At 41.2% G+C, this 72,089-nt stretch overlaps 2 long non-coding RNA genes across 2 annotated transcripts; both read left to right on the top strand.

The window, feature by feature from the left end:
* The first annotated feature begins 29,856 nt into the window (after positions 1-29,856).
* Positions 29,857-44,282, top strand: LOC144382736 (uncharacterized). The gene is made up of 3 exons (XR_013450115.1): positions 29,857-30,393; positions 31,467-31,553; positions 44,047-44,282. It is a non-coding gene; the product is annotated as an uncharacterized LOC144382736 (long non-coding RNA).
* A 67-nt stretch (positions 44,283-44,349) lies between these two features.
* Positions 44,350-49,889, top strand: LOC144382853 (uncharacterized). The gene is made up of 2 exons (XR_013450294.1): positions 44,350-44,482; positions 47,496-49,889. It is a non-coding gene; the product is annotated as an uncharacterized LOC144382853 (long non-coding RNA).
* The last annotated feature ends 22,200 nt before the right edge of the window (positions 49,890-72,089 follow it).

Here is a 72,089-nt window from a genome sequence, read left to right as displayed (position 1 = left end):
AGGGACACCAGGGACATATACACAGAGAAAGAAGGCAGCCATTTGTAAGCCAAGGAGCAAAGCCCCAGAAGAAACCAAAGCTACCTCTACCTTGATCTTGGATTTCCAGGTTCCAGAACTGTAGGAAAATACATTTCGGTTGTTTAACCCCCAGTCTGTGGTACTTTGTTATGGCAGTCCTAGCAAACTCCTACAGCAACCCGTTCAAAGAGACCAACTGAATTATTAGTAAAGAAAACAATGTATGAATTGCCATCTACTTTCATCGGTGTTTTAAATATTTTTCCCATGTCATGAGTGGATGAATTTTGAATTTCCCAGTAGGAAAACATACTTGAAAAGCCTAATGGCAAATCAGTTGTAAAATGTTTTTGCTGTGTCGGGGCAGGCAGTAAGGACTGTCTTCGAAGTCCCCCGACTTACTTTATGAGAAGGCCAGATAGATGCTGGCTGCTTGCATGACTGTGTCCCTTGTTAAGTGATCTGTGTTGTTTTTCTTTCAGCAAAGGCTTTATTTGTTTAAAAGACATGAGTCTTGACTTCCAAAATCAAGTGACCGTTTGCAGATAAGATTCGTAAGTGTCCTAGGTCCACTGCCCCCACCTCAGACTCTCAGACAGGGAGTGTTGTACAGGTGACTTATGAACGAAGTAATCCCAAAGGCAAATTAAGTCAGAAGATCAGGAAAATAAAAATTGCCAGACTCTACCAGGCCAATCCTTTGGGGGGAAAAAAAGAGCTTCAGATGCTGTCTATTGGGAGCAAAAGTGCCTCAAAGTCCTGGGGCCCCAAAAATAAAATAAAAGGGACTTGGGGAGGTCTGGTGGGAATACCAGCATTACACATCACAGTAAACACTGAATCATTCTGTTTCTTCAACTCATCTGTAAGATTATGGGTCGTATTCTGGAAGGTCACCTAGACTTTTAGAGTCTGCATTGTTTTAAGAACTTCAGCATCACTCAGATTTTTACTAGGCTCAGATATTCCTATCATTTCTACCATGCCCTGCCTCCTATTCCAGGCATTCCTTCCTCAGGGAAACCAGCTGAAATGAGCTACCTGAGCTATAGAGTCTCTGTGTTCCCTCTTCCTCTGCCCCGCCCCCCACCTTCTTCTCAAACCTTCTTCACCCGGCTCATCCTCTTTCTGAGGGTCTCTCTCTCTCTCTCTCATCACATCCTTCACTCCTACTCTCTGATGTTCTACATTTTTCTAGACTCTTGGTTGAATTTCTTTCAGCACTGTGTTGGCATCCTTATTGTAATCTGGTCGACAAACAAGAACAGTATCATGGGCTGATTTTCCCCAGGGTCTCAGAAGAATGCCTGCTTTCTCCTGCCACCTCGGGCTGGGTTGAATTTGGACTTACATTCCTGTCTCTGTCACGGCCTCCAGTGGGAGCATTCACGGTTTTGCAGTCTGAAAAGTCCCTTGATTTCTTGGCCTTTATATTGACTAATTGAGAATTTGGCTTAATAGGATACAGCAAAAGTAGGCATAAGAGAAATGTGAGTCATATGCTGATACAATTTCTCTGTGCCTGTGGGGCCTGCTCAGGCCTAATCTTTACATACTGCTTGGATGCGGTGATGCTTTGCTGAATGGAATAGATACACAGGTCATAATGAGTAACTCAGGGCCTAGGGTCACCTGGTTTTCCATAACCAAGAGTTCAGTTTTTATCAAGGCCCAATATCAACCCCAAAGCTCTTTCTGTAGAAGAGAAGAAATTCCTGCTAAAAAGTAACTTGACTAAAACCTCAGTGGTCTGAGATTCTCCTCTTGGGGTTTGTCATTGTCTCCTCCAGTATCTTGATATACTTCCAAAACTTTAAGTGCCATTTATTGGATCTGCTTAGACTGCAATCTGGACCGTCTAGGGAAAATTGTTCTGGATCCCATTCCAATTGGGACACTGTATTAATTTTCTAGGGCTGTTCTGTTGTAACAAATTACCACAAACTCAGTGGCTTCAAACAGCAGGAATTGATTCTCGCACCGTTCTGGAGGCCAAAAGTTAAACATCAAAGAGTTGGCAAGGTTGGTTTCTGCTAGAGGCTCTGACGAGAATCTGCTCCATGCTCCTCCCCTAGATGTTGGTGCCTGTGGCAATCTTTGGCGTTCTTGGCTTGTAGATGAATCACTCCAATCTCTGCCTCTGTCTTCCCATTGGCCTCCCCTCTGGGTTTCTTTGTATCTTTCCTTTTTCTTATAAAGATATTTATCATTGGATTTAGGGTACATGTGTTTATAAGGATGATCTAAATCTAGGATGGTTTCCTCTAAGATCCTTGACTTAATTATGTCTGCAAAGACTCCTTTTCCAAATAAGATAACATTTACGGGTCTTGGGATTTAGGACGTGGACATATATTTCAACCCACCACAGAATTATTTCTGATTACTCAGTTATTAGCTTTAAATATCCATCCAAATAGAACATATATTCTTACTAGTACACAATACAAGGTGGAGGAAACAAAGGAAACCTGTCTTTTACTTTGGAAAAAAATACCCCAACATCTCTAAGACTATGAGGTAGTAGGGTTTTCACAGAATTTATGTCCCTTTCCATGACATACATAAGTTTTACTAAGGCCAAAGAATTTTCTTGTATTCATATTCTAGCAGCTCATGTCACCAGTACATTTGGCCCATGTAATATGTTATGAATGAGTGAGACAGTCATGCCTCTGTAGACTAAATTGTGGCATGGAGCCGAACAGTTGAAATAATTCTGAGGTAAGATGGTTATGACATGCTGTTAGATATCTACCTACGTAAAATAAACTATCCCAGTGGATCAACAGGAGGACTTTTATTGCTTTGCTCCTCGAAAGAGATCACCTCCAAATAATAAATGCAATTGGAGTTGCCACCTGCTAAGCTTTAACAATTCATTTTCATTCTCCAAGACCAATCCAAGATCAGTTGACCTGGCCAAACCTGAGAGTTAAGTAAAAACAAAATAGAAATCGCCATCCTCACATCTTGAGCCCTACTTAATGCCCATCACCCAATGTGATGAGCACTGGGTTTTACACACAACCGATAAATTATTGACACTATGTCTGAAACTAATGATGTACTATATATGTTGGCTAATTGAATTTAAATAAAAATTAAAAAAAAACATCATCCTCATATTTTCCCAGGAAAATAATTTTTGGGGGGTACCATTAAATTTAGACATTTCTCCATAGACTTTGTAGTATCTTTGCATTATTAGTTTGATAGCTAAAGGGAGCTCCATAGGCTTCAACTTGGCTCTTCTTACCTTAATAGCTCTTGTATCAAAATCTGGAAGGCCAGTTCTTCCAGGATAGAGGGTATACATAGCAACTACATGCTCACCAACCAGATAATTGATCACAAAAGGGTTTGTGATCTACTAAAACTATGAGAAGCATTTGTGAATCAAAACTCCATTTGTTTCTTGACCCTTGTAAGACTCTATTATGACCAGTGCAAAGCAATGGTACACTGAGATCCCAAGAATTGACGTTACATATAGCCAGTGTCCAGTGACCCTCGGAAGATTTGAGTAGCTCATTCTCTTTAGGGGGAAAAACAAAAAAACCTGCTACATAGCTGAAGGGAAGTTAAATAAAAGATTTAATATGTGTATTTCTGACTTTTTTTTTCAAAACCTCAAAGGTACTCAGTCTGACAATCAGGCAGTGAGGTATGACATTTTGATCCAAATTCTATTCTCTCCAGACCAGGAGCACTTTTCAATTATAGGAACCACAGGAAAGGGGATTTCCACTTTGGAGAAGATGGACTCTTCCCAATATTTTTCAATATGGACTCTTCTCAATATTTTTCTCTGTTCCTCTTACTAAGTACAACTAAAAATCCTGGATGTCTTCTCTATTTAAAGGAGAAACAGAAAAATCCACAAATACAGTTGGAGACTTCAACACCCCTGTCAACACTTGATGAAACAACTCAACAGAAAATCAGCCAGTATAGAGAATACAAGATACCCTCAACCAATAGGATCTAATTGACATTTATAGAATACTCCACCCAGCAACTGCAGAGCACACATTTTTTTAATTGACTGTGAGACACATACCAAGATAGACCATGTTCTGGGCCATAAAACAAACCTCACCAAGTTTAGAAGAACTGCAGTGATACAGAGTGTGTTGTCTGACCACAGCAGCATGAAACTAGACATCACTCATGGAAAGAAAACAGGAAAATCTTCAAACACTGAGAAACTAAAAACACACTTCTAAATAATACATGGATCAAAGAGGATGTCTCAAGGGGGAAAAAAAAAAAACAAACATTAACCTGCATGAAATTATGTAAACCCCTCATTCCTTCTTTTAAGCTCTCTGGGGTATGAGGGCAGCTGTCTCATTCTATGTTTCTGGAAGATTCCATGCCCAATGAGCCTTCTAATGGTAGAGACACCATGGCCCCAATACTGACTCTCAGTGGGCACTTTTTTCCATATTACCACATGCAATAATTACATCAGGTATTTAAATATTTAAATGTGGCTTTCAGAATCCTGTTTCTTAAGAGAAAAGAAATTTTATTATCTTCAGCCACACCTCAGCCAGATAGACAACCCCAGATAGCCACTGCTATTCTATCCCCTTAGATTATACTGCCTTCAAGACACTCCTGGATCCCACACTGTAGATCACTGGGTGTAAGGACACTTGGTTTCATACAGTAGAGTCCAACTCTGCCTATGGAGACTTGGTAACTTCCAGAACTGATGGGAAGCTGGGTAACCAGGCTTTGAAACTCAGCTAGGATGAGGAGAGACCAGACAACAGTAAGTATAAGCCTCTTCTTCCGCAGAACTATCCTTTTAGGACATCTCCACCAGCAGCACTATCACTAGACCTCAACATCATCACTGCAGGACTCTGGATGCTGCCATAGCGCCCCCCCACCCCCGAATAATGTTCCAACTCTCTCTACAGGACACGACCACTCATTTAGGAATAAACGTCCCAGACAAGAACATCCATCTGGCCCCCATGCCACCAAGTCAGGATTCACAACTGCATTTACTTGCTTTCACCCTAATAATTATGTTGTCTTGTTTCCCAAGGATGGCCTTTAAGATCTTGGTAAATGAGAAGTGTGGAGGTAAATGATGGGTGGATAGAGGAGATGAAATTGATGGGCTAAAGAAGGTGTATTAAAAATAATCTATTATTAAACTCTTTATTTGCCTCTACCCATTGATTGGCAGAAGGGATGGAATGCCCAGGCCAAATTTTATGGTGAAATTTACTGTATTACCTTACTGAAAAGACCAGGAGTAGATCTGACTTTAATTGATAATTAATCAAGAGTTCAATGGTCCAGACCTTGGTTTTTGTCTGCTTCTCAGAATCCATCCCCTCACCTACACCTCAGACTCAGTCTTCTACTCCACATGGTGACAAGAAACCGGCTGCTTCCCTGGGGTCCTTGTCCTCTCAGCTTTAGGCCAAGTAATAAGGGGAAGAAGGTTCTCAAGGGTGTCTTTCATTTGAGTTCAGCAAACCCTCAGTGTTTCTCACTATGTTAGCCCCGGACACATTCCCTAAACCCTAACCTGTCTCCACAGTCAATATGATGTTCTGCATTGATTGGCCAGACTGGTCCAATTCCTAACTTTTGGAGGGGTCTAGAGCAAGATTATAAGTAGAGGCCCATATAGTACATGTCAAATTATTTTAAAATTATATATCAAATGACATGTTAAATAAAATATATTCTACCCTCTTAACAATATACTTTAACAATAACCTGGGAGGAAGGTCTGCATTTAGAATTCTCAGACTCCTTAGAGGCCTGCTGTGGAATATGGGCATCATGGAAAAGGGTAGCCCAAAGCCTGATGAATTCTCTTTCCTTTCTTGCCTCTGGCCTACGGCCTGATGAATTCTCTTTCTTTTCTTGGCTCTAGCCTGTAGCCATATGTACACAAGTTGTCACTCTGGCATGGACATCCATACTTGGTCCACAATGCCACAAACAGCTAGCTATTAACCACCCAGGTGAGCACATACCAGCTGCCTTGTGTGCTCTCAGGAGAGGGAAGAGGCCACTATGTGACTTGGAAGCAGGTAGAGATGTTTAGGCAGGTCATTTTGGGATCCTGGATACTTAGATCTAGAACATGAACAAAAATGGGAAGTGGGGGGTCCTGTTGGGCATATCAACTGGGCTCAGTGTATTCTCCACAGTGCAGATGAATATGATGCAGGAAGGCTGAAGCTGGACCCAAGATAGGGTCCTACTTGCACAGATCTGGGGGCAGTGCTGAGCAGAGGGTCAGCTTCTTGTCCTTCCTTCTAGCCAGGAGTGAAATCAACACCACAGGAAGCACAGGGCCATTGAATGAAGATCTAGGATTGGTCGTCCAGAAAGAAATTAGAGATCGCCCTCAGACTTTGGATAAATGGATATCGGGTGGCCAGGAAATAGCAAACGCCAACTGCACGCATGACTTTAAATATGCTTTAAAATTGGACAGGTGTTTTTGGCTCCCACTTTGTTGCTCTTCCGGGTCCACTGTGGGTCAGTTTGGTTTCCTTCCAATTTAAATTTCACTGCTTGCCTCCATTAGCCCCGTGGCTTTCTCTGCTGCGCTAGTGATCCCGGGCTCTGACCCAGGCAGAGATTCCACTGGACTCTCTCATGGAACATCAGCCCAGCCACAGCCCATTGCCTCTCATCCGGACGATCGTAACTGCCTCCTTATGGGTCCGGTTCTCTGAATCCTGTTTTTTCCCTCACCCTTAACACCCGACAATCTACCCCTCACTGCTGCTGCCTTCTATCAACAGACATTTTCCGTTCTGTAGTCAGAGCAAGAATCTTTTAAAAATAATTTTTAAAAACCTACATTTTGCACCTGCTATGAAGACCCCTAGCCCTCAGGACAACGCTGCCCCTCAGTGTGGTTGGCAAAGCCTGCATGGTCTGGTCCAGGTTAACCCCTCCTCAAACACCTCTCTCCGCTCTGCCCCACGGGCCCTCCCTCCCCAGTTGTGGGGGATTTCTTTCACTTCTTTGGATCTCTCTCTCTCTGTCTGTCTCTCTCCCTCCTTGTCTTGACTCTCTTATCTCCATAGTTTCACAAAGTATTTTCCCTCTCCCAAATCCATTTACATCTCCTTCCTTTTACTTTAATTAAATAAATACTCATCATCCTTTAGCTTTTAACATAAAAGTAATAACCTTTGGTATACCATCCCTCACTCACCAATACAGGGTGTGTTCCCCATATGCAGAACCCCACAGAGGATGCAGCCTCATGGCAAGTCAGATCATGTGTATAATGACACATTCCTAAATTAGGCAAATTCATGAGGAATGTCACCTTCAGTTCTCAACAGAACTCTATGGGGTGCTTGGTTTTATTACTGCTTGGAATATGGGGACTCTGAAGCCTAAGGACTCAGGGACTTCTCCAAGGCCAAGGCTACATAGGTAGTAACGGGAGGTGCCAATTTTCTCTCCAAATACCAAGAACATCAGCCTATTATTTGTATCCCTGGTGTGTCCCAGCCTTCCCGACAGTAGAGAGATCATGGTTTCCGTAATTCCTAACACATCCTCCTTAAAAGCCCAGGCTGGAGCTGGCTGAAGCTGCCAAGAAAACAGCCAATTAGTGCTCTGTTTGGGGTTCCTTTTCCTCTGTATTACTGCACTCCTTGAAGACTCCTTCCTTTGTTTATCCACTGAAGTTCAGCACACCCCCTGGGGCTTGCTCTAACATGGAATCATAATAATTAGTCCAAAATGACAATTCTATTATAATTTCACTTTCATCTCCGGAGATGCCCAGATACCTTGCCAACACTCAGTCTGTACTTTTGTCTGAAGATGGGACCAACTGTGGGAGGAAGTGGGAAGTCCCCTTATGGAAGCAAATGTTGTAAAAGAAAATTGGTATCTGGTTCCTGTCCCTTGTGCATGCATAATATGTGGGGGTTAACTGAATGCACATGTAATTTATAACTCTATGCTGATAGATATAAGCTTGGCAAAGGCAATTTTAGGACGGGGAGAGGGATGATTGTTATATCTGGAGTGCTCTATGTCTCAGAATTTGATTGGAAGTCAAGTTATTCATGGCAATCAACTTGGAATGAAGGGTTTCATGGGATGTAGGACTTCCGGTGATAAAGCTGGGACAGTCCAGAGCAAAATAAGATGCGCTGGTTGCTTTCCCTAACACAGATACCAGCTACGTACCAAGGTTTGGCAAATGACCTGCCACCTATTTTTGTAAATGAAGTTTTATTGGGATACAGCCATGCCCATCTAATTATGAATGGTCTATGGGTGATGTCCCACTACGCTAGCAGAGCCCAATAGCTGTTTAGAGGGAGACCATATGGGCCACAGTGCTGAGCATACTTGCTACCTAGCACTGCACAGAAAAAGTTTGTCACATCCTGATCTATATTTCACTTAGAAAAGATCTTGAAGATGATGTATGCAAAGATGTCTAAAGATTTTGGGGTGCCTGGGTAGCTCAGTCAGTTAGGGTCCTACTCTTGATTTCGGCTCAGGTCATGATCTTAGGGTGGTGAGATCAAGCCCCGGGTCAGACTCCGCAGTCAGTGGGGAGTCTGCTGCTCTCCTTCTCCCTCTCTTTCTGCCCCTTCCCCGACTTGTGTGCTCTCTCTCTCTCAGATAAATCTATCACTCAATCAATCACTCAATCAATCTTAAAAAAAAAAAAAGGTGTCTAAAGTATTCATCAGAGATAACCAAACCCACATTCTTTCACTTTATGATCAACCACTATAAAATGGCTTTATATAGTGAAGTTCTGATACAGACATCCAATTACTCCTTAATAAGAGGGAATGCTAACCTTTCACTAGAAAGACCAAGAGAACAGTTGCTATTTTATCTGAAATGTTCTTTTCTGTCTAGGTTCTCTTTGTCCTGGGATTTAGCTTCCTTCTGTTCAGGATAGTTTGTAGATCTATAGAATCTCTCAATGCTCAAAGTTGGGGTGTTTTTCCATAATTTTATTAAGTTTTTAAATTTTAATTCCAGTAAAATCATCATACAGTGTTTATTAGTTTCAGGTGTACAATACAATGCTTCAAATATTCTATACATTACTCAGTGCTCAACATGGTAAGTGCACTCCTTAATCCCCATCACCTGTATCTCCCAACCCCCACCCACCTCCCCTCTGGTAACCATCAGTTTGTTCTCTATAGTTAAGAGTCTGTTTCTTGATTGGTCTCTCTCTCTCTCTCTCTTTTTTTTCTTTGTTCATTTTTTTTTCTTAAATTCCACGTATGAGTGAAATCATATGGTATTTGTCTTTATTTCGCTTAGCATAATACTCTTTAGCTTCATCCGTGTCATTGTAAATGGCAAAATTTCATTTTTTTAAAGATTTTATTTATTTATTTGTCAGTGAGAGAGAGCACAAGCGGGGGCAGTGGCAGGCAGAGGGAGAAGCAGGCTCCCCACTGAGCAAGGAGCCCAATGGGGGACTCGATCCCAGGACCCAGGGATCATGACCTGAGCCAAAGGCAGATGCTTAATCGAATGAGCCACCCAGGCATCCCAAGATTTCAATCTTTTTATGGCTGAATAATTTTCCATTGTATATGTATACCACATCTTCTTTATCCATTCATCTATTGATAAGCAATTGGGCTATTGTAGATAATGCTGCAATAAACACAGGGGTGCATCTATCCTTTCGAATTAGTGTTTTTGTATTTTTGGGGTAAATACCCAGTAGTGTCATCACTGGATCATAGGATAGGTAGAGTTTTAAATTTTTGAGTAAATTTCATACTGCTTTTTACAGTGGCTACACCAGTTTTCATTCCCACCAACAGAGCACGAGAGTTCCTTTTTCTCTACATCCTTGTCAACATTTGTTGTTTCTTGTGTTTTTGATTTCTCAATGCTCAAAATTTTAGGATTTTTTTTTAAGTAGCCTCCACGCCCAGCCTGGAGGTCAATGTGGGGCTCCAACTCATGAGATCAAGACCTGAGCTGAGATCAAATCAGATGCTTAAACAACTGAGCAACCCAGGTGCCCCAAAGTTCTAAATATCAAGTTTTTAATGTATAAATTTCTATAGATGATTGTCTCCCAAAGCTATTCCTGCTATGATGTTGACTGCTTGCTTTGTATATAAAAATGGACTCTAGAATTGGAGTCTGGTTCAAAATATAGCTTAGCCACTCACTGGTGAGTGGTCTTGAGTAGGTTCAACTCCTTGCGACCTCAATTTTCTCATCTGCTTAGTACAAATACTATTATGGTATGTTCAAGGAATTAATGTAGCCAGAGTACTAAGCACCAAAGTATACACTCTAAGCATTCAATACATTTAACCTACTGTTTATTAATACCACCATTATTAACAACTCCTTAAATCATTACTTGGTCTATTATTCTGAAGTTATAAACTTTTACTTCCTTCTTGGTGCCTGTATTAGTCAAGGTTCTCCAGAGAAACAGAACCAATAGGAGATAGATAGATAGATAGATAGATAGATAGATAGATAGATAGATAATGATTTATTATAAGGAGCTGGCTCATGGAATAGTTCAAATGCCTGAGTGTCGGTGGTATAGATTCTGGGTCAGGTGTGAAGGTCTGAGAACCAGGAACACTGAGGGCAGGAAGATATCTCAGCTTCAACTGTCAGACAGAGAGAGATTCAGACATTTAAGACTTTGGGTTGAATGATGCCTACCCACACTGCACAGGGCCATTTGCTTTAGTCAGTTCACCTTTTCAAATGTTAATCTCTTCTGGAAACATCTTCACAGACACACCCAGAAATAATGTTGAATCAAACATCAAACACATCCAGAAATAATGTTTAATCCTGTGGCCCGTCAAGGTCACTCATAAACTTAACCATCACAGCGTCCAAACTAGAACACATCCCCTTCTGGACAAACAACTGAACACAGTGGTAATACCTTCTCGCACAGATCTTCCCGAGTAGCACTTGCTCAGAGACATTTGTGTTGAACGTCTCAGGACCCACTCTGCGGGCTGCACGTACACATGGGCCCCTTGAGGCATCCCATTTCCTTCATCTCTACAGCTCAGTGAGAAGCAGAACTGTCCCTTCTCCTGACCTCAACTGAGCATGTCCATGTCACACAGTTAGGGAGCAGTGATCTAGATCCCAAGGCCTGTCCTTTTCCTCCAAGTCCAGCGCTTTTTTTATTGTCTCCTGTGTCTTTTGAGATAATCCCTAGCGCCACCGTTAAACAAAAAGCAGTAGGCAGTCTTAAACATTGAAATGTTGCTCAAAACCTCCTTAGTAGGGACACAATAATCTATTCCTGAAGGAAGAAAGTTGAAATTCAATGTATTCAGGTTGAACTTGCTGCATCCTAGAACATTAAGCCTGGATGGTTCAGGCGATTAAGCATCCGACTCTTGATTTTCAGGTCATGATCTCAGGGTCGTGAGATTGAGCCCCTGCATGGGAGGTCTTCGCTCAGCATGGAGTCGGCTTGTCCCTCTACCTGTGCCCCTCTCCCCACTTGTGTGCTGGCTCTCTCTCTCTCTCTCTCTCTCAAAAAAATAAATAAATAAAATCTTAAAAAAAAAAGAACATTAAGTCTCTGGCATTGTTCTCTCAGACCTTCTGAAACCTCACAGAGATTAGAGGACATTTTGAGATTAAGCATACGGTTCAGAGAATGAGGATAGGAAGGCCTCTTGAAACTCCACTACAGATATTGAATTTAAGCATAATAGTCCTTTAAGGAGAATGTTTAATTGACAACATAGTCTTTTTTTTTTTTTCTTTCTTCAGATACCTCTTGTGAAACCTATTTTGACCCAGAATGTTTATTTGGTGATGATGATCAGTGAATTTTTACGTTGAAGGGGACTTCAGGGGTGACGATGAACAACGCCATTTTGTGGCCAGCAACAACTGAGGCTCAGGAAAGCTGAGTGACATGCCCAACGTCACACCCCAAGGAAGGAGAAGCACCAGTGATAGGACCTAGATCTCTTGATTCTTAGTTAAGGGTCTCTTCAGCTGTGAGCCTTTCCCTGTAGATCCCTTGTTATATTTTTCTACCAGCTACAAATGTCCTCCCAAGTGTAGCTTTCTCGGAGAGCCATGAGCCTGGAGCGTTAAGGATATGCCATGTGGAAGTCAGCCAAATCTTAAACCTTTCTCTCTGGCCTGCCTGGTCTTAGCCTTGTTTGTCACCTGGGTTCTAGATTCCATTCGGACTCCCTATTTTTCCTCCTCTCCTCTGTGCATTTTTTTTTTTCTTTTTGGATTTTAGTAGGATTGATAAAGTTTGCTTTTGTCTGCACTCAGGATATTACTTAATAAAATACAAGGTCACTTGTGTGAATTAGAGTCAACATATGGTAGTGATTACATGGTAAAGGAACAAAAGCCCAGCGAGGGAACACAAAAGCACATTTTCTGCTGCCAACTAGCAGCACTCACTGAGGGAAGCAAATAGTCTGCCTGTAATTCTGTCAACAAGCCTGAGGCACAGACTCTTGAAAATCCCAGAAGTGAATCTGTGAGTGAGGGGAAAAGCCCTAATGAAAGAAAATAGAGAAATGAGCTCTGTGCTGAGCAGAGTCACTCCCTGTGGCATTGTGATTGGGGCGCAGGCATCCATCCACATACACTTGGGCTGAAGTCCCTGTCTCCCACCCTTGTGAACTTTACGTTGTTGGCCACATGGCGCAACCTCTTTGAGACATAGTTTATTTTCAACAACAACAAAAAGGGGAATACTAATAATACCTACTTTGCTGAGTTATTGTAAAGGTTGTAAATAGTGTCTGATGCTGGGCATGAGAACTCAAGACATGTTAGTTATTATTATTATTATTATTATTATTATTATTACTAGCACCTTCCATCATTATCATCTTAGTCTAAGGCATCATGATTGATCCTACTTGGCAAAGATCAGTAGTTCATAAGAACTTCCCAACGAGTTATACATGCAAACTATTTATATTTTACCATATGTGTGTTTGTGGATACAGTTACACAATCTTTTATCCAAAATCACAGGTCATACACACTTTAGAGAAAAAAAAAAGAAATCAGAACTTTGGAAATATTAGATAAGTTATACAGGGCACATAGCGTACGCTATGTAACAATCCCAGTGAATTCCTGAGTAGTGCCCTACAATCAGTCACATTCACTTCATTGTCAGGGGTTCCCAAGACCATCCCCAGACCCGGTGATTTGCTAGAAGGACTCGCAGAAGTCAGTATATAGTCATGCTCATAGCTATGAGTTATTATAACAAAAGGACACAAAGCAGAATCAGCAAAGATAAAAAGCTCAAGGGACAAAGTCCAGAGGAAACCAGGCATAAGCTTCCAGAGCCTTCTCCCAGCGGGGTCACACAGGATGCACTTGATCTCTCCAGCTACATATGTGACAACACATGCGAAATGGCATCTACCATGGAAGCTCATTGGACATTCAGCGCCCAGGGTTTTTATTGGGGACTCGACACATAAACACCCTCCACCTTGCACAGACCAAAATTCAAGACTCCCATAAGGAGAAATAGGTTTTCAGCATAAGCCACATTGTTTCTATGAACAGCTTAGCATAGTAAGCCGCTCTTATGAGTCAGGGATGGTGGCAACCCTCCCCAAATGCAAGTTTCCAGATGCCAGTCAGGAGCCAATCATGCAGAGGCCTTCTGCGCTCACTCTTTCCACGCAGCTTTCTGTAGCAAAATCTGTGAATAATTACACGAAGAGTCATGAAGACTCCAAGCAGCCTCATGCCACTTTGGGTCAGGCTTTGCCACCAAATCAATTCAGATTAGGTCAGGTATTGCTGTAAAACATGTCATGAAAGCCTCTGGTTTTCAGAACTTCTTGGGTTTTGGAATTGCCATGAAGAGATTAAAGCTTTTGTTCTCTCTCTCTCTCTTTCTGCTTTTTCTTTCTTCCTTCCGTTTTTCCTTTATTCCCTTCTCCTCTCCCTTTCTTTCTCTTTCTCTCTTTCTTTCTTCTTAACTTTACCTTTGCTCAATCTAATTATTAAGGAAAATGTAGACAGTTGCACAAAAGTCAGGAGGTGAGAAATGCAAGCGTTTCATACCATTACAGGCTTTATACCATACATGGTGGTATGATGTCCCTTGAAGGGAGATTGTGATAAATGTAGGGCAAACCCTAAAGCAATGACTAAAATAACCAAACAAGTGGTTCAGCTAATGAGCCAAAAAGGAGATAAAATGGAATCCCAAAATTATATTTAATTAATTCCAAACAAGATAGAACAACAGAAAAAGGGAACAAAAAACAAATGAGACAAATAGGGAACAAACAACAAGAAAACAGAGTTAAATCTAATAATATCAATGATTACATTAAAAGTAAAGAGCCTAAACATTCCAATTAAGAAGCAAAATGTCAGATTGGATAAAAAAGCAAGACCCACATTTGTGTTGCCTAGCAGAAATGATCTCCATAACAATGTAAATAGATTAAAAATAAGGATGAAAAAATATGCTATGTTAACACTAAAAAACAAAACAAAACAAAAAAACAGAAAAGCCAAACAGAGTGGGTATATCAGTATCCCACAAAGTAAATTTCCAAGAATATTAGAAGAGATAAATAAGGTAATTTTATGGTGGTAAAAATGTCCTTTAAGAAGACAAAACAACCAAAAATGTTCATGACCTAAGAGAGTTTTAAAATTCACAAAGCAAAAATCCACTGAAAGTGCAAAAACAAACAAATTCACAAAGAGAATCAGAGATTTGTATCCCCCTCCCTCAATAATTGATAGAGTGAGCAGACATAAAATTCAGGCAGGATATAGAAAAATTGAACAAAATTATCAACAAACCTGACTTATTTTACATATATACAACAATCCACTCCAAAACATCAGACTACACGTTCTTCTCAACCACACATGGAACATTTTATAAAGTTATAATTTGGACCAGAAAACAAATCTCAATAAATTTTGAAAGATTCAATTCATGCAAAATATGTTCTAGGATAAAGTTAGAATTTAATTACAACTCAAAACCAGAAAGATTTCTTGAAAACTTATGAAGTACAGAAACTAAGTAACATATATTTAGGCAATCCATTTATCAAAGAAGCAATCAAAAAGGAGAATTAGGAAATATGTTGAATGGAAAAAGAAAATAAAAACACAGCATGTTAAAATTGGTTGAATACTGTAAAATAACACTAGGGTGATACTTGTACCACGAAACAATTCTATTAAACAGAACACATGTCTTACGTTAATGGCCTATGTTTCTAACTTAAGAATCTAGAAAATAAAAGGAAAGGCACATTTGACCCAAAGAAGAAGAAAGCAAATAGAAATGGAAATCAATGAAACAGAAAACCAAAAAAAAAAATTATTACTAGAGATAATAAATGAAACTAAAATTATTTGAGAAGACTGATAATATGTAATATTGACAAACTAGCCAGGCTTGATGTGAAGGAAAGAAAAGAAGACCCAAATTGCTAATGGGACAGATTACATTAAAGCTGATTCTATAGCTATTAGTGAACCTCAAGGGAATTTTGTGGACTTTTTTCTTTATCTTTTTTTTAGATTTGATTTCTTTGAAAGAGAGAGAAAGAGAGAGAGTGGGGGGAGGGGCAGAGGGCGAGAGAAAATCCCAAGCAAACTCCGCACTGAGCACGGAGCCTGACATGGGGCTCAATCTCGTGACCCTGATATCATGACCCGAGCCAAAATCAACATCAATCTCTTAACAGACTGACCAATTCAGGCGCCCCCAAGGTAATTTTCTAAATAACTTCATGTCAATAGATTTAACAATGTAAACTTTGAATTAGGCAAAAAAAAAAAAAAAAAAAAAAAAAAAAAAAATTGTTTTAGATCCAACTTCAAAGCATAGTTATAATCAAATATTTTTTTAAAATATACTTCAACACTTTTTAAATGTCTGCTCTTCAAATGACACTGTTGGGTGGATAAAAATATAATCCACAGACTAGGAGAATATTTGCAAAGTTTAGCTCCGATAAAAGATTTGAATCTAGGATAGGTAAAGAATACTCAAAACTCAACAAGAAACAGCACAATTTTAAAAATGAGCAGAAAGTCTGATCAAATATTTTACCATAGCAGATATATTGATGGCAAATTAGTACATACAAACATGCTAGATTTTGACAAGTCATTTAAAAATGCCAATTAAAACCACAAGGAGATATCACTACATACCTTTTAGAATGGCTAAAATTAAAAACCATACAAAGTACTGGCAAGTGGGTGGAGAAATTGGAACCCTCATATAGTGCTATTGGAAATGTAAAATGGTACATGCACTTTGGAAAATCATTGGAAGTGACTTTAAAAATTAAACATCCACGTACCATATGATCCATTCTACTTTAGCTATTTACTCAAGAGAAAAGAAAGCGTATGTTCTTTCAAATACTTGTATACAAATATTCACAGCAGCCTTATTTATAATTGCTATAAATTGGAAAGAATCCAATTGTTCATCACCAAGTGAATATATAAACACATTATGGTATATCCACACAATGGAAACAACTCAGCAATATAACTGAATGAGCTGTTGGTATACACTACAACCTAGTGTATGAATTGAGAACTAATTATCCTGAGTGAAAGAAGCCAGATAAACATAGAATGTCTTCTGTAGACTTCATTTATATAAACTCTAGAAAATGTGAGTTAATCTACAGTCATAGAAAGCAAGGAAGGGATTGCCAAGGGGCACATGGAAACTTTGGAAGATGGATATGTTCACTGTCTTGATCGTGGTGTGGTTTCGTGGATGTATAAATAATTCAAAACTTTAATAACGGTATACGTTAACACGTACATTTTATTATAGGTCAACAATTAAATAAGAACATTTTACAAATATGTCAAAACTTATTAAATTGCATACTTTAATAGGTAAATGTTATTAAAGGTCAACTATACCTCGATATTCTCTAAGGGTTACAATGAAGACTAGTGTAAGATTCCTTTCTAATAATAACATATTTAATACATTGATCCCAATGAAATTGATTTTAAAGTTTACAGTGTTTTGTGAAAGAGTGCTTTAACAATTTTTCTAAGTTAGTCCTTCTAACGAAAACACAATTCAACTAGTTAATAAATTTGCTAAATATTTTTTACTTTTAAGGCTTCATTAAATGGTTCTATTTGTGTAAGTCTTCCTACTCACCAATTAAAACAGCAAACACAGCAAAAGCCCATCTATAGATAGCGCTGGGAAATGGGTCCTTTAGTGAAGTTGTCATTCCTGGCAGCAAATCCTTGTCATTTGTATAGGCGTAGGGCCACCGTTCCCTGGAGCTCCAGCGTGCAAGAGGCAGGTGCAGGGGCCAGCAGCCCAGTGCCAAACTTAATGATTTATTCAAGCATATTCCTTTAATATGGGGCATTCAGTTCCCTTTAATATTTCTCCCGAAAGGAAGTAGGCATGGCCCATTTTAAACCACCCGTAAAATAAGCAAAAAAACAAAAAAAAAAAACAAAAAAAAAACACTATGTTCACTTTCCTTTGTTCTTTGTCCCCTCCCAAACTCACCTAAAAATGAAAGAACTCTGTTTTATATGAAAAGATCGATGCACACAGATGTATTTTCTTAAAATCTGGCATTTTGATGAAGAAAAACCGCCAATGTACTGACTATATATGTGAAGAAAAAAAATACTTGAAAAGAGATTAATTTTCATTCGTTGTACGTGTATTTTATTTTTTTAAATATTTGATTTGTTTGAGAGAGAGAGTGCGTGAGGGGTGGGGAGGGGAAGAGGGACAGGGAGAAGCAGACTCCCCACTGAGCACAGAGCGCAAAGTGGGGCTCGATCCCAAGACCTGAGATCATGACCTGAGCAGAAGGCAGACGCTTAACCTGAGCCACCCAGGAGCCCTGGTTGTACCTGTATTTTAGAATCATGGAACACTACATCAAAAACTAATGATGTAATGTATGGTGATTAACATAACATAATAAAATTTAAAAAAAGAAAAGAAAAGACCTGTGCCACATGACTTCATGGAGGAAGGTCTGTCTGACATGTGACCTTTCATCCTTAAAAAGAGGATTACAGAGACTTTTGTAAAAATCTATCCATAACTGCATGAGTTCGAAGGGACTGGGAGAGCCTTAGTCTCTGAGACACAGCTGGTCTCCTTAATTTTGAGCCTTTTATGTCAAGGCAGTGGGGCCATGCATCTGCCGGAGAAATGCTCTCACACTCTCCTGGGCTTGCTGTAGGAGGGGCGAGGCATGACTTCGCAGAACTTCTCTGCAGATTACTGGAAGCCTGTGTGTTCCTCCTGCTCTGGCTTGTGCTGGGATCAAGCAAGCACCATTTAATAGGGCTGGTGGTTTTCTTGTCCTTTCCTGTTGGGAGAAGGATATTGACAGTAGAGCATGCCAGGTCACTGACTCAGGGTCAGTGGAAATTGCCAGAGTACACAGCAGAGGACCATACCCACATTCTAAACTTCGTGCTCTCCATTGTGATGAAATACCCAGACAACATCCAAAATTATTCTTAGAATTTCTTAGAAATCACAGGAGGGTGATGGGAAACATCATCAGTGATATGTGGATATCCTGGATCCCGTCCGTACCTCTGCAACAGGATGTGACAATAAAGGTACTTTGTACCAAAAATTAGACACCAATCTAGTCAAAAGAAAAACCAGCCCAGCCCAGATGGCAGGACATTCTACAGTACACCAGGCTAGTACTCCTCAAAACTGTCAAGGTTGTGAATAACAAGGGAACCATCACAGACCAAAGGAAATGGGAGACATGACATCGAGGTGCAATGTGGTCCTTGGAATGAATTTGGGAACAGAAAGAGCCTGTTAATTAAAACAAAACAAACAAACAAACAAACCAAAACCCTGATGAAATCTAAATAAAGTCTGGAGTTTAAATGATAGTAAATACCAATGACAGTTTCTTAATTGTGAAAAATGTACCATGGTATTTGAAGATGTTATCCATGGGGGAACCTGGATGAAGGGTGTGCAGGAACTCTGTGGACTGTCTTTGTGACTTTTCTGTCAATCTAATATTACTCTAAAACAGGTTATTTAAAAAGCTTAAAAATGATTCTGAGAAAGGATGTTTGTAGCTTGCTGAAATTGAAGTGTCTACAAAGAAAATTTATAGCTGACGAGGATGATGGGTGAATAAAAGGAATAAAGTTATCTAAGCAGATGATACTCTTAAATCGTTGCCTCTTTGCTCTGAATTTCATTGTTCCCTTCCAAGGAAAAAAAAAAGTCAGAAAGAAATGTGAAATTAAAGTAATTCAAGTTAAAAACAAAAAGTATTTAGAAAAATAAAAGCCCCCGCGTCTATGTGGCAAGAAGAGCTGGACAGTGGAAAAGGTAACATTGGAGTTGTTTTTTTTTTTGGTGCCCTTGTGCAAACACATATCCAGTGTAACGCACAGCATATAATTACTGTTTACACATCTGTCCCTACCATTACGCCTTAATTTCCTTGTGCAGCAATATTCTATAGGTTGAAAAGTAGTTTTGGGAATCATTAGATTTAAATATAAATAAATCCCAGCTTCCCAATTTACTAGCAGAGACTCTGAACATTTCTCTGATTTGAATCATAAAATTAGGTAGTAATAACTAATCTTCCAAGGTGACTAGGAGAATTTCATAATGTTTAGCACTGAGCTGACCCAAAGGTACTCAATAAATGTTAATATCTTTCTTCATAAAGGTGTAGAGAAAAATATGTGCTTCCACGGAAGAGGATGCATTGTCTATGAAAATCCTTCCAGATTATCTGATCTTAGCCTTTCATTGCCCTTGCACTATTTTATAAGTTGAATTTTAGATAATTAATAGCAATGCAAAACAGTTGTTGTGTCTAGTTACATAAACGAAGTCTGTCCATTGAAAGGACAACTCTCCCTCCCACCATGCAAAAAGGTGGTTTTGCATCCATCTGCAAGTTCATTTCAACATTATCCTACTCCGTGTTTTGAGAGGGTCAACAAGAAGACGTAACTTCTAGTTGACCCTCAAGCTAGACTAGGGCCATTGGAGGCTCCTCACCCGCTATCTTTGGAATGTATGCTTTGCTTACTATTCCCACAGTGGGAGCCTTTTCCAGGATGTAGCCTTGAGAGAGAAAGGTGTTGTTGATGTCATCTGGACAGTATACATGACTGAACCTCATTAAGGCCTCTATGGAAACTTTTCAGATTCTCAAGGCAGGTGTAGATATCTACTTATCTTGGGGCTGCACAAGGCAAGCTTGGTATGTAAGTTCCCTTGTTTATTAAACCTGCCCAACCTGCCAATTAGGAGTGGCCTGCCTGTTTCTTCAGTCTCTCCTTGCCCTCCCCGAATGGGGGAAAGTTTCCTTGCAAACCAAGATCAATATAAATTGGTATGTTTTTTTGGCTTCCCCCTTTGAACCAGGTTGTAACATTTTAGCAGGGTCCCCTCATTAGTAACAAGTGAAATGGAATCTCTGACATTTGTTCATTTTACATCTGCATAACAGCCACGATGTTGCCATTTTTTAAAAAAGTATCCTTTAATAAGGATATGCATGCTATTGCATTCATCTTTGCATTCCCCATGCCTATCCTGAAATAGATGTGTAGTAAATGTTCATCAAATAGGGGTGCCTGAGTGGCTCAGTTGGTTAAGCCTTGCACTCTTGATTTTGGCTCAGGTCATGATCTCAGGTTCGTGAGATCAAGCTCCACATCTGCATCGGGCTCTGTGCTCAACATGGAGTCGGCCTGAGATTCTTTCCCTGTCCTTCTGCCCCTCCCACTGCTTGCACTTTCTCTAAATAAATAAATAAATAAAGTTTTTAAAAAATTTTCATAAAATAGAATTGACACTGGATTTCAAATATGTGGGGGAGTTAGAAGGAAAGGATCTTGCAATCTGAGATGAAATTAGACAGAACATCGGTCTACCTATTGAATATCGTAACAGAGCTATACAGAACAGTGTAAAGTCAGCAGTATTTTGTCTGCGGGAGGCAGCTGTGGCCTTATCCATTAAGACCCAGAACCCAGCTGGTTTTTGTTTAGGAGGAAATGCAGCTACTTCGTGGAGCAATCTTCACCATTTATAGGATGCTGAGAAGGCTTTCAGCGGAGGTGGTTTATCATTAGCATTAGTAATCCTTAATGCATGCCTGCTAACTCCCCCAGATAGTCGAAGAGCTCATGCTATCTACAAAGGCCTATTTGAAATGCTTCAGACCACATTTTAGATTCAGACCAATCTCAGTTCAAATTTCAGTATGTACTGGCTACATGACCTTGGGACTGGGGAGCGTTATTTGCTTGGAAAGCTGGGTCTAGTGCACAGTGGGACCAATAAAAGTAATACTTCCATTGCAATCACTGGAGAATTGAGGCGAAGTTCTAATTTTTTAAAAACCATTTTATTTATTTGACAGAGAGAGAGAGAGAACACACAAGCAGGGGGAGCGGGAGAGGGAGAAGCAGGCTTCCCGCTGAGGAGGGAGCCCCACGCGGGACTCGATCTCAGGACCCAGGGATCATGACCTTAGCTGAAGACAGATGCTTAACCGACTGAATCACCCAGGTGCCCCCAAAGTTCTCAATTTTTGATGACTCAGAAATCCCAAGGAAATTTGAAAGAGAAGATAGAGTGTAATTATTTTATTTGAATGAATATTCTAAAATTGCTTTCATTCATCGCTGTGGTATCTTAATGATCATTTGGCCCCCTCCCTTCGTTTCCCTACTGGAAGGCTGATGCCATGAGGGGTCATGGAGGGCGTTCCCAGCGTGGCGCAGTGAGTGCCTGTCAGCGAGGCAGCAACACTTAGTCTCCCAGCCTCTGTTGTAGATCTCCTGAAATATGGCACCGACTCCCAAGTCCCAGATGGAGGGCAGCAGAGCAGCTCTCTGCTTTAAACACTTGTCAACTTTTATTTTGTTCTTTTAATGCCTTTGCTACTAGGGATGTGTGTGTGTGTGTACGTGTGTGTGTATGCACACGCATGTGTATGTGAAGCTTTTCTTTTCAACATTACAATAGGTATTTGGGGGGGCGCCTGGGTGGCTCAGTTGGTTGAACGACTGCCTTCGGCTCAGGTCATGATCCTGGAGTCCCGGATCGAGTCCCACATCGGGCTCCCTGCTCCGCAGGGAGTCTGCTTCTCCCTCTGACCCTCCCCCCCTCATGCTCGCTCTCTCTCAATCTCTCTCTCTCAAATGGATAAATAAAATCTTTAAAAAAATCATTTATTCAATAAGTATTTGGGGAATAAAACAGAAGGGAAAGACCTCCAACCCCGACCAACTAAAAACCTAATAAAGAAACACATATGTTCACAAAAAGGTTTGTTGAAACATGTTTATAGCAACTTTGTTGATAATAGCCTCAAACTGGAAATTGGCAGGTGTCTGTCAACAGAGGGGATAAACAAACTGTAACATATCATATTCTATTAACAGAATATTACTCAGCAACAAAAGGACAAATTATTGATACACAGAGGAGAATGGATGAATCTTAAAAACCCTGAAGAGAAAAAAAAAAAGCCTTCACACAACAGAGTACAAATATAATATCCCATTTATTTGAAGTTCTAGAATAAGCAGAACTAATCTGTGATAAACTGTCAGAACTGAGTAGACTGTCTATGTGTGTGCATGATTATGTGTGTGTGTGTATAAGGCAGAGAAGCATTGACTGGAGAAAGGAAGTCTGGAAGGTGAAGATAATGTCCTGTTTCTTGGTTGCCCAGATGTACTTATTAATCAAAACTCAGTGAATTTACACTTAAGATTTGTATACTTGAATGTATATAAGATTTATATTGAAAGAAGAAAAAATCTAGTCAAAGTAAAAAGAACTCTAGTTAAGAGAATACATGGGAGGGAGGGGGGTCGATGGGGGCAATAAGAATGTTTGTAGTTTACTTTGAAATGTGTTCCAACTTTAACAGATTGGTGGAGGGATAGAGAGATACATGGTTGTCTAGATATGTAACAAAATGTCTAGTGGAATCTAGGTGGTAGATATACAGGTTTCCATGGTAAGTTTTACAGGTTTGTTGTATGTTTGAAATTTTTCATAATAAAATGTTGAAAAAACCCTACAAATTTAAGGAATTTACATGGAATGAGCCTTATCTTCATCATCACTATTATCACTACTGTATCCAAATATTCAATTTGTTGGGAGTTCACTTTGGTTCAGATACAGTCAAAATATTTATTAACCAAAAATGAATCTTTGGCTGTAGATAGCATTTCCAACTCACATAGAAAGGAAATTAATTTGTTTCAAGTCAGCAGCTAATAAATGGCTGACCTTGAGATTTTATTCTATACCAGGTTTGCTGTTTTTGTCTATTTGCTTATTATTGCTTTTGCTCTCCTTAGGACCATTTTCCTTCCCCAGTGTGGGTCAGAAAAACAACTGAAATATAGTACAAGCTTCGGCAGACTCATGTTTGAAGTTTTGTTGTTCAGATTATAAGATATATTGGTTAAACAGAAAAAGGACTAATTAACTTGAATAATAATTCCATGGAGATATATGGATAAATTAGGAAAGAGAGCTAATTTGAAGTGGAAATTCACATGACTGATGTTGTTTGTTCTGCAAATGGCTCTCGAAGTGTGAAGTCAGCCATAGGACAGGAGCTGCTAAGCTGGATTTGGGACGCACAGGAAGACTGTTAGTCAAAGATAATTGGATATACTGGGATTACCCACCTGAGTACAGTAATAGAGAGCCTGCCCCTTTTACAGAAACCTTTTGATGATACATTTGCACCTTTGTTAGGCTGACAGATGGAAGACGTGTAAGGGTGCTTCAGATCATGAGCCATATCTTGGATTGCTTGCCAGTTACCTTGGAAGGCCAATTTACTCAGTGACTTCATGCTTGGTGGCTTCATTTTCCAATTGCTTTAGGTTCTATGAATCTAGAATGCAATGAATTCTTGTCCAAGTGTCTTGAGGAAAAATCAGCATGTTTTTGGTATAGTTCAAAGAGAATGAAAAGCAGTGTCCTGACCTAGAAATTTTGCTAAAGTGTCATTGGGACCTGGAAATTTGCGTGGTTGATATTAAAGAGATAGGCCAATATTCCGAGTGGTGAGCCCTGTGTGAAATCTTAAATATCATTCCTACTTGGGCAAAGATACTATTTAGTATTGAGGCAAAGACTGATTAAGATTCAAGCACTGGGCTCATAAAGGTTTATACTTAGCAAGTAGACTATTCCTCAGAATAAGATGGCATAGGTGGTCTAAGTTGCTATTTCTTTGCATTCAGCTAGAATTGGTCAACTCAGCGAATCAATACTGATGATGTCATGGCCACGAGCCCTCTGACAGCATGCTAATGACATTGTAAGAGGGCTGGACCTGCTTATCAGAGGTGCCAGCAAGATATTTATTGTAACCGAATTGAAAATAGTAATAGTAATACAGTGAACTTTTTGGCTAAAATACTAGGAATCTTTGATCTGGTCCAATCTCTCTTCAGGAAATTGAGTGCCTGAAAAATGACACTATGATTTGATGAAGAATGAAGTTACGAACTCAGATATCCTGAGTCCTAGTATATGTCTCTATAATTAAAATGTTTTAGGGGCACCTGGGTGGCTCAGTCGTTAAGCGTCTGTCTTCGGCTCAGGTCATGATCCCATGGTCCTGGGATCGAGCCCCGTGTCGGGCTCCCTGCTCCGCGGGAAGCCCGCTTCTCCCTCTCCCACTCCCCCTGCTTGTGTTCCCTCTCTCGCTGTGTCTCTCTCTGTCAAATAAATAAATAAAATCTTTAAAAAAAGGTTTTAATTATGTTTCTTCTCTCACAGAGAATACACGTTATGCAAGTCACTGAGAGGCTATATGTTTGAGATGGAGTCAAATATCTATAGGATGTGACCTCAGCTTCTGGCCATGATGAAATAAAAGAAACTAGATTTACCCTCCCACAGCTAAAAGAGAAAAAACACAACCAATACATATGCGACAATGGTTTTCAGGCATTAGACAAGAGATACCGTAGTACTACGATCCCAGAGAAAAGGGACATAAATGAGGTAAGATCTGTGATTGCCCCAGCTTACTCTCTGGAGAATTTCCAGTCCACAGCCTGGGGATGGGGAGACCAAGCAGAGCCCGATGACTTCTCTTATTTGAGGAAAGATTAGGGAGGCCAAGGTAGCCATAATTTGTGCGTGTTGAGGGGGGAGTATACAGAGGAAAGATCTACAGAGAGACAGGAAGACAGGAGAGTACAGAGATCTGCAAAGGATTCCCTTCAAGCGTTGAGCTGAATGCTAATCAGTTCATGTGTATAAGGAAACTGCCAAGATCAGGAAAGAATCACCAGCAGAAGCAGGTGGGACAATCCCTGAAGTTCATACAGGGCCAGACATAGTTCAAGTTTCCATAAGACAGTAAGGCAAGATTTCCTAATACAGGGTGAGAGTCCTGGGAGGGTTTAACCCCAGATGAGAGATTGTTCCATATCCACCCAACAAAGCTTAAAAACAACCCTCAAGAGAATCAGACTATTTCCAAGCAAACTTAATCCGCTTTCCAGAAAAAAAAAAAAAAAAGCCCCCAGATACTTAAAGGAATAATCATTTAAAAAATTCAGCACTAAGCAACATAAAATTCACACTGCATGGCATTTAATCGAGATTGACAAGGCAGGCAGGGAAACAGGAAAAAAGACCCATGGCAAGTAGAAAAAATTCATAAATAGAAAAAAACCCGGAAGCAAAACAAATGATAAGAATTAGTAGACAAGGAAGATAAACAGTATTATCAATATACTTTCTACATTTAACAAAGTGGAAGAGAGAATGAGCAGATAGGAAAAATAAAAGATATACAAAGAACCAAAATCAAAATTTTCAAAATGAAAAATAAAATGTCTGTTGAAAAACACATTGGATAGGATTAAGAGCAGGTAAGATATTGCAGGGAAAAATTAATTAACCTAACCATATAGAATGAAACACACAGAAAATAGAAGCCTAAAGAAGGGAAAAAAAATGAGCAGAGCATTTGTGAGCTCTGGGACAACATTAAGTGGCCTCACATATATATGTGTGTGTTTTATAATATACGTGTATTATATATGAGTATATTAAGTGTATATACATACCGTTTTCAAAATGAAAAAAAATGGGGTCATAAAATATTTGAAGAAAGGATGTTTGAAATTTTTTTTTATCATAACCAAATTCAATGAAAACCATAAACTCACAGGTTCAAGAATCCTAAACAGATTATTCATCACACACTTATTGTGTGTGGTAATTAGGCATGGTAAGAGGTGTCTAAGTTTATAATCCTGGCCTCCTGGTGTTCATGTTCTTGTGTCATACCCTCTCCCTGCATATGTGATGAATTTATTGGTTTGCATCTAATAAAATAGAATATGGCAGAAGTGATCAGATGTCATTGCCAAGATGAAGTTACAAAAAGATGGTGGCTCCATCTTGGTCTCTTTCTTTCTCTCTTTGATCACCAGTGGCCATGACATGGGGACCCATAGGCCACCTATGGAATAGCCCATATGGTGAGGAATGGTGGTCTGCCAACAACTGTGAGTGAGTTTTGAAGCAGATTCTCCAGCCCCATTTGAGCCTTGAGATGACTGCAACGTCATGAGAGATGTTAAGCCAGAAACATCCATCCTAGCCACACCAGGATTCCTGCCCCATAGAATCTCTGAGATCGTAAATGCTTGTTGCTTTGAGCCATTCAGTTTTTAAGTAATTTGTCACCTATGGATAGGTAATTAACATGTTGAGTATACATGAATCTAAAATCAAAAATCTTACATTCTAGAGTTTATCCTTGAATCGAGAAGGTTTTCCAGATACATTTGCAAAACAAATGAATGTATGAAAGATAAGACAGGTACCCCAAATAACTGTTACCATAAAGATGAAAGCAATTGTTCTTCATTAAAGCTTTATAAGATTGGCAAGCATATTGCTATGAGAGTTCTTGGGAGGAGGCATTGCTTCTGGTTGAGAAAAGAGGGGCTTCTTTCAGGAGTAGACAGTATTTTGGACCTTGAAGGGATAGAATTTGACTACATTTTGCTGACAATGAATCTAGGCACTTGGAGTGAAAGAATTAGTCAGAAGACTGATGGGAAACTAAAGGGCACGTATAGGAAAACGTGAGCAGAATGTAGCATGAGACTACAAGAGAAAAGATATTGATGGAATAAATACTACTCTTCTAGGCAGATCACCATAACTTCTGTTTTGGACTCATGTTATAGAGATACTGCATATTAACACAAAACATTAGTTCTTACAAATAACTCTTTTTTCATTATACTTTCCTTAGTCACATTGAACATGTGGTATCTACCTGCGTTAAATTTAAAGGCATGAGCTAATTAGCTTTCTTATTCTCAGAGAATAATAGTCAGATAAAGCGCAATGGTAGGCTACTAATCTCTCCATTAGGCAGAGTATTCTGTATTTCAAAAAGCTGCAATGACAGGTACACCTCGAGAGAGGAGTGATCACAAAGAAGAAAAATCCATTTTCTCGTCTGACTTACATTACACCTACACGTAGTATGAACTTTGATTATATTGGGCCCCTTTGACTTATTGTCTATATTATTTATCTTCACACTTTGATTTTCTTTCCCTGATGGTTTCTAGTAGTTTTTCCTTGCCAATTTAAATTCTAGCTTGCTTCTCCATACTGTTCATTGATCACTCGCTTTCTCATTTTTAATTTCCGCCCTTTAGAGTCCAATAACACTTTTCATGGTGCTGCTAATTCCGTCCTTTTTTCCCCTGCCATGTTTCATCATTAAGTGACCGTGGAAGTTTCCAGCTTGTTGGGGACACAAGCCTCCTTGAGCACACCTTGCCCAAATGTGCACTTCAGAGCTGTACAAAACATGAGCAGGAAACAGCACAATGACCCTACATGCATTTTAAAGATTTTATTTATTTATTTTACTTGAGAGAGAGAGCGTGCACACAAGTGGGGGGGAGGGGCAGAGGGAGAGGGAGAGAGAGAATCTCAAGCAGACCGCGTTGAGCAGGGACCCCGACTTGGGCTCGATCTCCCAATCCTGAGATCATGACCTGAGCCAAAACCAAGAGTCAGATGCTTAACCCACCCAGCCACCCAGGCCCTGCATTTTAAACGCTGGTCCTCTGAGCCTACTCCTTCTGACTCAATTTGCAATTCTCTTTCATTTAACAAAATTGACATTTATGCCATATACTAAAATACAGTTTGTTCAGGTGAAATAACATGATGTTAGGCTTTGCTTGGTTCTTAAGAGAAGTGATTAGTTTTTATCACTGGGGAAGAAAGAGCCTATAAGAAATGAGACATTATGGACACAAAACTTAACCAAGGCCCAGAATGTTTTAATCTACTGTGTGGGCATATAGCTTGGATTCCTGCCTTAGTTTTATGAACTGTTTCACAGGTTTGTGAAAATTAAATGGGATCCCGTGTTGTAGGCCGAGTCCAGAGATCAGTGAGCGGTGAGCCGTTTTGTTCATTCACAGGGAGCTGCTACTCTAAGTATTCTTTGCATGAAGACGGCAGCTCTGCTTTGGCCATGTGTTCTATATGTTTTTCCTCTTGGCCCCCAACATTTCTTACCATACTATTCTTCTCATTAGCCAACGTTTAATAAGTGCGGATCATGGGCCAGGACACTGCGGTTAAGTACTTCATGAAAAGCACTTAATTATTTCTCAGAATCTATACAATAGCTATTATTTGCATCCCAATTTATTAAAGACAAAGTGGAAATTCAGAGGCATTAAGTGAACTCTCAGGTTCATACCATCAGTTGCCAAGGCAAGACTCGGGTGAGGTCTTTCTGACTCTGGAGCCTAGGCTCTTAACCACCAGTTACACCAGTTAAATTCTCCAGCTCACAGGCCACCCACCCCCACAACCTATAGAATGCCAGTCTGTCCCACACCCAGTTTAGCTCCTATAACTCTCTTGTATCTAATTTTTGCTGTTCCGTGGGGGTGGCCGGGTGTGTATTTCTGACCTCCCGGGACGCAGGGATCATATCCCGCATATCCCTCCTAAACCACCCAGCGCCTTGCAGGGCAGACTCGGTACACGGAAGACATGGGCTCTTCAATCCAAGGGAAAAGAAAGTGACCAGGCAGAGATCAAGAGTAAATAAAGTGCAAGAAGAGTACAGCAGGAAGAGGAGAGGAAGGAGGGAGAAAAAGAATTCAAGGGAAAGGAAGCAAGGTCAAATATTTGCTGAGTGCCTTAGTGCCCATCATCGGACCTAAGGATCTCTAAGGGTCTCTGAGTAGGAGTACTCAACGCGCTGGGCACGGAAATCGGCCTAATCTTTCCAGACCAGGAACCAAGGCTCAGCAAACAAAGAGCTCAGCGCGTCTGGGTGGCCGACTTGCACCCACAATCGCGCATGCATGGCAGGGATTTAATGGGGTGCCTGGTTCTGGTACTTCCTTGCCAGGGTCAGGGTGGTAAAAACGCAGGCTGCCCTCTCCCCACTGATCCCTTAGGGAGCCACGGCACAAAGGGGGCACCCCTCTGAGTATCCGCAAAGACCTGTTACTCAGCAATTTTAAGTTGGCAAGGCACACCTCTCCTCCTTCCTCACTTTGAACTCAGCTCCCCTAGTCCCTGCCAGACTGCGGGGGCACATCTTCCTTTTCTTTCGAGCCAAGCCAGAGGAGTGCGTTATGAGGGATCTCTTCCTCTTCGCTCCGCGGGGGCCCAGGACCAGCCGCCCGCGGAACCAGCGGCCGCCGCGGCGGCGCTTCGGTGGGAGGTGGCTCCAAGGTGACGCGCGGCCGCCTCCGCCCCCTGTAGGCGGGGCTGGCGAGCGGGGGCCGAGGAAGTCGGACGGCCCCGGAGGTGCCCCGCCCCCGCCGCGTCCCGGCTGCTCCTGCGCGTGCGAGCTGCCGCGGCGGCGGGTCCCGGCAGGTGAGGGGCGCGCGCCGGCCGGTCGGCAGCCCCGCGACGCAGCCTCGGACAGGTGAGGGGGGCGCCGGGCTCAGCTGGCAGCGCGCGCGGAAGGGGCGCGGGGGTCGCCGCCTGCTCTCTTCCGGGGCCGGGCGTGTGCCTGCCACCGAGGTGAGGCGTTGGGGAGCCTGAGGGTTCGGGATAGGAATTCAGTGGAGCTCCTTCCCGGGAGCTGCGGGTTCCGGAATCCAAAAGGGGTGCCAAGGTCGGGAGGCCGAAATCCGAGGCGGGTAGTCCTGGAGAGCGCACGGAGGGCGGGCGGCTTGCCCCAGGAGTTCTTGGCTTTTTAAAGGACACACCTTTGGTCCCCTCGGGGCGCAGTGGAGTTAGTCACCGCCACCGGCCGGACTCTTTCTGCAGAGGTGAGCCCCTCATTTGTGTGGGATTTGATGCGCTCCCTTCGTGGAGACCTGGAGGTTCCAAAACAGAAACAAAGGACGTTATTGACAAAAGGGTTATTCCATCAAGAATATATAATGATTATAAACATGTATCTTTCTACAGAGCCTCAAAATATATAAAGGAATATTGAGTCTTCCAATTCATGAATATAAAATATTTCTCCATTTGATTAGATATTGATTTCTTTCATCAGAGCTTTGTAGTTTTCCACATGTAGATCCTGTTTAGATTCATATAAGTATTCCATTTTTTGATGCTACTTTCAGTAATATTTTTTTTAATTTTAAATTCCAATTGTTCATTACTGGCATACAGGAAAGCAATTGACTTTAGTATATTAGCCTTGTTACATGTGCCATACTTGCTTACTATTGCCAAGAGTTATTTTGTAGATTCCTTGGGATTTTCTACATGAACTATTAGGTCATCTATGAATACAGATTGTATTTCTTCCTTTTCAATCTACACACCTTTTTTTTCTTTTTTGTCTTATTGCACTAGTTGAGTCCACTACTACAATGTATAATAGGAATGGTGAGAAAAGACCATCCTTGCATTGATTCCAAACTCAGGGGGAAAGCATCCATTTTTTCACCATTTAATATAATGTTAGCTGCAGGGTTTTCATAGACAATCTTCATCAGGTTGATAAAGTTTCCCTCTACTTCTAGTTTGCTTAGAGTTATTATCAAAAATGGTTGTTGGATTTTGTCAAATACTCTTTCTACATCCGTTGACATGATCATATGATTTCTCTTCGTTAGGCTGTTGATATGATGGATTACATTGATTGGTTTTTTATTGTGAAATCAGCGTTTCATAACTGCAATAAACCCTACTTGTTTGTGGTGTATAAATATTTTTACCCATTGTTGGATTTGATTTGCTAATGATTAGTTTAGAATTTTGCATCCGTGCTCATGAGAGTTATCAGTCTGTATTTTGCCTTTCTTGTAATATCTATCTGGTTTTATTATTAAAGTTCTTCCTTTTTTTCTTTCTCCCTCTCTCCCTTCTTTGCATCCTTCCCTAGGGGCTCCTTCTCAGAGACATCTGCATCTGGCTGCTAGTTCAACTGTACTGCATTGTTATACTGAAGCTCTGTCAGTGTGGTAGCAAGGTATGGGTGAGGGAAAGCATTTTACAATCTTATGGGTTATTTTCAGCCTGGTAGTGGACCTGTTTATCTGGGCTATGGATGTTCACAAGTGTTTCTTCAGAGGTATAATTCCCCCTTCCCCTTCCACATGGCTTTGGCGAAACAGAAAGGCAAGTGGGAGTTGAAATGGGAAAAATTATTTTCTCCATCTGAGATAAGGCAAGATGGATATAGTTTTTCTGCCCCTTGGAAGGCAGTGCTATGTTACAGAGCCCTCTTGGAGAATATGTCACAATAAAGAATCTTCCCCTTCTCCTTCCAAAGTCACAAAAGGGACTTTGTGACTGTGAGAATCTGATGGAGTTCCTAGAGGTAAACTTTAGGGTTTCTCCAAGACTGAAGCAGCCGGGATTTTTCCCTCTCACACCAGTCCACACTCAGCTTCCAGCAATTCATCAAAATTACCATGATGTGTTCCTACCAGTTTATGACTCTAGCAGGTCTGCTCCAGGTATGTATACCTCAGCTGTGACTCCCTGCATTGGCTTTTCTCCCCAGTTTTGGAATGGCAGCTTGTCCTTTGATCTCTGTTCTCTGAGGAGCCCAAGAAAAGTCATTGATTTTGGGTTTGTTCCGTTTTTTCTGTTGTAAAGATGAGAGTGACATCTTGCAAGCTCTTTACATGTTAGAACTGAAACCAGAATTTATGTTTTTATTTTCATTCAGTTCAAAAGACTTTCTAAAATCCCTTTAATTTTTCTTTGTTCTGTGGTTTATAAAGAAGTGTGCCATTTCATTTCCAAATATTTGGGGTTCTTTTAGTTTTTTTTCCTGTAAGCTAATTAAATTCTATTGTGATCAAAAATCATACTTTGCACATCTTGAACCATTTCAAATATATTGAGACTTATTTTATGGCACAGAGTATGGTATATCTTGGTAAATGGTGCATATGCAGTTGAAAACAATGTGAATTCGGCTGTTTTTTGGTTGCAATATTTTATGAATTAGGTCAATTAGATCAGAATGGTTGATAATATTATTCAAGTCATCTGTAGCCTTACTGATTTTCTGCCTACTTGTCCAGTCAATTAGAGAGAGACTAATTATGGAATTGTCTGTTTGTCCTTGCAGTTCTATCAGTTTTTGCTTTATGTATTTTAAAGCTTCATTAGTAAGTGCATAAGTATTTTGGGTTGTTATACATTCTTGATGAATTGGCTTCCTTATTATTACAAAAAGACTTTTATTTCTGGTAATATTTTTGCTTTGAAATTTAGTTTGTCTTATATTAATATAACCACTTCAGCATTATCTTTAAAAAAAAAGATTTTATTTTTTGAGAGACAGAGAGAGAGGGAGCACAAGCAGAGGGGAGGGGTAGAGGGAGAGGGAGAAGCAGACTCCCCGCTGAGCAGGGAACCTGACACAGGGCTCAATCTCAGGACATTGGGATCATGAGCTGAACTGAAGGCAGACACCTAACTGACTGAGCCACCCAGGTGCTCCAACAGCATTATCTTGATTAAGCTTAGCATGAAATGTCTTTTTCCAACATTTTAACCTATTTGTGTCTTTATACTACTATACATACTTTAAAGTAAGTTTCTGATGAGAAGCATATTTGGGTCTTGCTTTATTTATCCAATCTGACAATTTCTGATCTGTAATTGAGGTATTTACACATTTCACCCTGTAATATAATTATTAATATGGTAGGCAGAAATCTACCACCTTGCTATTTGTTTTTTAATTGTCTTGGCTATGATTCATTTCCTTTTTCCCCTCTTCCTGCTTTCTTTTGGATTAAATGAATATTTTTTATGATTCAATGTTCTCTCCTTTTTTGGCTTTATTAGCTATAACTCTTTGTTTTGTTATTTTAATGGTTCCTTTATGATTTAGAGTATATCTATAGTATTTTTAATAAGTTTATTTTTTCAAATAATCTCTACCCCCAACATGGGGCTCACACTTATGACCCAGAGATCAAGAGTTGCATGCTCTACAGATGAGCCAGCCAAGCACCCCTATCATATACATTTTTATTTAATCACAGTCTCATGTCAAGTGATGTTATATGCATTCATGTGTAGTGTAACAAACTAACAACAATATACTTCCATTTCCCCACTCTTAGCCTTTTTGGTTTGTTTATATGCATTGTAAATCTACATATGTTATCAACTTCCCTACTACATCGTTTAAGCAGTCTACTACCTTATAGAAAAGGAAATATTTTTTAAAATCCTATGTATTTACACTTATATCTTAGTCAATTTAGGCTGATAGAACCAACTACCATAGACTGGGTGACTTACAAGCAATAGAAATGTATTTCTCAGTCTGGAGGCTGGAAGTCTGAGATCAGGGTGCCAGCATGGTTGGGTTTTGGTAAGAACATTCTTCTGGGTTGCAGATAGCTGAATTCTCCTTTCTCTTCACATGGCAGAAAAAGAGCAAGCTATTTCCTGGCCTATTCTTATAAGGGCACTAATCCCATTAATAAGGGTTTCATCCTCATGACTTAATCACCACCCAAGGGTCCCACCTCCAAATATCATCACATTGGGATTTGATATCAATAAATGAATTTTAGGGGGTACATATTCAATCCATATCATTCAGACAACATTTCTGATTTTTTATTTTTATAGATTGATATTTCTTTGATATTTTTTCCCCTCTGCCTGAAGAATGTCCTTTAACATTCCCTATAGTGCAGGTATTCTTGTGAGGAAATTTTTCAGATTTTGTATTTCTGGAAAAACCTTTTTTTACATTTGATGCCTCCATTATATTTCTATCGGATAGTGCTGTGTTAGATATATGTCCCATATCTTTTTTTTTCCCTTGTTTTTCGCCTTTTTTTTTTTTTCTTTTGTTCTCTCAATCTTGATATTTTTTACTGATCTGTTTTTCCATCTATTAATCATCTGTTCTGCTTTGTCTAATCTTCTATTAAACCAGTAAGTTAAATTTTACTGTCAGATATAACATTTTTTTCAGTTTTAGAAATTTACTTTAGATTCCTATTCTCTGATGAAATGTTCCATCTTTTCTTCATTTTAAAGAGCATTTTAATCATAAGTTATTTAAAATCAATTATCTGGGCGTGCCTGGGTGGCTCAGTCAGTTAAGTGTCTGACCCTTGATCGGCTCAGGTCATGATCTCAAGGTTCTGAGATCCAGCCCCACGTTGGGCTCTGTGTTCAGCATGGAGTCTGCTTAAGATTTCCATCCTCTCCCTCTGCCCCTCTTCCTCTGCTCACATACTCTCAACATCTCTAAAAAAAAAAAAAAAAAAAAAACCAATGATGTGGAACTCCTTGGTTGTGTTTCTATGTTCTTTATAAAAAATATGATTTTGTATGTCTTTTGGTCATTTAGTCCTGTTTTAATTGTCCTAGTAAGTTTTAATGGATACATGACACTGTAGATGACACAATACAGAGGCTCTTGATGATGTCATTTTCCTCCACAGCAAGAGAGAGATTTTCTTCCAAGGACCATATAGGGACAGTGGATCACCATAATCTAGTTGCTGTTTAATTTTAGAGTTTTGGGGTTGGTGTATTTCAGTTTTGAGATTATTCCTAAGCCATGGTTAATCTTCTAGAGTGTGGTCTTTATTCCAAGTCTGTGCTTTTATTCCTAGTTCATGGTCCTTTGGGAATCTCAACTGGAAGTCTAGGCTATATTCTAAAGCTCCTCCAACTTGTTAGGAATTGAAATCCAACCATAGTCTCCCCAGCAACAAGCAGCTGCTAAGAATTCTGCTATACTATTTGGCTTCCGAGATGTTGTAGTTGGCTGGACTTTTGGACTCTTGCCCTTACACATTTAGCATAGGAATTAACCAAGGATTTCGATGGGAATTAGAGATTTGGGGGACTTCTCTGTATTTCCCTATTCTCTGGGATTTTGTCCCTCAAATCCCAACCAATGTGGCAGTGTGGCATTCTGCCAACTGTATCTTTACTCCAATAAGTGAACCACTTTCTGCTTGGCCTCTATTTCCTCTACAGAAAATAGGAAAATGTCTTCATGGGAAAAGCCAGGATAAATGCGAAGCCTTCTGTGTGCTTCTCTCTTCTAAAGGATCACAGTCATCCAAGTCTCATCTCTGTTAGTTATTCTTCAATGAGTTGCAAGAGTCATCTCATACGTAGTTGTCAGTGGGAGGTTTAGTTTTATTCAGTCTAATCCACCTGTCCCAGAACCAGAACTCTGCAATGCTCATTATGTTTTACCTGGTAATTTGAAGTGTCTTATATTGGAAACTGTTTCTCTGAAATTCTAGTTTGCCATATTGCCTCCAAAAGACTTACATCTGTAATAAACCATGGTACCTTAAGAGATCCATTTATAAAAATTAATGTGCAATCCATCTTTTCCTCTTAAATTTCTAAACTATATTTAACCTCCACTGCCAGGTATTGATCTATTTAGTTGAATTCGAGTCACACATGTTTTCATTTAATAGCCTATAATTTTTAGGAAATCAGAACAAGGACAAAAGAGTGTCATGTGGCACAGTGAAACCTGAGATTAGAGTCAAACCGGACTGATGATGTGGCCATTTGCACTTTTTTAGCTAAAATTTCCTCATTTGTGGGGTGCTTGTTTGGCTTAGTTGGTAGAACGTGTGCCTCTTGATCTCAGGGTCCTGAGTTCAAGTCCCACATTGAGGATAGAGCTTACTGAAAAAAATAAACTAAGGGGCACCTGGGTGGCCTCCGTCCATTAAGCATCCAACTCTTGGTTTCAGCCCAGGCATGATCTCATGGTCCTGAGATCGAGCCCCATGTTGGGCTCTGTGCTCAGCATGGAGTGTGCTTGTCTTTCTCCCTCTGCTCCTCCCCCTACTCATGCTCTCTCTCTCTTTCTCTGTCCCTCTCTCTTAAATAAATAAACAAAGAAAGAAAGAAATAAAATCTTTTAAAAATAATAACAAATAAAATTTCCTCATTTGTCAAACTTTTATTTACCTTTCCTTAATTATAGTTTCCTCCTTTGTAAAATGAAAATAACAATCTCTTTATGTGTTCTTGTCATGGACAGGCACTAAGATGTTTACAATAGAATTGTCCATTGGGGCACAAATGATTAAAACAGAGTAAAGGCAAATTTTTTCATTTAAAAATTGTAAAACCCTTTCAGTAGGGTTCTGGCTGAATAAATTATGGTGTATCCACACCATGAACTAGTGTGCAGTCATTAAAAAGAGTAGCGAGGCCACTTGACTTCAGAGACTTATTCTGAGATATTAAATGAGAAAAGAAAGATGCAGACACGTGAATATAATTTTTAACTATGTAATTGTGTGTACACATATCTACACATATCTATATATTCCATTGAAGAAAACCACTGAAATGCACATATTATGTTAACATGGGCTTCTGGATAAGGGAAGGTGGGAAGGGGAATAGGGTTGACACAGAAGAAAGATAAAAAGAGAAGAAAAGGAAAAATGGGCAAATAAAAGTTTATTTCAAGAAATGCATGTATGCCATGATCACTTTTATATATTTTTTTAAAATTTTATTTCTCTTTGTTTATAGGAATAAGTTAATTTTTAAGTGCTGACTTTTCAACTTTAAAGTGTAAATTTAGTATCATGAATATAAGTTCTTTAATAAAACACTTAAGTCATGAAAGGCAGTTAGAGTTGAAGGGGTAGATCCTTAGCTTGAAGATCTTCCAAGTGCAAATTATCACATTTACTAACAAAACAATCTTGATGCCTGTGCCAAGATCTCCTGCTAGGCCTAGTAGACATCCTAGCTTGACAGCATCTGGCTTTTATTTCTGGTATTTGTAATACTCATTTTAATGCTAAGGTCCTCCATATGCATTTTCATAATACAAAGGCTGATAATTCATGCCATGTATCTCTTTATGAAATTAATTGAATGAATAATTGAAATTTATTCCTTGGTTCCAAATAAAAGGTTAGCAAAAAAAAAATAAACTTTCCGAGAGTGAATGTTCAGTGTGTGGACGTAAGTATAAATTTAGGTGAATCACTAAATTGCACTTCCATGAAATTGTACTGACATGCCCTTACTTGCGTAGCTCTTCCTAGTTCTTTTCCCACCCTCACAATGTTTTGCAAGTTTCAAATCGTCGTTCAGATGAATAATATTCACAAAAGAACATATCTGCCACTGAACTCTTGGAATTTCTAGATTGCCTAGTCAGTCGACGGTTTTGTGTAAAAGACCAGGTGTGAGCGGGGAATGATGTTCATGCCCTAGAGGTCAGGCTATCAGCCCTACCCTGCCAGCCTTGAGGGAAGATACACACAACTTACACACCTAACCCATACTACATTTATTTGTGCTATTTATAAATGTCAGTAGGGACCTAAGTCCATGCTGGAATTTGCTAAATGGCATTTGACCTCTTGATCCAAAGTGAATTGCTAAAGATTTGGTATTATGTGCCCAAAGGCTAAAGATGATGACGGAATAATATGTGAGCTATTAAGGGAACTGATAATCATAATTATTAATAATTACCAAACACTTATTATGCATTAGTTGCTCTTGGTGAAAAGCCTTGCTTATAAGAATGGACTTAATCCTCAAAACCCTCCTAGGAAGTAGGAAGCATTATCCTTCTTATTTTACAGGTGGGGAAACCGAGGCACTGGAAAATTAGGTAAATTCCCACTGATAGAATGCAGAACTAAGATTGAACAGAGTTATTTGAGATCCACATGACATCCTCTCAACCACTATCTTATATCTGTTTAAACCCAGAGTGCCCAGAATGTGTGCTCTTCTCTTCTGTGCGGAAATTAGGCCCCTGTTTTCTTGTGCAGTGACCAGCACATGGAGAGTCTCGGCTTCTGTGGTAACAGGTCAAGAATTCAAGGATGAGACACAGATTTGAAGGTCCACGTTATGGTAGAACTGCGTTGTCATTACCTGGCTTTCATTCCTTCTTTATGTAAAGAGAGTTTGGGGTTGGGGGTGGGCACGTGGTGAAGGGGGACAAAGGATAGGATGGAAGAGGGATGTAGGGAGAGTAAGCTGTACACCGAAATTTGCTCTCAGCGCCTGGCAGCTCAGGGCAAGAGAGAAATAAAGAAGATCCTCTGGGAACTTACATGTGTTAACAGTGAGACAGACAGACACACTGCGTCCCAGATGGAGTAGGAAAACAGAAGTCTCTGAGACACTAGGAGGACCCCTGGGAATGTGGACAGCAACTGAAGTGGCAGGTGGGGCATAACATACAGGCAGTAACATGGATCCTAGAAGGCCCACCCTCAACACCTGATAGATCTCATTCAGATCTCTTGGCTCAGAATGTATTCCAAGGATATCTTCCCATGAAACTTCCAGAGTGGCAGCAAGGAGCTAGCCTGCTTGTGGGACATGCTGGCAACGAGAACAAAGTGTTTCTCTTTTCCCTGCCCTGCCACTGTGACTCCAGTCAAGAGTCAGTAGGAGAACAGAGGAAAAGCTTCCGATGAAATTTTGAGCCCGACTGTGATTGATTTGATCATCCTGAATTAACCCCAAATTGCTACCTGTAATAGAGAATATTTGGAAGGTGACCAAAGAAGCTGTCTAACTCACCACAGCGACTCCAAGTAACCCTATTCACAGTATCCCTCCTACAGTGTTAATATCTCCAGCCTCTCCCCCACTTTCCTACAGTAAGGCTCCTTAAGTAGAGCTCCTATGTTCTTTTAACTCTTTGAAACAAATTGGTGAGCTCAGATAATTTCAGCTATATTTACTACCGAATTAGGAAAGAATTCAGTAAGGTCCCTTTCCAGCGCTACATTCTTGGAGTCTGAGAGATTCTTTCAAAGCACATGCATGCGGTTTGTATGTGTATGTGGGAGTTGGGGGGCGGTAATCATAAAATCTATTGCTTTGAGAACTTTCCTCTGACTATATGAATTATATGAAATATTTTTCAGCCTCAAAGCTAGGAAAAAAATATTATCTAGAAACCGATAAACTTTCTCCTAATAGCCAATAGTTTACGTGAAATATGTGACATTAAATAATAAGAGGTCTTCAAGCAACAAAAATGGGGGGGAATGTTCTAGAACTGCTGGACACTATCTCTCTTAGAGAATGTCTGTAACCTAGAATTACATTCTACAAGGTGCTGATAGTGTTTTGATTTGGATAGTTGATGGCTTAGGAAGGAGTCCACCAAACAGTGCCACAGACTATAAACCACAGCTCCTAAAAACATCCGTTGTACTAAGGAGAACTAATAAACTCTTTTGCTCAATGATCCATCCCGTTTCATGCCAACTTGTTGATCTTTGTAATCAAATACCATTCAGGTTAGTCTGACCTCAGCTGGAAGCTTAGGAGTAAATTAATATGTCATGGACTGAGTTCTTAACAGTGATGGACTTACTAATACAGACTTCAGCTAATATCTATTTTCTAAACAGTTTAGAGAGTGATGATGAAATATATAGCAGCTTCCCCCAAAGGGAGGTGTTCTGATAATTCTGGAAACAATGTTAAGAACAACATGGAAGGGGATGAAGATGAAACTAGTGGGGATTGGTGGGAAAAATATATACCCCCTATCAATTTAAAGGTTGATGCTTATAGGATGCAGAAGGGTCTGTTATAGATACTGTGTAGGGAGATTTTTAAAAATAAAGAGTAGACCAGAAACATGTATGCAAGTTAAAAGCACTATATCTAGGAAACTGTGCGGGGAGTGGGGAGAAGGTCCTTATGGACATAGTCCATTTCAAACCTTTTCCACTATGGACATTGGGTTCAAGAAGGTCAAGCATATAATAGTTCGTCTCTTTCTATTTCCCTTAAAACAAAAAGTCAAGCAGGATCTCAAATCATCTACAATGTCATCTGTGTGGTTCATTGGTGTTATTGGAACGACATAAACTGGAACATTGCACGTAGTAGGGATATATTATCAACAACATATCCATAACACTTAGGACTGCCTAAAACCATGAATGCATATTTCCCATTGTCTTAATTTCCTCTTGTCTTGAAACTTCCTTGTTAGAAGTTCACTGAGACTGAGTGCATGCTTTTTCTGAGGCAAGCGGTTATTAAAATGTGCAAAGTAAAAGATAAGCACTAATCACTCCAACTAAGAACAAGATGGGGAGCATCCTGAGAACAATTAGAAATGAGTTTGAAAAAGGAAAATATATCATGGTAGATGCCTTTTCCCCCCAGATAACACCTATTTATTTAATTATTTATTTTTAAATATTTTATTTATTTATTTGTCAAAGAGAGAGCACCAGCAGGGAGAGTGGCAGGCAGAGGAAGAAGTAGGGAGAGGGAGAAGCAGGCTCTCGACTGAACAAGGAGCCTGATGCGGGACTAGATCCCAGGGTCCTGGGATCACCACCGAGCTGGTGGCTTAACTGATTGAGCCACCCAGGTGCTCCAAATTACACCTCTTGATTCAATCCAGTGCTTGGTAGAATGACGGACAATTTTGAACAACTGCACTGAAGCCTCTGTCTTTAAAAAAAAAAAACCCTGTGTCATGTAGCTTGTCTTTAATGTGGAACGGGGCAAAATCGCTTCCTAGTCTAATTCCCCAATTACAAGTTAGTGTAAACCCCCAAATTTGACAAAGATCACCATTTTGCAGTATCATAGGTTTTGTTAACAGATGAGAAAAATGTCTTTCTCTGGAAAGGGAGGAGTGGTATATTCTCATTTCGTAACATATATTTCCTCATAGAATTTAAGGACTATACTCAGCGTATGTATTAAATTCAGTTGGTAAAAATTCATTGATAGTCCATTACTATTGGTGAACTGCAGTGTAGGGACTTCAGGAAATCCTCCCAAACCCCTGCTTCCTGGATACTTTTCTCCCCTCCTTCTTTTCAACTTCATCAAAAGTGATTCATTATAAGCAGACATATTTCTCTTCCAGCTAATCCCAAATGGTTGGAATAAAGAGCTTGACACCAATTTTAAGCTTTTCTTTTTTTCCTCCCCTAATCATTTATTGTGGAAGAAAAATAGCCCTACAAAAATGGATTTTTTTACTGCATCCTCGATAAATCCTACGTGCATTTCTCTTATTCTCTGTCCACTGCAAACATGCCTCTATCAAGATTAATACTAAATTCAGTCCAAGGCTGAGCACTAGATTTGAGCAATGACAAATTCATCACATTTCCCCACAGATCTTTTACTTTTTCTGGTAAGTTGTGAATTTCAGGCTTGCCCTCAAAATAGACACAGTGGAAAAGCATTCCTATCACTGACTGTAAGTCATTATTTTTGAACCCTGACACATTGATACATCTCAGCTTTTTGATGTGTTATTTGATCTTTCATCCAGCTAATTTTTGAACTTTCTACAAATTTAGATCATTCATAGTTGAAGTCCAATCTTGTGTCTTGAGAGGAGAATAGAGAAGGATATAAGTGTTTTAGGTCAGTTGTCCCCAGATTTTGCATTTTTATCAGTAAAATATATTTTTTAAAAATTAGAAGATGAAAATGAGACGCAAACTCAAACGTCTCAAGTACAGATGTGCACGCACATAAAAAAAAAAAAAAATCTCTACCAGCTACTGTTTCTTCAATTTCAGGATAAAAATCTCAGGATGAAAAACAGTTTTTTAAAATGAATAGTTTGCTTTATGTTAATTTTCTTATTTTGTTGGAGATTTATCATGTATTTACCACGGTCTGCAGCTTTGCTTTTGGGACAATGGCATCAGGCAAAAAAAAAAAAAAAAAAAAAAAAAGAAACTTCTGTCCACACAGTTCTAAAACGGGAATCAGCTGACCCGGCCTGTGATCCCAGCAATTTTTTTGATAAATAAATAACAATTCTTTGGGATTGTCATTTGAGTCAGGAGAATCATTTTCCTTTCAGAAGCTCATGAGTTCATTTATATTGAAAGATCATCATAGAGATCAAATGAGACCGTGAGGCATGTAACTGATTAAAGGGGCAGACTTACTAATAAGTATATACCGCTTGACTACGAGCCAGAAATTGGAGATGAAAATAGTTTTCAACTAAATTCTGATCATTGCCATCCAAGGTGCATAGAATTATTCTGGACCTTTTAATTTATACATATTTTACTAAGTTAATCATGAACCCAAAACACTGAATCACAGAGAAGCCCCTTATAAGAAACATTCTGCCTCATTCCAGGTACAAAAATCCCATTCACCTTTTGGGATTCACACTTTGCTTTTGAAAAGATAATTTTCCTCATTCTTGGAATCCTCACTATGACCTTGATTTTTTTTAAGATTTTATTTATTTGAAAGGGAGAGCATGAGCAGGGGTGAGGAGCAGAGGTAGAGGGAGAGGGAGAAGCAGACTCCTCACTTAGTAGGGAGCCCCGATGCGGGGCTCGATGCCAGGACCCTGAGATCATGACCTGAGCTGAAAGCAGATGCTTAACCGACTTAGCCACCCAGGCACCCCTGTGACCTTGATTTAGAAGGCTATTTTTAGGTGCCGAAAATTTCTTGGAGACTCTCTGTACTATTCTGTACTTGGACTATTTGAGTGAGGCCAAAGGCTGCCCTAAGAAAGTAACCATAACGTGTTGATCACATTTTATTCAAATTAAATGAATTCTGTAAACAGGTGCTAAACATGAGTCAGTGTGGGGGACACCTCCCCTCGTTTTTCATTCTATCTGTTCTGTTTGGAGAGAACAGCTTCCCTTGTTCTATGCCCTTTTATTTGAGAAATTGTCTCAAATTCTTCTCCACTCAGGGATTTGAGTTTTCTTTTTGGGTTGCATTACCTGTGTCTCCGTCATGCCTCAGCATAAAGCCATGTGTGGTCCACTGAGTGGTCAGGCTAGCCCTGGGCCACTCTCCCTGATTGTGCTAGTCTAGAAAGACTACAACCCCTCAGGTGCATAACTGGGCATCTACGAAGTCAGAATTTAATCTCTGAGTTTTTTAGAACTAATTTTAATTAATTAGTTAGAATGCATGGGCCTCGTTGGACCTTCTAAACAATGACCAGATATTGTACATGTTAATTTATGGTGGGGATGGAGAGTGATACCTCGAGTGACTCCAGATACTGGAAGGTTATGCAAGTGCATTAAGTGGTGGAAATGCCATGTAATACCATTGGAGGATGGGAGTGTCAGGGCGTATGCATGCCCGTTCCATTTCTAAATGGAATGTTTTAAGTATTCCAACTGCTAATTTTTGATCCTGGTTAATTGTGATCCACCCCATACACACAGAAAGTCCCTAAATCCCCCCTTTTCCCATTGCACTTAACATTTTGTAATACACTATATGGTGTCTCTATTTTAGCTGTTTCTTTCACCCCTTAGCCATATAATTAAACTACATGAGGGAAGGAATTTTTGCTTGTTTTATTCACTTCTGAATCCCCATCGCCTATGTAAGTGCCAGACATGCAGCATGCATTCAAATATTTACGAATGGAGAGCTTAATTCTCTCCCCCATCACTATACAGATAATCAGCTTTTAACGTGAGATTTCATGTTTGTGTTTTCAGCTTGCAGGGCACTTAGGATCTCATTGGAAAATGTTCAGGTGAGGATCAAGACAGATATGGCCCATATCTGGAAGAGGATTTCCATCTAGCAATGCTGTGATGCACACAATCATTGTGTTCTTCCCAACTGAGATCTGTTCTCTTCACTGCATGTCAGGCAGACCATATGAACACCAATTAGAGTTTGCAATAGAAAGGAACACTTTTGTCATTCCTGAGCTCAGGCAACTTCAGTATTCCATGTAAGTATACTATATTGCTGTATAACATATTTTAAATTAAGATATTTGGCATTCTAGATGTAACCCACGACGACCATAGTGGCCAATTCCCCAAAATGCTTGAGACTCACAAGGTGTCCTATTGACAAAAGACGGAAAACAGATGGAAAAACAGACTTGCAGAAACGGTAAAGTATTTCTCACCAATCGACTCGGTAAGCAGCCTTTGCTGGCTCAGGCACCAGCATCTAGAATATAATGATAAGTCGGCTCTACACACAGCAGGTCCCACAAACTAGGGGTCTTTGGATTCACCTGTACACATATATGTTAATTTGGCCAAAAAAATGTTGGCCTCATTACACTCATGTCGACATGTCAAAAATCTACTGAATTCAAGTCAAAATCTGGGTTACTGGCAGCTCTTGGACAATTAGGAGGCCTGGCAATATTGGGCAGGCATTCCCACAATTCCATTAGTGATAAATCTTGTGCAATTCATCCTGGCCGCGCCACTACTGAATCTTCTTTTTTTTTTCCATTTTGTTCTCACAACGATATCGCCTGCTGCCTGGTCTATATTTTTAGAGTGTGATGTTGACTCTATTCTTAATTTCTGCTGAAGTTCCAATTACATGCTTATTAAATTACTTCGGTAGAGCGTGCGACTCTTGATCTCAGGGTTGTGAGTTCGAGGCCCACGCTGGGTGTAGAGATCACTTCAAAATAAAATCTTTAAAAAAAAAATGAACACATATTTAAGGGGCGCCTGGGTGGCTCAGACGGTTAAGCATCTGCCTTCGGCTCAGGTCATGATCCCAGGGTCCTGGGATCGAGCCCCCCACGTGGGGCTCCCTGCTCAGTGGGGAGCCCGCTTCTCCTTCTCCCTCTGCCCACCCCCCTGTTTGTGCGCGTGCTCTCTCTCTCTCAAATAAATAAATCTTTTTTTAAAAAAAAAGAGTAAATCAGGATGTGGTAAGGACAGAAGGGTTGAACAAACTATTAATTTACAGCAGCAGCATCCAGGCACCAATTCTATGGACCGGACGGTATGGTCCCAGAGCCATGTACCTCCTTCACTGAGAAGTTGCCACCACACCTCTGTGGGAAGGAGGGTGTCTCAGCTTGGAATCTGTCGCTCTCCTTCTTTCACTGTTTTGCTCTGATGATTCCTAACTTGGGCCCCACATATTCCACGTCCCATGCTGCCGTCTTTGGAGTGCTCCTGCACTTAATCGGGACTGTTGACACTAAACTGTGGCAGAAAGAGAGGGGTCTCTACAAATGCAACAGAAGTTGTATATATTGGTACAGAGATCGCTGCACTCCATTTCCACAGCTCTCGCTGTCTGCGCTGAACTGCCCCTCCTGCAGGAGCTTCTGTCTTCTAGAGTAAAACTTGCAGGATGTGTGATGCAGGTACTTGTCACTCTGGAAAAGCATCTTTTTGCTTTGTGTTCTCCTGGCCTTGGATCTCTTTCTGTGCCACTCTGTGCTGCACCAAGTTATGGAAAAAGCAGTTTCCGGGCTGATGGCAAACCCCCCGCAAAATACAAAAATCAAAGATTTTGATAATTTTTATCTCACAAGTAAATTTTTGTCTCCTTCATCCAGATTCCAGAAGATTTTTTTTGTTTTGTGTTTTGTTTTTTGTTTTTGTTTCAGATCCCATAAGATTTGGCTGTTCACCCGTGTCGGTCTGCTGTGTGTAGGCTGCGCTTAGTGATCCTCAAGAACATAGTGCCACGACCCGTTTTTCTATGATCCACGTGGATGTATGAACACGGGCATCCCCAATGCGGTGGTGTGACCCACACATGCCTCGTCTTTCAGAGACCTTCTGAATTCACAAGGGAAATAGATGATTGCTGGGTGGGATGGAACCAGTATGAGCAAAAGGAGAAACAAGCAGTTTATATTATTTTTTTTTTGAAGATTTTATTTATGTGACAGAGACACAGCGAGAGAGGGAACACAAGGATGGGGAGAGGGAGAGGGAGAAGCAGGCTTCCCGCCGAGCAGGGAGCCCGATGCGGGGCTCGATCCCAGGACCCTGGGATCATGACCTGAGCCGAAGGCAGACGCTTAACGACTGAGTCACCCAGGCACCCCAAAACAAGCAGTTTAAAGTTTGGTATTGAGACCTAGAAAACCCAGACTAAAGGTAAGCCAAGGTTTGTCATCACAAGAAGGGGAGGACTACACAGGCAGGAAACAGAACTCAAATGAATTTCAAAGGAGAGAAAGTCACCACTTAACCCAGGCAGATTTTTGACCCAGAGCCTTGCTGTGTAAATGGAATTCTATTTCCCAGGGACCTCTGAAGCCAGGACTGCTGAGAACATTCACTTGCTTTTGCAATTGGAACATTAGAAGTTTACATCAAGATGGCAGGGACTTTTGTAACTTTCTGTAAATTTCTAAGACCCAGGGGATTCATAGGACAGCTAGAGCATATATGAAAACCCACTGAGCCTTTCCTTTTTCCTTCAGCTTAATACTTGTGAGCCCAAACAATCCAGATTTCAAAAAATATTCAAAATTGCTATTTCCTTTAGAACATATTCAGGACATAGGCTGAGGTCTTAGGAAATACAGAAATGAGTAAGCTCTCACTCGACAGGTAAAAGATGTATCTTTAGTGTAAAGCTCTTATTGTTGGTTTGGGAGGAATGGGAAGATATGATAGAAATAAAATGGAATTGGACTCTGAGTAGTCAAAGTCACTAACACTTTGGGGGCCAAGGGAGGGGGGTAAGAGCACGGTGCAGTCCTTACAAATAATTTAATATTTGCCCTGGCCATTGGGGCATAACCCATTGCTTTTTAAAAGGACCACAGTGTTCCTTATCTCTCTGTCTTTGTACTTTGGTGGATCCCCATAAACAAATATGTATTTATCTTGCAAGCCTCAGCACAAACTCAACCCCAAGCCCCTCCTGACTTCTGACTGCTCACTCCTGGGTTGAGCACATGTTTTCCCCGGTGCTTACACTCCTTCCCTGTTTGTCTCCCACCACATGTGCAAGGACAATGGCTATGTCCACTCTCCCTTGGCTGACAGGGTTTAGTACCTGAAACACATGTTCAGTGGTGGTCTGTCCCATTAACGCATGACCCGGTGGCCTTCAATCAGAGAGGACTGGCTTCAGTCTAGGCCTCAGCACTTACAAGTGTGTGACAGCCAATTTTCTCCAACTTATTAAACCTCTGTTTCCTCTCACACAGAAAGAGAACACAGGATCCTTTGTGAGGACAAAATGGAATGACTTGTGCAAGCACTCAGCCCAGTTCATCAAAGTAGAGAGAAAATACAACAAACTTTCATGGATCTATCAACTAGCTTGGTTGAATTTAGATTATTTTCAAGATCTGTTTTAAAAATCTGTGGTTCCGGGCGCCTGGGTGGCTCAGTTGGTTAAGCGACTGCCTTCGGCTCAGGTCATGATCCTGGAGTCCCTGGATCGAGTCCCGCATCGGGCTCCCTGCTCGGCAGGGAGCCTGCTTCTCCCTCTGACCCTCCCCCCTCTCATGTGCTTGCTCTCTCTCATTCTCTCTCTCTCAAATAAATAAATTAAAAAAAAAAAAAAATCTTTAAAAATCTGTGGTTCCCAAAATGTGTGCCACAGGGAACTCGTAGCAATGCCATCGTATGTTTTTAGTTTTCAAGGGACACATGGGGACATTGGACACCTCACAACCATTACTATCAAAATTTTTGGACTCTAAATACTTAATAAAGGGAACCTTTAGACATTTCTTTCAGCTTGGGTAGCATCAGAAAAGAATGGAGATAATAAAGGTGCTATGAACCAAGAAAATTGGGAATCTCTGCTTTAGAAATCTCTTTTTTAAATAAAACATTACAATTGTAGCTCTATAGCCTCTGTGGATTTGTACCTCTCTCTTCCCATTTAAAGGAACTACAAATCTGAAATTTGAAAATTGGCACTTTATTTTTTTAAAAAGATTGTATTTATCCATTTGAGAGAGAGAGTGCGAGCACACACAAGCGGGGGGGAGAGGCAGAGGGAGAGAGAGAAGCAGACTCGCCGCTGAGCAGGGAGCCCAACACAGGGGTCCATTGATCCCAGGATCCTGAGATCATTATTTGAACTGAAGGCAGAAGCTTAACTGACTGAGCCACGATAACTGACACTTTTATTAATATTTTTATGTTTTCATTGCACATTTTCTTCCGTGGGCATAAATCATATTATTTTTGTATGTTTGGCGCTTGACATAAATAGCGTCAGGTACATTATCTTTCCTGAGCTTGCTTTTTTTCTACCATGCACTGATACACACTCTCTTAATTGGTATTACCTTATAATAAATATGAATATCTGGTAGGGTGAGTCTCTCTACCTTGTTCTAATTCAGAATTACGTGGGGTTTTTTTTGTTTGTTTGTTTTCAGGGTTTTTTTTTTTGCCTTATGCTTCCCATATACATTGTAGAATGAGCATTTTGAGTTCTACCAAAAACCGATTGGATTTTGATTAGAATTGCATGAAATTTATATACTAATTTGAAAATAATTGGCATCTTTATGAAAGCATGTCTTCCAATCCAAGAGCTTGCTTAATTTCTTTACTCTGCATTATTCAATAAAACCTGTTTTCCCTCCATAGAAGCTAGCTCATCATTTTTTAGAGCTGTTTCTACCTTTTCCTACTGCACTGGACTCCTGTTTGCCTTGTTCCTGACTTGCAAAATAATGGCTCTACATTTCACTATTAGACATAAAGTAGTTTGTAGTGTTGAATTAAATAATATTTATAAGTTAAGGTTTAGCTTTCTATGCTTTGTGTGTGCATATGTGTATATGCAAATCTTAGTTGGATACTGGATTTTAATAAATTCTTGTTTTATGTCCATTTGGGTACTTTAGAAAGTTCTTATCTTTAAATTAGTTTGTGTGATGAATTGCATTTCTAGTTTTTTCTCGTCTTAAATCATCCAGGAAGTCTCATGATAAATCAACCTTGATCATAATGGTTTTAAAAATAATCAAGTGGTAACTTCTGTTTGCTACAATTTACTCAGGATTTTTGAGTTTACTTTCATGAGAGAGATTGCATAATACATTTTGTGCTGTTCTTTTTCAGTCTGGTGTCAAAGTCATTAACTTCAGAAAGGGAGTTAAGGAGGCTCACTTCATTTCTTCTACTTTCTGAAATATTATGTATAAATGCGGATAATGTATTTCTTCATTTTTGCAAAAATTCGCTCCTAAAACATCTGACCCAGAGTCAATTCAGGAAATAGACTGTCATTTACTGATTTTAAAAAAATATTGTAATGGTTAAACATCAATTCTGGTTTCTGGTTCTTCTTGAAATACAATTTTTGTTAAGTTACTTGTGCAATTAGAAAATGAGATAAATATAATCAGAACTAAATAATTTCTAGAAAATGATCATATATCTCCGTTTTTAATTAGTTGGTGTAAATTCATTCATGATTTTCTCTTACCATTATCTACACTGTATCTCTAAACGTGACCCTTTTAGTTCCTAATATTTATTAATGCCTTTTCTTTCTTTTCTTGCTCAACCACATCAGAATTTTCCATTTTATTAATTAAAGCAAAGGAAGCATTTTCCTTTTTTTTGAGTGATTTTCTTTGTGTTCTATTTTATTAACTTGTGCTTATGTATTTTTTCTTCCTTCTGACCTCTTCGGGTACCGTATCCTTATTAAGAATTTTCTTGGAGGTGGACATTTAGCTCATTTAACCTTCTTTCCCAATATAAAGATTTAAGGCTCTAGCTTTAGGGACATTCCCACAACTTTTCCCAGGATCCTGAGATCATGACCCGAGCCAAAACCAAGAGTCAGAGGGTTAACCAACTGAACCACCCAGGAGCCCCCCCGCCCCGCCCACAAATTTTGATATGAGGTATTCTTACTATTGTCCAATTCTCAAGAATTGTTTAATTTCCAGGATGGATTCTTTGGCCCATGAGTTATTTAGCTGCGTTTCATGTTCCCATGTGAATGGGTTCTTCTGGTTATTATGCTCCCATTCTCTGACTTACTTGTTATCAGACTTCTGGGTCTGTATAATATTAAAGCTAAATTAACTGCTACAATGTGCCTTCTGGCCTAATACATGTGCTTAAAAGAAATGCTGCCTCTTCACATCTTAGGTTATTTTTCCTCAAATGCTTTGTGCATTCTCTTCTTATTGGTTTTAAGATCTCCTTTTACAGTTTAGATATTAACACTCTGTGCTATCTGGGTTGCAAACATATTTTTCAAAATTTATAATTTTCTATTGACTTTACTGAAGTCATCTTTTACCATGCTATTTATAGAGTGAAATTTGCTTATCTTTTTTTTAATGCTTTATAGGATTCCACATTGCCTAAGGACCCCACCACTTTAAATGCATATAGACTCCTATCTGTTCTTGTAGGATTTTTATACATTTCTTTCAGAGAAAGATCCGGGGCTGAGGAATAAATTCATGTAATTTTATTTATTAAAAGACCTTTTATGAAAAATGCAAACATAAACACAAAATTTGATACAAAAGTGAGTATTTGTCCAAAGTGTGAAAAGAAATCACAACAGAAAAAAAATTTAATATGTTGACAAATATCTCAACTATCCCTCTCATCCAGAAAGATGGCATAATATTTTTTATGAAATGACGGCTTAATACATGTCTGTAGTGGTGTTTTTACTTTCCTACATTTTTTGGCTTCATATTCTTTGATCACCTCACTATATAATTGCAATTGTATATTTTCCATAGAGAAAATAACAAGAAAAGTTAGCCTTTCCTTTAGTAGAGTTGATCAAAAATTGTTTTGTTCTTGATAATTGGGATGTATCACACATATGAATTCAGACACCAGCACATTCATTATAAAACCTTTCAAATAGGAAATCTGAAAAACAACACTTCACTCAATTCCCAAAAAGAAAAAATCCATGATGCCTTTGTATTGGTATAACACTGCATTCTCGAGTTGATTCTTGAGAGGGGAGAACTTCCATTTTGACTAAATACCAACGAGAATTCCATCTTCTATCATCAGTTGTATATATTTGATTATTGGACGGCTTTCCACACATTGATTTCTGGCCCTGTACTCTCCAAACCTTGTTCTCCCCCACTACACCTGTTCTCCAGGTGCCGGGCGCAGTAGGACATGGTCATAATGTGGCGTGAGCTGAGGTTCTGTGTCTTGGTGAGAGAATGCTGAGTGGGGCGCTGTGATGGGTCAGAGAATGCTGAGTGGGTCAGTGCTAGCACCCTGGACGCTGATCCTACACTGCAACACTTATCCATAACTTAACGCAGAATGATCGCCAACCACAGGCATCTACCCCACCAGGCCAAAACTAAATGCATCCCTTATTCAATCTCCCCTCTGCCAGATCCCATAGGCTCTGTATTTTTTCCAGTGCCATCTGATGACAGAGATGTAGGAAGGGAAGAATGGAAAGTGGGATAACCGACTCATCCCAGTTTGCCCGGGACTTGGCCGATTTTAGCACTGAAAGTCCCATGTCCCGGGATCTCTCAGTCCTGGGCCCACAATGAAAGCCTATTGCTCTAGGGGAGAAGAGACAGCAGTCTTAGCTGTTGGTGCTTAAAATAATTTTGTTTTGGGGCACCTGGGTGGCTCAGTCCTTTGGGCGTCTGCCTTCGCTCAGGTCATGATCCCAGGGTGGTGGGATCGAGCCCCACCTCTGGCTCTCTGCTCAGCGGGGAGTCTGCTTCTCCCTCTCCTTCTGCCTGCTACTCTTTCTCTGTCTCTGTCAGATAAGTAAATGAAATCTTAAAAATAAATAAATAAATTAACTTTGTTTTGCAAATTTTGAGAACTTTGAGGCATGGACACGGGGCTCGGCACTTCCTGGGGCATCAGAAGCGACCCATGCCAGTGAGAGGCTTTAGTTCAAGTCAGGGGCTAGAGATGAAGTTCTGGTAGCTTTCCAGTAAATTTGCTGAGTAGATTATTTAAGTCCTTAATCTATCTTTAATTTAAGTGTTTATCTGAAATTCATTGTCTACTTGCGTTCTTGACGTTTTCCCTAGTCTTCCTACCTCTGGCCATAGTGCTCCTCGAGTACTTTGTTATGTTTCTATGCCAACGTTCTGTGACTCAGGTACCACTTTTGGAGTCCCCATTTGTCAAAGAGGGGATGATGCAGTCTCCCCCTGGGGCTAGGAGAGTAGAAGCGGAGCGGTGTCCACCTCCCGCTGGGGCTCCCGGAGTGAGCTATGCCTCTGCTCCTGGAAGTCCCAGCCTTAGAAGCACAGAGCCACTGCCCCACTCAGCATGGCTGTGCATCTCCATATCAAGGAGCACTGGGCATCTCCGTATCTGGGAGCATCGAACATCTCCATATCTGGGAGCACCGGGCACCTCCGTATCTGGTAGCACCAGGCATCTCCATATCTGGAAGCATTGAGCATCTCCATATCTGGTAGCACCAGTCATCTCCATATCTGGAAGCACTGAGCATCTCCATATCTGGTAGCACCAGGCATCTCCATATCTGGAAGCATCGAGCATCTCCATATCTGGTAGCACCAGTCATCTCCATATCTGGAAGCATTGAGCATCTCCATATCAGGGAGCACCAGGCATCTCCATATCGGAGAGTACCGGGCATCTCTCTATCTGGGAGCACCGAGCATCTCCATATCTGGGAGCACTGAGCATCTCCATATCTGGGAGCACCGGCCATCTCCATATCGGAGAGCACCGAGCATCTCCATATCGGGGAGCACCGGACATCTCCGTATCTGGGAGCACTAAGCATCTCCGTATCTGGGAGCATCGAGCATCTCCATATCTGGGAGCACCAGGCATCTCCATATCATAGAGCATGGGGCATCTCCGTATCTGGGACCACCGAGCATCTCCGTATCTAGGAGCATTGAGCATCTCCGTATCTGGGAGCATTGAGCATCTCCATATCTGGGAGCACCAGGCATCTCCATATCTGGGAGCACCAGGCATCTCCATATCAGGGAGCACCGGGCATCTCCATATCTGGGAGCACCGGGCATCTCTGTATTTGGGAGCACTAAGCATCTCCGTATCTGGGAGCATCGAGCATCTCCATATCTGGGAGCACCCGGCATCTCCATATCGGAGAGCATGGGGCATCTCTGTATCTGGGAGCACCGAGCATCTCCGTATCTGGGAGCATTGAGCATCTCCGTATCTGGGAGCACCAGGCATCTCCATATCTGAGAGCACCAGGCATCTCCATATCTAGGAGCACCAGGCATCTCCGTATCAGGGAGCACCGGGCCTCTCCGTATCTGGGAGCACCGGGCATCTCCGTATCCGGGAGCATTGGGCATCTCCATGTCCGGGAGCACCGGGCATCTCCATATCTGGGAGCACCGGGCATCTCCATATCAGGAAGCACCGGGCATCTCCATATCTGGGAGCACCAGGCATCTCCATATCTGGGAGCACCACGCATCTCCATAGCAGGGAGCACCGGGTATCTCCATATCTGGGAGCACCGGGCATCTCCATATCCGGGAGCATCAGGCATCTCCATATCAGGGAGCACCGAGCATCTCCGTATCAGGGAGCACCGGGCATCTCCGTATCTGGGAGCATCGGGCATCTCCATATCAGGGAGCACCGGGCATCTCCGTATCTGGGAGCACCGGGCATCTCCGTATCTGGGAGCATCAGGCATCTCCATGTCCAGGAGCACAGCCCCTCCGGTCCCCCACCCATGCTGCGCAAGCGGCCCCCATCTCAGCACATCTTATTCCAAAGATCTGCCACTCTGCTCATCTTTACTACAGAAATCTCTGAGGCTCCTTTCCAGGATCTTACAGAGTCCGTGAAAAAAGAAGGCTCAGAGCAATTTGGTTTGGGTCTGATTTTCTGCTGTAAGTCCGGTAAAAAGCCTCAGCTGTGCCTAACTGTGGCCTTTTGCCCTGGGCGCGTGTGTGTATGTGTGTCCACAGACTTCTGTACGTACGTGTGTACATATACAGTTGGCCCTTGAGTAACACAGGATTTAGGGGTGCTGACACCTGCACAAAATCCCCGTACAGGGGCGCCTTGGGGGGAAGGGTAGAGTTGGTCGAGCAATGGACTCTTGGTTTGGCTCAGATCATGAGCTCATGGTCCTGGGTGTGGTTTCTACTTGGGGTAGGGAGTGTGGTGAGGCGGGGCGCTCTCCAGGAAAAAACAAAACAAAACCCACAGGTGGATGTCACATCAACCTGGATTCAAACTTTATCACATACCTGCAAGATTCTTAATCCATCAGGGACCCCAAGGTATCAACTGAGCTTACAAGCTATGTAGGAGAGCTGTGAAGAAAAAATTGAACAATGGCTAGGAATAGGGACAGAGGGACAGCGGGAGGGGGACCCAGGCAGGAGGAGTATTTCAAGATTCCCATCTAGGGGTTCCTGGGTGGTTCAGTCAGTTAAGTGTTTGGCTCTTGGTTTCAGCTCATGACCCTGGAATCAAGCCCCATGTCAGGCTCTGAGCTCAGCAGGGAGTCTGCTTGAGGTTCTCTCCCTCTGCCTCTCTCCCTGCTTGTTCTCTCTTGCACTCTCTCGCTCTGTCTCTCTAAAACAAACAATAAACCTTTAAAAAAAAAATCTCCATTTCTCCCCCTTCAGCTCCTCCTCCCAACGCAACCCCCAGAAATGCAATGGTTTACCAAGAAGAGAGAGCACAGGGCGGGCACCATGAAAAGCTTTGATTTCTTCCCCTTTTCTTGCTGCTTCCCTCTCCTTGGGACTTGTGCTAAGAACTTGGACTGTACAATTTCATATCCTTTAAGAAAGAAGGGATATTAGGGGGCTGAAGGGGCAGCCGCTTGGCAAACATGAAAGCCTACTCCAAGACATCTTTATAAGCTCTATCCCCATCGGGATGCTCCTTAGAGCTGCCTCCTGCTAGCTAACTGAGGCTTCAAGACCCAGCTGTTTACGCCCTGCCCTTCAACACGGGGCTTTCTTTTATCCTGTGATTGCTAGGGAGAGCTACAAACGGAATCCAGCGGGCAGCGATAGATAGCATTCCCTGTTTTCCTTGTCATTTTTCGGTTTCATTTAGGTTCGACTGCCTTAAGCACTGGAAAAGCTTTACTTAGAAGGCTGGGCTCTGCACTTCCAGGTTTATCGAAATAAAGCAGAAGCCGAGCTGCCTAGTTTTAAGGGCACAAAGGAAAACACAGTTTGGGGACGGGAGGTTTTGAATTACAGTGGGCACAGATAGTGGCTTCTGCTTAAGACTTAATTACTGAGTGCTTTAATAGGCTAGATGGGAGCCATTCAAGGACTTTATATAGAGTATCACTTAACTCTGACAAAACCAAAGAAGATAAATAGGATGAAGATACACAGGATGAAGAAATTGAGACTCAGATAATTAACTTGCCATAAATCAAATAACTAGTAAATAATGGAGATCCAGAATATAAGAAAGAAGGGGTATTAGAGATTCAAGGTGACAGTAGATCTTTCACGTTCCAAAAGTCATGCCTTGTCCATCAGGCTGCACCTCTGATGTACGCAAAATAAATATTGCCATATTTCTCCAAGTATAAGATGATATCAATTGTAAGATGCTCCTTTGTGTATCACAGTGGGGAAAACAGTCTGTGGATTAAACTGACGATTAATTCCAAGACATGCTTGGACTTCAGAGATGTAAAAACAGAGAAGAAAAAAGTACCTTTTAATATTCATGAAGAATGATCCTTTAAAAGTCAGCCAGTCTGAAATGTAAGGAACAGAATAGTTACCTGCTGGCCCAGCTTGAGGGCAGCCTGATGGCAGCCCAGGGATATTCTGGTGACATCTTGCTTTCTCCAAAGCTCAGCATAAAATTCCGGCGGTGATTCAGGACCTCAACTGCAGGTGGCAGTGCAGGCCACCGGATATGGCCTTTGGCCTCCTAGGGCAGGGTTTCAGGGGAGGAGCGGAAGGGGGCAGGTGAGAAACCTGTTTCCGCAGCTTCCATTTTTATTCACCCTTCTGTGCTGTTCCAAACCTCGGAGTCTTTTCCGTTCCCTTTTTCTCCTGTCTGGTCTCTTCTTTCTCCGCATTAACTCTTTTTCTACCCATATTTCCAAAGTCCAAAAGAGGTAGGCTTGCAATGAAAACGAATGCATCCTTCTTTTCCCCCCGCAAAATCAGATCAGAAATGTGGGAGTTAGCTAAGGAGAAGGAAGCTGGTGTCTTAGTTTCCTGTTATTCTATGATGTTTGGGTGTATGTGTGTGGAGCATATCCTAGATATAACCTCAAGATAGAGATTATTCCAGGGGCGCCTGGGTGGCTCGGTGGGTTAAGCATCCGACTCTTGGTTTCGGCTCAGATCATGATCTCAGTCTGGGATGGAGCCCTGCATCTAAGCTCGTCCCTCTCCATCCTCCTCCCCACGTGCTCTCTCTCTCAATCTAAAATAAATAAATAAATAAATAAATAAACAAAATCTTTAAAAAATGATAGAGATTTTTCTATCTAAAGAACATTTCTCAGGTAGGTCTTCCTATCTCTCGATGTAGCCAGTGATCAAACCCAGTTGTATCACTCTCCTCCCAGAATCTTGAAACACTTCCCCTGAGTCTAGACAACTTCTCCCAGCTCCTTGCATACCACCTAACCAGGATCCAGCTCCCTGAGAACACCTGTGAACACATCCTGTGTCCACTCGCAGTCCCAGACCTCTCCCCAAAATCTTCTTCCCCTCAGTCTCTGCCCATAAAAAAGGCTCATTCTTCAAAACTAAGTTCAGAGTTCCTAATGAAGTCTTTGCTCACTTAAACCTCATTGCCCTCCACCTATAGCTTTTTTTTTTTTTTTAAGATTTTATTTATTTATTTGACAGAGAGAGAAAGAACACAGGCAGAGGGAGAAGCCCCAACATGGGGCTTGATCCCAGGACCCCGGGATCATGATGGGAGCCGAAGGCAGTTGCTTAACCAAGTGAGCCACCCAGGTGCCCCCACTTACAGCTCTTAACAGCTCTCTGTAAATATGTTCATTGGTATGCCAATCACCTCATTAGTTATCAATGTGGCAGTGTTCCTCTGTCCATCCGATTTATATCCATATCCCTAGCACCTCGCACAGAGCTCGGGTTATAGTAGATACTCGACTGATATTTATTGAATGAATGAATAATTGAATGATTTTTTTCTAAAATATACCAGAACGGACAGGGAAATTATTTTTAACTTTTGCACATTAAAAGCTTTTAAAACTCCTGACATCCAGACTCCACCCAGAACCAGTGAAATCAGAACTTCTCAACTGATGTTTGGGTTGAGCCCAGGCATCGGTATTTTGTAAAGCTCCCCAGGTGATCTCAAGGTACAACCAAGGTTGAGAATCACCTCCATGGCAATGGTTCTCAAAGTGTGGTCCCAGGACCAGCATTACAATATTACTATCCTCTTTTTTGGAATGAAAATTCCTAGGACCCACCCTATACTGTAGAATCAGAAATGGCAGGGCTGCGGGGATGGAGGGAGTTGACAACAATCTGTGTTTTAACAAGGCCTCCCATGATACAAAGTCAAGTTTGAGAAGCACTGTCTTAGAGGTTTACTTTAAATAAGTTATAGAGACTGTGTGTGAATGAATCCCTCCCACCTTTTTCTTCTAATTGGATTCTGGCCCCTATTTCTTGCATCTGGCTCTGCTTGCAGACAAACAACAAGCCCCTTTTAGTTGAAGATTTTTTTTTTCCAATCTAGTTTGGTCTTACGATCAACATCAACTTATGGTAAAATAGCTTACCTATTTTATGTGTTTTTTTTTTTTTTTTTTTTCAATCCTTAAAAAAACCAGAGAAGTATTCTCGTGGCTATTTGTTCAAATCCTGGAACAGAAATGAACAAAACCCAACATACATGGAACTTGTACCAAATGCCAGGCATGGTGCTGAAGTGCCCCATCATCTTACAATAAATCTAAGACATCCATCCCACAGAGGCGGAAAGAAAGGCTGGAAAAAATAGGATGAGTCCACAGGGACACAGCAGAGATGTGAACCCAGATCTGTCCTATCATCCGGTCGTTCTCAGGATTCTGATGACCCCCATTTTGTTATTTTGCCCATAATCCCATAGTTTTCATGAGGAAAATCGGCTGCTCTCAAGAATCCCTGGCTAGCTCTCGAACAGAGGTGGTCACTTTGAGCACATTAAGTACTCACGCTGTTTCCTGCTCATTTGCAGTGGAATACACTCAGGGCTTTCTTTTTCTCTAAGACCTTGGAAAGAAACATGGTTTCACAATGCATCTAGATTTAAAAGGACAGTTTTCTTCTAAAATGTCTACTTCTCTGAAACTCATATGCTTTGTTCCTAATCTGTGGTCTGAATTCTTGGATTCATTATTCACATGGTTCCTTTTTGAATCATGAACCTTAGTAAAGTTGTACGGGCTCTGTGCTAGGCTCTGTGGGGGACCAGCAGTGAAAAAGACAGACAAACCCCACTTGCTCACCTTCAAGAAGAACCGTATATATAAAACTAACCAATGAAGACACTAAGTCTAGATGTTATGACTGTATTATCCAGGGGAATAAGATAAGAAGAGGACCTCTATGAGTTCAATTCTATAGTGTCTTGTGTGTATGTCTTAAGAGGTCTTTTGAACAGAAAGATCTTTGAACCTATGCCTCTCTATTTTAGTTTTTTGGGGAACCGGTATGGATGGTGTTTATTTTGGGAAATAGAGTAAATATTCCCAAGTTTGGAAGAGTCAGCCTATCAGAAGATGCAAACCCAACATTCCATTTCTAAAAGAGGACACCTCAATCATCAGACCTCTTTCTCTGGGGAATGGCCAGCCAGCGTCTTCAGCAATTATACCAGTCAGAGGAGAAATTTCTGTGACTTCCGTGGGCCATAAAAATCAGATACCGTCAGCAAACTGGAAGGCATTTCCAGTGAAGGTGGCTTCACATACAAAAGCAGCAGAACTGAGTACCACAAGCTCATGGCAAACCGCCAGGCCTGTTCCAGGACCCAGCCCTGCTCAGTGATGCTTATTTATCTGGGAGATGAATCCTAAATCTCAAATCCAAGCTGTGGGGCAAATAAGGCACCCAGGGGAGACTTTCTGTGCACCTGAGCACTCAGAGACACGCTCCACTTGCAAACACGTGAAAGAACGTGAAAAAGTAATCTTTTTTTAAGTCTTTAAAACATGAGAGAGCTTATCAAGACAGGGAGGAATTGCTAAGCCAATATGACAGAGAAACTGCTTACGTGGATAGGTACATCAACTGGGAAGAAAGGTTTGCCCTAAGGGTACTTGTCAAGCCCAGAAATTTTTAGATTTCCTTCTGACAGCCTAAGGGGGCAAAGGGGATAGAAATGACAGGTTTGGCAAGGTCTTTTTTTTACAGTAATGGAACTGTTCTAAAATAAGCTTATTGTGATGGTTATATAATTCTTTATATATGCTAAAAATTCGTGGACTTGTACACTTAAAATGGATGAATTGTATGATATGTGAATTGTATCTCAATAAAGGTTGGGGCGGGAACTCAGTTGCTGGGTTTTACACCAATAAGACACAGGTTGAGTTTCAGAGAAATTTTAGTACAACATGTGTACTCTCTATACTTTTTGCTCCATTTTTCTGTAAATCTAAAACTGCTCTTAAGAAAGCATCTAATGAAAAGAAGAAAAGAAACAACTCTCTCTGTGGGCATTTGGCTGTCTCCTCCCTGCCCCACCAGCCTGGTCAGAGCCTCTGTCCTCTCCCTCCCATGGAGCCCCTGTGGGCTGAACGTTGGCAGCCTTCAGGATCCCCAGCCTGGCCTCGGCTGCCAGTTCTCTTGTTTCTGTCTCAGGTAAAGGGACTGAGGACAAGTTGCTCATGATGGAGCCCCAGGGGAGAGACAAGGAGGCTCTGAGCTGGGTCTGCCAGAGAGATGTCAGGAGAGTGAGATGTGGTTTAATGAAATAAGAGGTGGCAAACTAAGCCCAAAGAAGGACCTGCCCCCTTCCCAGAGACCCACTTCTGATACATGGTGGACCAGAGACCCTCCTGGGGGCCATCTTGGGGGTTGCGGGCTGAAGATGGAGAACCACATGGACCACTGTGGTCACCCCTAGAGCAGAGTTAATCCCTTCCAGGAACACTTGGATTGAACAAGGACATGCTGACTCCACAGAAAATTCGTGAAATTATAAGACTCTGCCAGTTCCAACTCATTTCTCCTGACTTCCTAGGCCTGGAATAGAGGTGTCTTAGTTAATACCTTTGGGGAGGCCCTTTCAGTCCCGGGCACCTGCCTGCCCAGGGTGGCCTCACATAAAGAAGAGGGAGCCTCAGAGGAGACAGATCCCTGGGACCTTTGTGGGCAGTGCCAGACTTCTCTGCAGCAGAAGGAAGTTTAAATCAGGAAAATGCGCCTCACTCGAGGATGGGGCCCCGACCACTCTGCCCTGAGAGAAAGGGTCAAGGCCTGGCCCTACTTTGACCCCTAGGTTTCCTGTCAGGCCACGTGGGCCTCGAGTGGCTGAGCACCTGGCTACAATCAGTCCTTTCCACCTCCCCTCTGCCCATGCCAGTAGAAGTGAGATCACTTTCTATCTGAGGGCAAAGTTAGGGGGAAACTGTCTTCTAGAAGCTGGCTGGCCTCCCCCTTCCCCATCCCAACCGATCTGCTCTGGTTGCCAGGCACATGTTTACCTTAGAGACAGAGCACCCCTCCCCCCCCCCGGGTTCTGAGCCTTCGGTTGAGACCCATAGAACACTGGTCCTTGGAGGCAGAGCTGTGGAGCCCTACACAGCCATGGAGGGCCTGCTGCCTGCCATCAGATCCACTTTCCAGTTGGTCCTAGAGCCCCTGTGGGGTGCCCTGCTGGTGATTTCTGAAAGCTGGAGACATGTTTCAGTTCTCCATGAGTTTCCCTGGGACATGCTGGCATATATTGTAATACTGGTTTTGACAGCGAAGAAACGACACATTTGGAGAAGTGTGAAGGTGCTAGGCAAAAGGTGTTTGGCCCACGCTAAAGTCTGTGGAAAAGGTAGTGGGAATATGGGACCAATGACACAAGCTGATGATGCCCTAGGGCTGCCCGGGGTGGAGGCCAGTCTTCCCACATTACAAACCTTATGCTTCTCAGCAGTAAGTACTAACCGCTGTAGGCTGTCACTTCAGAACACCATTGACTTTCTGAAAATGGCGCAGAAGACCCAGCCTCCTAAACTTTCCCAAGTGACTGGTGATAGACCCATCTTAAGAATGTCAGAGAAGAATGGAAAACAACTTTGGAAGAAAATAATGGACGATTTGAATGGAAACACTGACGTTCTAGAGAGTCCAGAACTGCTCGCCCAAGAAATCGCGAGATGGAAGCAGAGACTCCAGGAAACGGAGCAGGAGAAAGAAAGGCTAGAGCAGTCGAACGCAGGAATGCAGCGGGCTCTGAAAGAGAAAGTCAGCCAGTTAATACCACTGGGTGAAAACCTTCTGAAGGCCATCCCCTGGCTTGGTCTCCTTGGAGATCTCTTGGGTCACGTCAACTGGGAAGTCAAGCAAAAGAAGGAAGCAGAAAATGACAATCACCCCATCCATCGGTCAGAGGGTGATCTGAAGGGTGTCACTGACGATACTGATTCCAATGTGTCCCTTCAAAGTGCTGAAGAGAAAAATGAGGAACTAGCCAGACAACTGTGGGAAGAAAAGCGAATCAATGAAGAGCTTATGGGACAAACAACAGATCTTCGAGCCAAGGAAGCCTCTTTGCAGAGGGAAAATTCACAGCTTCAAAGTGAGATTCAGCAGTTGAAACGGAAGCTTCAACTTCTGCCTCAATTATATCAAGAATACACCAGGGAACTTGAGAGAAAATCATTGGAGAAGGAAGCGCAGTGCTCAGACATTGAGAAGAGTCTTTCCTACACGTGTGGAAACATCGAGTCCGCAACTCAGATTCGCAACTTATACAAGAAGATGGCCGAAGACACCCGCAGAGAACTGGAGGAGAACACCTCGCACTGTCTAAAGGACATCCTCTTCTATGCGAATAAAGTCCAGGAGAGCTGGATGGCAGCTGTGCTTACCGAGCGAAAAGTCAAGGAGCTAAGGAAAGAAAATGATCCCATCAGGCAAATGTTGGCCAAAGCGGAGTTCAACTTCCCGCCTTTCCCAAGTGGCCGTTTTGCTCCTGCTCCCCCACAGGCAGCCCACGGAGGCCCAGAAGTGTCAGGGGACCACCTGGATCATCAGCACCGCCAGGAAGGAGAAGAGCCAGGCCGCGAGTGCCCACGCATTCAGGGACACCCGCAGGTTTGACTGAGCTCACCGCAACCCGGTCCTGAACTCCCACGACCACGGCATAACATCTGCATGTGTTTTCTGTCTTTAAAGTAGTTTTGACTTATCTCTTTTTGGTTTAGATACTGCTATTTAATTGATATTACAATTGCTTTTATTCAAGTAGATTTAGCATTATAGTTTTCAGATAGTATTTCTCCAGTAAAGTGTCATTTCCTATAATTCTTACAAATATATTGTTTTCACATCATCAGACCCTCTACAATTAGATAATATTAAGTATTGTATTTTGATTTAAATTAAAGATCCACAATTACTTTAACAACTATTGAAATTTGGCATGGATACAAACATTTAAAATAACATTTTTCTATGGCATGAGCATTTTTCTATGCCATTTTGATACTCACGAGCATGTATTAGAAGTCTGTACAAGTAATTTAATATATATCTGAATAAATTTTGATTTAAAAAAATTGGAAAAAAAATCCACTATTCCAACTTCATAATATTTTGATTAGACTAGCTTTAAATTCATAAATTAACTTATCGTAGTTTAAGGTTTACAATTTTTTTCTCCTCTTGTTAACTTTTTTAAACGTTTTTCTTTTGTTTAAGATATTGTTTGCTCTTTAGACGTTGCTAAATTTTATGCAGTGAAAATGAAGGTTTTCCCTTGATGGCAAGCAAACACACACACACACAGCCCACCATGCCGATTCCAAGGCACCCTGAGTCGGTATGTCAGGAACAGAGGATAATAGAACAGTAAAGAAAGCTGCAACATTTTAAAAAAATTTTAAAGAAAGAAAGAAACCATGCTCACACAATTTGTATAATATACCTAACTCATATACACACAAAATGAGAGTTGCCCAGAAAGTGAGGAAAAAGCAGGGGGAGACTCCCAGATGCTAACAACAGGGGAAGCTCTTCCCAGCCCTGGGACTGCCTGGAGGGAGAAGGGGGGTGCAAGTGGGGGGCTGTCCTCAAGGAAGACAAAGATTTGCTGCAGGTACACATGACAGCCACCAGAGGGCGAGGGAGCGCAGGCCAGGGGAGTGCAGGGCAATAACTTGGAGAAGGACCAGCACACTTGGGTCTATACAATCTAAAGTCTGTGTGTGTGTGTGTTACTGCATTAATTCATATCCGTTTATTTAGTACAGGCAGATCTCAGAGATCGTGCAGATTTAGTTCCAGGCCACCACAATAATGCAAATGCCACCATAAAGCAAATAATTCAATAATTAATATTCTTCTGGAAGTCATTTTTTTCTGGTTTCCCAGTGCACACAAAAGTTATGTTTATTACACTACACTGTCATCTAGTAAGTGTACAATAGCATTATCTCTAAAAAAATAAAAATTAAACCATGTTGTATTAAAAAATATTTTCTTGCTAATAAATGCTAACCGTTGTCTGAGCTTTTAGCACGTTGTAATCTTTTAGCTGATGGAAGGGTCTTGCTTCAGTATTTGCTGACTGATCAGGGTGGTGGTTGATAGAAAGCTGTGGCAATTTCTTAAAAGAAGACAACTACGAAGGTTGCCGCCTCAGCTGACCCTTCTTGTCACAAAAGACTTCGCTGTATCGGGCAGCGCTGTGGAGGGATGTGAAGAAATTGGAGCGCTGTTGGGTGGGAATGTGAAACACCATAGCTGCTGTGGAAAACAGAGTGGAGGCTCCTCCAAAAATTAAAAAGAGAGATACCATATGATCCGGTAATCCCACTTCTGAATATGTGTCGCCCAAAACTGAAATCAGGGTCTGAAGGGGTACCTGCACTTCTAGTTTGACAGAGCACTATTCTTAGTAGCCCACGAGAGAAAGCCATCCAAATGTCCACCAACGGATGGATGGATGGGCTCAGAGAATATGGTATGAATGAGTAAAGAAAACGTAACATTATTCTGAAAAGAGAAGGAAAATCGGTCACACGCTACAATATGGATGAACCTTAAGGATAGTATCCTATGTAAAATAAGCCAGTCATACACACACACACACACACACACACACACACACACACACACCAGATATTGTCTGATGCCTCTTATAAGAGATCTCTAAAGTTGGTGAAAAATAAAATAAAAAATAAAGCAGTCCAACTCCTACAAACAGAAAGTGGACCCGTGGCTGCCAAGGGCTGAGGAGTGAAAGGGTGGTTATTGCCTGGGTATAGAGTTTCAGATTTGCAAGATTAAAATTTCTAGCAATCTCTTGCTCAAATATGTGAATTTAGTTAATAATACAAAACTACCAAACTTAAAAAGAATTAAAAGGGTAGATTTCATGTCATGTGTTTTTTACCACAATTTGAAAAAAAAAAAAGAAAAGGAAATGTGAGTTTTGGGATTTGAGTGGTGGGGAATTAGACTTGAGCTCTATCTCCGACCAATGACTTCACATCTCTACATTTCGGTTGAAGGAGTTGATCTAAATAATTTTTAAAGGTTCTACCCAGTTCTAAACTCTAATTGCTTTATAATTATAAAGAGAATATCTTAGCCATTGACTCTAAGACAAAGACCTTTATAGTACAAAATGTTGACCTCCTTATCTTCCAAAAAATCCCTCCACTACACCTTGTCAGTCGTATCAGACAATCAATTCACGTTGGATGCTCAGTGATCAGCATCTCACTAAAGGAATTCATGCTAAAAACAACATGGTAATAACTTGAAAAAGGACAATGTTTACCTCAAGCCGAAGGAGGACCAAATTTTAAATATTCATATTATGCTCATTATATTTTGGATCACTGATCTTTACTGGATGTGTATGAGAAAGATGAGAGCAAAGGTCATTAGAAGAAAGAAAATTATCTCTGAAATGACCCTGATATCAGGTGAAGATCATCTGAATGCAGGAAGTACTAGAGGGATGGAAAGGAAGGAGCAGAATTACGACAGGTTGAGGATGGAACTTGGTGGGTATTAGACAGCAAAGGATCAGAGGATTTTCTAAGGTTTCAGTCTGGAGGGATGGGGGTAACAGTGAAACAAGCAATGTTTGTAGAAAGGAAGGTGCCTATGTCGAAACACACAGGAGAGAGATTGGGTCCTGGGATGAAGAGGCATCCTGGGGAGACTGCATGGGTACTTTTACATAGTGTTTGAAGAGAGACAAGAGCAGCAAGGCCTGGACCGATCCTTGGGGCACAGCGGCAGTTAAGCCAAAATCCTCACACTTGCAGCAGGTGTCTTAGGTGTTACAGAGTGTAATGAATAAGAAAGCTTATGAACGAGGAAGAAGAGGCCCTGGCAGGGGTGTAAACAGGGAGGAGGAAGTAACCAAGACAGAGACATGAAGCCAAAGGGGCCAAGGGTGAGACAAAAGAGCGCCCTGCAGCAGAAGTCAGAGGAAGGGGCTGGTGGGGAGGTGTTGGTTAGTGTATCTTTGCTGCCAGAAACGTATGGGAAGGAGGACATCCAAAGTGAGAAAATTCCTGAAAAGGCAGGAAGGGAAAGATTTCCAGGCTCAGACGAGAGAATCAAGTTTGGAAATCGAGGAGGGAACAGTGGAAGGATGAGTGTAGAAAGAAAGGTTATTTGCTGGAATGTATGGCCACAAGCCACAGCAAAAGAACTTTGCTAGCTCAAGTAGAAAGGAATTTATTTGGAAGGCTTTGGGGCAACTCCCAAACTGCATAGGAAGACCAGATAACCAGACTCGGCAAGAGGGCTGAACCAAGGGAGACTGGGCCTAAAAAAGACAGGTGAGCTCAAAGCACAGCATGAGCTTGGGTTAGGCCCCATCACTGGTACTAGACACGTACCAAGGACACAGGTGTCATCTGGTCTCCTCTACGGTCACCTCAAAGCTCTGAAATCCCCAACTGTCCTCCCAAGATTCAAAAGCCCGGTGCCAAGTGTCTTCTTAGCTAATCCTCCATTATCTGCCCACTCTCCCCCCGCCATGACTTCTAAGAGCACCTGACTATTCCGCTTTCTGAGACACACTTGATGTCCCACCAGATACCCAGGGCAGACATTCTTTCAAAAAGTAAGGCTCTTACAAAAACAAAATAAAACAAATAAACCAAAAGCCTCATACAGTCAAAAGTAGCCAAAACAAGAGACACTTGTCTACCACTTCCCACCTCGCCAATTCCCAGACCTGCATTTCAAAACCAAAAGCAAAACAACGTATATGATGCAAAAGTCTTCTGCCTCACATAAAAACAGTCTGCCTTTGTACCGCCGAAAACACTCTACTTCCCAGAGCAAGCCATTAAAATCTCTCGACTCTATCCAAGCTCCAGCCCCAAGACCCCCGACTGACACCCTTTCCTTTGGTTTGCATTCTCTAGCAAGCTTGTTCTGGTATTTTGCAAACCACAAAGCAGTGACAAAGTCAGACAACACTAATGCATGTGTAAACTTGGTGGAAAGAGATTGAAAAGGAAGTTGAAACACTGACATGATACAATAAGGCAGGAAACTCTGGGTAATGGCTTTAGTTCTCTTCTCTGTGGCAGGTCTCCGCTGTGGGTAACATCAACGGCTTCCCTACGCCAGAGCCCCCTCCACGTCTACTTTGCCTTCAGCCAGCACTTTTGCAGCTGGGGACACTTAATCCTCGGGGTGAGCCTGTGACCCTCAATGTCACACATGAAGATGTCAGCTCTGGGTCATCCTGCGTGTATAGGGTTACAACAGCCTTTCAGAACTGCCTTTCACTAACTTTTTCTTTCTTTTTAAAACATCCTTTGGTTTTATATTGGGCAAGAGCAAAAATAAGATTACTTGATAGTAAATCGCCCCTACCGTACAATTCCAAAATGCTGCTCTTTACCACATTGTAAGATTTCAATACGCAGCCAGCCTATTTCTGATTTCTTCATGGGGACTAATGTGATATAATAATAAAGATGGCTGTATCCCCACCAGGTAATTCAAATCCCCACTTAAATCCTCCACAAGTGGCCCCAACTTTCCTCTTGTCAAAATAAAGACTAAGACGCAAGATGGTTTAGAACAAATGAAAACTCCATCGCCTTCAACCGAACTCTAGATGTATCTGTGTAAATAGTAAGCAGTATTTCCCTCTGATTCAACCATCTTTCATTTAAAGAACTATTTCACACTTGAAATTCTCACACCATATGCAACTGTTAAGGGATAAACTGCGTTCCTCCAAAATTGATGTTGATGTCCTAACCCCAGGTAACTCAGAATGTGAATGTATTTGAAGATAGGGCCTTTTAAAGAGTGATTAAGCTCAAATGAGACAATTAGGGTGAGCCTAACCCAATCTGATTGATGTCCCAATACGAAAAGGAAATTTGGACACACAAAGGGACACCAGGGACATATACACAGAGAAAGAAGGCAGCCATTTGTAAGCCAAGGAGCAAAGCCCCAGAAGAAACCAAAGCTACCTCTACCTTGATCTTGGATTTCCAGGCTCCAGAACTGTAGGAAAATACATTTCTGTTGTTTAGCCCCCAGTCTGTGGTACTTTGTTATGGCAGTCCTAGCAAACTCATACAGCAACCCGTTCAAAGAGACCAACTGAATTCTTAGTAAAGAAAACAATGTATGAATTGCCATCTACTTTCATCGGTGTTTTAAATATTTTTCCCATGTCATGAGTGGATGGATTTTGTAATTCCCAGCAGGAAAACATACTTGAAAAGCCTAATGGCAAATCAGTTGTAAAATGTTTTTGCTGTGTCGGGGCAGGCAGTAAGGACTGTCTTCGAAGTCCCCCGACTTACTTTATGAGAAGGCCAGATAGATGCTGGCTGCTTGCATGACTGTGTCCCTCGTTAAGTGATCTGTGTTGTTTTTCTTTCAGCAAACGCTTTATTTGTTTAAAAGACATGAGTCTCGACTTCCAAATTGAAGTGACCATTTGCAGATAAGATTCGTAAGTGTCCTAGGTCCACTGCCCCCACCTCAGACTCTCAGACAGGGAGCGTTGTACAGGTGACGTATGAATGAAGTAATCCCAAAGGCAAATTAAGTCAGAAGATCAGGAACATAAAAAGGAGGAAGCCAAATAAGGACATGTCTTCAAGCAAAGTTTTACAGATAATCACTTCAGGTTTATCCCACGATGAGGATCACTGGATCATGAGAGTATAATTTGCACCTCAGCCCTGTCTTGACCCAAGGCAACAGCCATGGAATTTTCAAACTCCCAAATCCATCAGTCATTGGCTTAGAGGATAGGAAATTGCCAGACTGTACCAGGCCAATCCTTTGGGGGGAAAAAAAGAGCTTCAGATGCTGTCTATTGGGAGCAAAAGTGCCTCCAAGTCCTGGGGCCCCAAAAATAAAATAAAAGGGACTTGAGGAGGTCTGGTGGAAATACCAGCATTATACATCACAGTAAACACTGAATCATTCTGTTTCTTCAACTCATCTGTAAGATTATGGGTCGTATTCTGGAAGGTCACCTAGACTTTTGGAGTCTGCATTGCTTTAAGAACTTCAGCATCACTCAGATTTTTATTAGGCCCAGATATTCCTATCATTTCTACCATGCCCCGCCTCCTATTCCAGGCATTCCTTCCTCAGGGAAACCAGCTGAAATGAGCTACCTGAGCTATAGAGTCTCTGTGTTCCCTCTTCCTCTGCCCCGCCCCCCACCTTCTTCTCAAACCTTCTTCACCCGGCCCATCCTCTTTCTGAGGGTCTCTCTCTCTCTCTCTCATCACATCCTTCACTCCTACTCTCTGATGTTCTACATTTTTCTAGACTCTTGGTTGGATTTCTTTCAGCACTGTGTTGGCATCCTTATTGTAATCTGGTCGACAAACAAGAACCGTATCATGGGCTGATTTTCCCCAGGGTCTCAGAAGAATGCGTGCTTTCTCCTGCCACCTCGGGCTGGGTTGAATTAGGACTTACATTCATGTCTCTGTCACGGCCTCCAGTGGGAGCATTCACGGTTTTGCAGTCTGAAAAGTCCCTTGATTTCTTGGCCTTTATATTGACTAATTGAGAATTTGGCTTAATAGGATACAGCAAAAGTAGGCATAAGAGAAATGTGAGTCATATGCTGATACAATTTATCTGTGCCTGTGGGGCCTGCTCAGGCCTAATCTTTACATACTGCTTGGATACGGTGATGCTTTGCTGAATGGAATAGATACACAGGTCATAATGAGTAACTCAGGGCCTAGGGTCACCTGGTTTTCCATAACCAAGAGTTCAGTTTTTATCAAGGCCCAATATCAACCCCAAAGTTCTTTCTGTAGAAGAGAAGAAATTCCTGCTAAAAAGTAACTTGACTAAATCCTCAGTGGTCTGAGATCCTCCTCTTGGGGTTTGTCATTGTCTCCTCCAGTATCTTGATATACTTCCAAAACTTTAAGTGCCATTTATTGGATCTGCTTAGACTGCAATCTGGACCATCCAGGGAAAATTGTTCTGGATCCCATTCCAATTGGGACACTGTATTAATTTTCTAGGGCTGTTCTGTTGTAACAAATTACCACAAACTCAGTGGCTTCAAACAGCAGGAATTGATTCTCGCACTGTTCTGGAGGCCAAAAGTTAAACATCAAAGAGTTGGCAAGGTTGGTTTCTGCTAGAGGCTCTGACGAGAATCTGCTCCATGCTCCTCTCCTAGATGTTGGTGCCTGTGGCAATCTTTGGCGTTCTTGGCTTGTAGATGTATCACTCCAATCTCTGCCTCTGTCTACCCATTGGCCTCCCCTCTGGGTCTGTTTGTATCTTTCCCTTTTCTTATAAAGATATTTATCATTGGATTTAGGGTACATGTGTTTATAAGGATGATCTAAATCTAGGATGGTTTCCTCTAAGATCCTTGACTTAACTATGTCTGCAAAGACTCCTTTTCCAAATAAGATAACATTTACGGGTCTTGGGATTTAGGACGTGGACATATATTTCAACCCACCACAGAATTATTTCTGATTATTCAGTTATTAGCTTTAAATATCCATCCAAATAGAACATATATTCTTACTAGTACACAATACAAGGTGGAGGAAACAAAGGAAACCTGTCTTTTACTTTGGAAAAAAATACCCCAACATCTCTAAGACTATGAGATAGTAGGGTTTTCACAGAATTTATGTCTCTTTCCATGACATACATAAGTTTTACTAAGGCCAAAGAATTTTCTTGTATTCATATTCTAGCAGCTCATGTCACCAGTATATTTGGCCCATGTAATATGTTATGAATGAGTGAGACAGTCATGCCTCTGTAGACTAAATTGTGGCATGGAGCCAAACAGTTGAAATAATTCTGAGGTGAGATGGTTATGACATGCTCTTAGATATCTACCTACGTAAAATATACTATCCCAGTGGATCAACAGGAGCACTTTTATTGCTTTGCTCCTCGAAAGAGATCACCTCCAAATAATAAATGCAATTGGAGTTGCCACCTGCTAAGCTTTAACAATTCATTTTCATTCTCCAAGACCAATCCAAGATCAGTTGACCTGGCCAAACCTGAGAGTTAAGTAAAAACAAAATAGAAATCACCATCCTCACATCTTGAGCCCTACTTAATGCCCATCACCCAGTGTGATGAGCACTGCGTCTTACACACAACTGATAAATTATTGAACACTATGTCTGAAACTAATGATGTACTATATATGTTGGGTAATTGAATTTAAATAAAAATTAAAAAAAAACATCATCCTCATATTTTCCCAGGAAAAAAATTTTTGGGGGGTAGCATTAAATTTAGACATTTCTCCATAGAAATTGTAGTATCTTGGTGGCGCCTGGGTGGCTCAGTCGTTAAGCGTCTGCCTTCGGCTCGGGTCATGATCCCGGAGTCCTGGGATCGAGCCCCGCATCGGGCTCCCTGCTCTGCGGGAAGCCTGCTTCTCCCTCTCCCACTCCCCCTGCTTGTGTTCTCTCTCTCGCTGTGTATCTCTCTCTGTCAAATAAATAAACAAAATCTTTAAAAAAAAAAAAAAAAAAAAAAAAAGAAATTGTAGTATCTTTGCATTATTAGTTTGATAGCTAAAGGGAGCTCCATAGGCTTCAACTTGGCTCTTCTTACCTTAATAGCTCTTGTATCAAAATCTGGAAGGCCAGTTTCTCCAGGATAGAGGGTATACATAGCAACTACATGCTCACCAACCAGATAATTGATCACAAAAGTGTTTGTGATCTACTAAAACTATGAGAAGCATTTGTGAATCAAAACTCCATTTGTTTCTTAACCCTTGTAAGACTCTATTATGACCAGTGCAAAGCAATGGTACACTGAGATCCCAAGAACTGATGTTACATATAGCCAGTGTCCAGTGACCCTCGGAAGATTTGAGTAGCTCATTCTCTTTAGGGGGAAAAACAAAAAAACCTGCTACATAGCTGAAGGGAAGTTAAATAAAAGATTTAATATGTGTATTTCTGACTTTTTTTTTCAAAACCTCAAAGGGACTCAGTCTGAGAATCAGGCAGTGAGGTATGACATTTTGATCCAAATTCTATTCTCTCCAACCAGGAGCCACTTTTCAATTATAAGAATCACGGGAAAGGGGATTTCCACTTTGGAAAAGATGGACTCTTCCCAATATTTTTCAATATGGACTCTTCTCAA

This window comes from Halichoerus grypus, chromosome 8 (assembly GCF_964656455.1).
Source record: "Halichoerus grypus chromosome 8, mHalGry1.hap1.1, whole genome shotgun sequence".
Lineage (NCBI taxonomy): Eukaryota > Metazoa > Chordata > Mammalia > Carnivora > Phocidae > Halichoerus > Halichoerus grypus.
Note: the sequence above shows the minus strand (reverse complement) of the source record. Positions and strands in the feature narration are given on the sequence as shown.